Source organism: Thalassophryne amazonica, chromosome 22 (assembly GCF_902500255.1).
Source record: "Thalassophryne amazonica chromosome 22, fThaAma1.1, whole genome shotgun sequence".
NCBI classification, from domain to species: domain Eukaryota; kingdom Metazoa; phylum Chordata; class Actinopteri; order Batrachoidiformes; family Batrachoididae; genus Thalassophryne; species Thalassophryne amazonica.
In genome coordinates, this window is record NC_047124.1 from 22,967,194 (window position 1) to 23,025,014 (window position 57,821).

The 57,821-nt window shown below is 41.1% G+C and overlaps 4 protein-coding genes and 1 long non-coding RNA gene across 7 annotated transcripts; 2 read left to right on the forward strand and 3 right to left on the reverse strand.

Moving 5' to 3' along the window:
• Positions 1 to 9,955: 9,955 nt before the first annotated feature.
• Positions 9,956 to 12,817, reverse strand: LOC117504097. Its single transcript, XR_004558723.1, has 2 exons — positions 12,782 to 12,817; positions 9,956 to 10,147 (listed from the first exon to the last, which is right to left on the reverse strand). It is a non-coding gene; the product is annotated as an uncharacterized LOC117504097 (long non-coding RNA).
• Positions 9,956 to 13,414, reverse strand: LOC117504096 (dnaJ homolog subfamily B member 9-like). 2 transcript variants are annotated; one of them, XM_034163466.1, is made up of 3 exons: positions 13,284 to 13,414; positions 12,168 to 12,416; positions 9,956 to 10,680 (listed from the first exon to the last, which is right to left on the reverse strand). In XM_034163466.1, the coding sequence occupies exons 2-3, from the start codon at positions 12,382 to 12,384 to the stop codon at positions 10,217 to 10,219; spliced, it is 681 nt and encodes a 226-aa protein (XP_034019357.1). In that variant the 5' UTR covers positions 12,385 to 12,416; positions 13,284 to 13,414; the 3' UTR covers positions 9,956 to 10,216. The 2 variants fall into 2 exon arrangements, with proteins under 2 accessions (XP_034019357.1, XP_034019358.1); XM_034163467.1 differs by having other exon boundaries at positions 12,168 to 12,413; positions 13,284 to 13,406.
• A 233-nt stretch (positions 13,415 to 13,647) lies between these two features.
• LOC117504095 (THAP domain-containing protein 5-like) lies at positions 13,648 to 18,681 on the forward strand. Its single transcript, XM_034163465.1, has 3 exons — positions 13,648 to 13,933; positions 15,701 to 15,887; positions 18,002 to 18,681. Exons 1-3 carry the CDS (start codon positions 13,809 to 13,811, stop codon positions 18,656 to 18,658), a joined length of 969 nt encoding a protein of 322 aa, XP_034019356.1. The 5' UTR covers positions 13,648 to 13,808; the 3' UTR covers positions 18,659 to 18,681.
• Positions 18,682 to 22,279: 3,598 nt separating this feature from the next.
• Positions 22,280 to 39,159, forward strand: pnpla8 (patatin-like phospholipase domain containing 8). Of its 2 annotated transcripts, none has more exons than XM_034163339.1 (10): positions 22,280 to 22,385; positions 24,381 to 25,406; positions 26,536 to 26,685; positions 27,837 to 27,988; positions 33,452 to 33,546; positions 33,643 to 33,814; positions 33,909 to 33,966; positions 34,175 to 34,369; positions 37,814 to 38,009; positions 38,361 to 39,159. In XM_034163339.1, the coding sequence occupies exons 2-10, from the start codon at positions 24,543 to 24,545 to the stop codon at positions 38,633 to 38,635; spliced, it is 2,157 nt and encodes a 718-aa protein (XP_034019230.1). In that variant the 5' UTR covers positions 22,280 to 22,385; positions 24,381 to 24,542; the 3' UTR covers positions 38,636 to 39,159. The 2 variants fall into 2 exon arrangements, with proteins under 2 accessions (XP_034019230.1, XP_034019231.1); XM_034163340.1 differs by having other exon boundaries at positions 22,319 to 22,385; positions 24,385 to 25,406.
• akap14 (A-kinase anchoring protein 14) lies at positions 22,636 to 23,283 on the reverse strand. Its single transcript, XM_034163341.1, has one exon. It carries the CDS (start codon positions 23,207 to 23,209, stop codon positions 22,718 to 22,720), a length of 492 nt encoding a protein of 163 aa, XP_034019232.1. The 5' UTR covers positions 23,210 to 23,283; the 3' UTR covers positions 22,636 to 22,717.
• Positions 39,160 to 57,821: the final 18,662 nt, after the last annotated feature.

Below are 57,821 nucleotides of genomic sequence, written 5' to 3' on the forward strand. Positions count from 1 at the left end.
GAGGTCAGTATAAGTCAAGAACGTTGTCTAGTTTCGGTTTGTAAATGTGCTTTTGCCCACAGTCATATCAGTTCACTTCATCTTCAACCACTTATCCAGGATTGGGTCACGGAGTCAGTCTAGTCTTTCTGAGCAAATAAGTGTTGCATCTTTGAAGTGCTGTCAAAGAATTTTTGAATAATTGAAATAATTGAGTTGATGAATAATTTAAAAACTGATTTAAAATTACAGGGATAAACCAAAGGACTCATCGCTTCTGGACAATTGTATGAGTAAGGCCAGAGAAGCAAAAGAAAACTGCAGCCCAGGTACAGCACTTACAAAATGGAACTAAATCTAAAGCACTCGGAGAACCCGGTGAAGCCAAAAAAATCTAAAAATATCAGGTATGTAAAAAAAATGGGACAAGGAGTTGGGCTACCAATATATAGATCTGGGTTTGATTCCTGGTTACACTACCTGTCTGTGTCCTTGAACAAGACACTTGGACAAACCTGCACTGTCCACCGGGCTGTGAATGGGTTACTGGGTTAGCGAAGTAACTTGTGATGGACTGGCGTTCCATCCAGGGGGAGTAGATTCAAGTTATGGAACTTGAGGATACACACCAATGGCAATTCTCCTCTGGGCTTTTATAGACTACTTCTTATGTGATAACTACCTTTTTTTTTCTAGGAACTCAAATGGAGTATATAGGTAATATTACAACTTTTCTCTGATTAAATATAGAAGGTCTCATAACATAAGTCACTGAAAATGACTGTTTGATTGAACATGTATCCAACAACGAGTTTAGACAGTGCTAACAGCAACTACTCATACTTTGAACCCTTGCTTAGGCCTGCCTCCAGTAGTTTGGGAACTTTTGCAGTCTCCCAGCCAATCATCCTGCCCCAACATACTTCAACATGAAGGCAAGTTGGCGTAGACCTAAAGGGGTACCAAGGACCCATTGGCTTAATGTTGTCCAAAAGAACCTTGCCCACCACGTCCTGAAGGATGTGTAGCCTCCACATCTTCATGGCATTAGGTGTAGTAGTAGCAGTAGTAGTACATAATATAAACAAAACTAATAGTTTTATTTATAGCACTAATCAGTTACATTACAATTGAGAATTGAGTAGAGAAAATCATTGGCTCAACATTTTTAAATACTAAATGTTTGAAATGTTGTATAATCTGAAAAAAAAAATCAGATTAGAGGTATTGCTATGGCTTTGGACACTTGACTGCGGAAATGAAACTGTAGGATAAGGATGACTAAGCAGTCCTGTCTGGGTCACATGTAGCACATAATGGTGGTTTCATTTCCTATGAACAGCTTTCATCCTGATTTGTAACAAGCCCAAACTGAAATATTTTATGGGAACTCAACAATCAAAGTCTGTAGCAGTGGTGTAGATCAGTCTGATTACACTAGTGTTGGACATGAAATACTCATTGGATCTGGAACCGTGCTCCCATGAAATAACTGGGACATTTGCTCTGCAAGAGCTTTGCAGCTCAGGTGATGGCAATAGATGACATACAGTATCTCTGTATTCACTTATTAACATTAATGAAGATGGTAGAGAAGCTTGAATCTTCGACTGGACTGGGTTGCTTGACGCGAGGACGTTTCGCTTCAAATCGCAGAAGCTTCCTCAGCTAAAATTCTTGCTCTGGTGGTCTGACTTCTGTCTTGACTCTTGTAGAGAAGAATAATCAAGAAGTCACAAATGCTGGAGTTTTAAACCTAACCAGACCCCTCCTACCGAGAGGCAGACTGCTATAGGCTAGTGACTAAACAATAGCTCTAATTAGCACCTATTGTGCTCTAGTTAGCACCCTCCTAATGACAGGGCAGCTCTTCCTCCTAATGATGGGACGGACCCTCTCATGGTGGCTCCCTTGATGACTGCTGATGACGTGAATGACTCATTACCATGAACAAAAGACTGAAACTGCTTTGACCTGAGTACCCCATTGTAAACAGGGGATAAAGTGTGTCTCAGACCCCCTCCCCGGTTAAGGCTGGGTTTTAAACGTTTCACAAAGAATGCCTCCAAGACCCCTCTCTCAAACCATTTCTTCTCTCTGGCTAATATTTTAACTTCCTTGTCCTCAAATGTGTGGTTAGTGTCTTTAAGGTGGAGATGAACTGCAGACTGAGGTCCACTGGTGCCCTCTCTGCGGTGCTGGTATAGCCTTTTGTGTAAAGGTTGCTTAGGCTCACCTATGTAGTGTTCGTTACAGTTTTTCTGACATCTGATAGAATACACTACATTGCTCTGTTTGTAACTAGGGATCCTGTCCTTAGGGTGAACTCATTTCTGTCTCAAGGTGTTAACCGGTTTAAAGTAAACTGGGATTTTGTGCTGTCTGAAGATCCTCTGTAGTTTTTCCCCTACTCCTGCTAAATAAGGGAGAGACACTCCTCTTCTTCTTGTCTCCGTCTCCTGTCTATCTGGTCTCTTTGCTCTCTGGGACTTCTGCACTTTGTCCAGGGACCATTGTGGGTACCCACATACTGTGAGGGCTTTCCGGACAAGTTGTTGTTCTTTAGCCCTTCCCTCTGCAGTTGTGGGCACCTGTAGGGCTCTGTGTTGAAGCGTCCTGATCACCCCGAGCTTGTGTTCAAGGGGGTGGTTAATGAAGATGGAAAAGAAAACCCCTTGGACTACGAGAAACTACTGAGGAGGATTTCTAGAATTAGCATAAGTCATCTGACGTCAATCATAGGTGTGATTTGGCTGGAACCTTGTGCTTTGCTATTTATATAGTGGACTCGAGTGAGAGGATTTCTGGCAAGTTAATGTATCTGCACACTATGCTTCAAAGTGTGAGAGAGCAGCCACCAAAGCTCCCTGAGGTGAAGCATTAAGGTGAAGTTCTGTACATTTCAATCAGTGATTGTTTTTATTTTTAGAGGATTGTTTTTTGTGTTTTCAGTTCAGTTGTGTTGTAGTTTGATGCACCAGCGACATCCCTGTGCATACAGTCGGAGTGTACGGATGTTGTGAACCTGCCTATGTAGGTGCTGGGTGTGAAAATGACAGCTGTGTCAATGAAATGAAACTGGCACTGACATTTGCACTGCATATAAGCTAGGGTCGTAGGTGTGGTCAGTGCTACTATTTGACACATTCTAAATAAAAACTATCGATGACAACAAGAGGTACAGACTATCAAGGTGGGTGTCCCTGGTGAAGGGGCAACAACTGGCCAGATCAAGAACACCCTGCAGCAAGCAGGCATATTCATGTGAAAGTGTACAATGAAGAGAACATGCCAACAGGTTTATCACAAGATGTAAAACCATGCCAGTTACTTTGGGTTGGCATTTGCTGGCTCTTCCATAACCTTTCCACCAGTGAAGACACTAATCGAGATTACAGACATTAAATTGTCACTCATGATTGGCACTGTCAAGTATCACAAAGGCAGCACAGAGGAAGAGATGAGCATGAAATATCATCTGCGGCAGTGATTATCTCTGGTGTGTTGTTCTTCGAGTGCATTTGTCAGGAAAATAAGAACAGTGTAAAACACACAGATCTCTCTCTCTGGGTGTGTGTGTGTGTGTGTGTGTGTGTGTGTGTGTGTGTGTGTGTGTGTGTGTGTGTGTGTGTGTGTGTGTGTGTGTGTGTGTGTGTGTGTGTGTGTGTGTGTGTGTGTGTGTGTGTGTGGTCTACATGCCAAAGGCGTTTTTGTTCCGTTGGTTAGTGTGACTGAAGATGTTGTAATGGAGAACCCTTTACTAATCAGTTTGAGAGGTGGCATTTATGAGCTGAAAGAGTTTGTTTTTAATGTCACATCTTTCTGGAATTCATAATTCCAGAATGTGGGAAGACTGGAGAAGCATGCGGCCAGAATCACTGAAAAGCATGTGATTGCTATGAACATCTGTAACATATGCCATGAGATATTGAGATATGTGGACAGAACTGCCTTCGATTAATGCATACATGAAGATTTGACTCTGTTTTATTCTGTTATCCTCTCTGTCTTTCCAGTTGAAGAATAAATTGAACGTTTTGTAGGTTTATGGTTTTTAAAAAATATACTAGATTGAAAGGAACATAGCATTTTCTTCTTAAAAATCTGTGAACCTATGAAGTCGAGGAATAAATTTAATTGATTTTGTAAATACTATAGTCATCTAATTGCAGATTTGAAGGGATTTTGTACATCATAGAGTCAAACATTCATTGATTGCAGATTTGAAAAAGTATCACAGATGAAAGCCAATCATATCATGATTTCTAGAATTAAATCAGATAGTAGATTTGGAGAGTTGAAGGAAGACATTTGATCACAGTGTTGATGAAATATTATCATTTAGTATCTTAGGTTATAGAGTTGAAGATGTGTCATATCATAGACCTGCAGAAGTATTATAGATGATAAATTTCAATAAATATCATAGTGTATGGTAAGACATATCATAGATCACAGTCAAAGAAGAATCTTAGATTGTAGAGCTGAAGACCTACCTTATATAATTGAAGAAGTAATTTGACTCTACAATCTGTTATTTGTTTATGATCTATAAATCATACAGTCACACGTATTGTAGATCACAGACTCAAAGAACTACTGCCATTTCCGAGAAGTAGCTTAGATCATAAATTTGAGGAGTTGAAGAAAGAAGTATCATCAATTACAAGTATTTTACATAGCAAAGTAGAACAAGTGTCATAGATCATAGAGTTGAAGACATAGAATAGGTATTACAGTGAGAGGTTTCATAGACTTGATAGCATATTTTAGATTCCCCAGTTGTAGATTCAAAATATTGTAGACTGCCTGTTCAGAAAGGTATTGTAGATAATAGCTTTGCAAAAGACTTGGAGATTTGAAGAAGTATTATAGATTGTAGAATTGAAGAAATACTACAGAGCTTAGAGGTAAAGACGTGCTAGATTGTAGTTTCACAGGTTTTGTTAGTGATAGTGTGTCCTTAAATTGCTAGATCACAACAGGAGCACTGAAACCAGTAACTGACATGTCAGTTTCATGGAACTGCACATACAGTAAAACGCACATATAATGGATTCAGCTGGAAAAGCAAATTTTGTCCGTTATAATCGAAATCCGTTATACGTATAAAACAATCATCAACCATTTTTCTCCATGAATTGTGGGTCATTTGAGCGTCTTTTTCTGACTCATTGTAAAATTTGTCATATTTGTGGACTTTTCTGCCAAACATATTTGATCCATGATCGAAATGTACTCGGCGGGCGCACTTCAAAAACTTTTAAAATATGACGGGAGAGGAAAGAGTGAAAACGTAAAAGTGACAAATCACAGCTCTCTGCAGTCTCCAAATTAGCAGGTGCATGTCAGGCTCCAGGGAGAGTTTGCAGCCACGCAGAGGGCTGTGATCTAAAGCTGTTTGGTTTGTCACACCCAGGGATACGTATGAAACTTAACACCATATTACCGTGCCGGCAACAAGTAGTATTTTGTTAATAATCACTGGCCTTGAATTACGCCCTGCCTCATTTAGGTCCAGTATCTCAGCACAGTTTGAATAAATAAATAAATCAAAATCAAAATCAAATGGGCGAGTGTCAGTGCTGAACTTCATTTTGTACTTGTTACTGGGCATGGCCAGACTACTCTGTCTGGTACATGCGAGGTGTTTTTAATGGAAATACATTACGATGGGGCGGGACGTTTTGGCCGATGTGAGAAAAAATCTGTTACAAAATCCGTTATACACAGGGTGTTTTTTTAAATGTGGAAAACCATACAAAAGGATTGAGACTTTTACTTTTGTCCAGTGAGTGCGAATATCCATTTTATACGATGACCGTTTAGGCGAGTTTTACTGTATATGAGATGGAAGAAGTATCAGTACTTCAATACAGTGTGTGTACTTAAAACTGAGAAAGCAGAGGTACTCAACTCTGCCGTTGTGTATCTTCTTGTCCTTTATGTTCTTAAAATACAGGAATAGTTTGTACCTTCAAAAAGGAGGGGCATATAAACAGTACAGGCTGCAGGACATCATTTGACTGTAGCCATTTACTGGGGTATCGTACCATGTCATGAGGTGGAAAAAACATAGGGATAAATTTGTCTGGAACTATGGCAACATTCGTCTCCTCATCTACTTCCGAATTCAAGAACAGCATATTGTGGATGGCATGAAGTCCAATGTATTCTGTGGCTTAAAATAGTTATAGCTTCTACTCAGGACATTTGCAAATGAGTCGACACAATTTCTCTTTACTCTGCTTTGTAGTGGTTCACTGTAGCAGGTACAGTTTGTTTTTTCAGACACGTGCAACCCAGTAACAGCAGACCCTTTCCTGTTACTGTCCTGTCCTGTTTGATGAACATTTTCCTCTATTTGCACCCACCTTGTGTTTTCTTAAGAGCTAACGTAACATGTGAATTTCTCCTCTGTGAGATCAATAAAGCTTATCTTATCTTATCTTAAAGGTTTCGATTTGCACATCTGCTTCTACTTTTGGCCTTCTCTTCTTATAGAAGTGCGCTCCCTGCTGGAGTAGAGCTTGAACAACAGTTTTGTGGATGAATGTCCAGTAGCAAGTGTTGTCTTCCTTCTAAATATGTAATCTTACAAAATATCAGGATAATCCACTCAAATACACCAGCTACAGCACCGAAACATTCTCAAGACTTGGAATTGGGGTCTGCAGCATTGAGGCACTGTTGTGCTGGATCACATGCACATAAACGCTTCACATGGGCAAAATTCCATAGCTTTACATCCCCCCAGAATGCAGCCGCATTTGTGTGAGCACATTTTAGCATTATCCCCATTAAGTCGTAGAGAGACCCTGAGGCCCACCAGGCCAGTGCCTGTCCCCAAATACCCTGAGAGCAGATGAGAGTTCATGACTCCCCCTGGATTGGTTGTGTCTAACACAGGTTACTTCCCCAGCCTACACCAGTACCCATTTACACCTGGGTGGATCGGAACTATTAGTGCAGCAGCTAAGAGAATATCCATCCATCCATCCATCCATCCATCCATTTTCTTCCACTTTATCCGGAGTCGGGTCGCGGGGGCAGCAGCTCAAGTAAAGCCGCCCAGACCTCCCGATCCACACACCTCCCCCAGCTCCTCCAGTGGAACCCCAAGGCGTTCCCAAGCCAGCCGAGAGATGTAGTCCCTCCAGCATGTCCTGGGTCTTCCCCGGGGCCTCCTCCCAACGGGACGTGCCCGGAACACCTCTCCAGCGAGGCGTCCAGGGGGCATCCGGAAAAGATGCCCAAGCCACCTCAACTGACTCCTTTCGACGTGGAGGAGCAGTGGCTCAACTCCGAGCTCCTCCTGAGTGACCGAGCTCCTCACCCTATCTCTAAGGGAGCACCCAGCCACCCTGCGGAGGAAACTCATCTCGGCCGCTTGTACTCACAATCTCATTCTTTCGGTCATGAGCCAAATCTCATGACCATAGGTGAGGATCGGAACGTAGATCGATCGGTAAATCGAGAGCTTTGCCCCCCTACTCAGCTCTCTCTTCACCACGAAGAGAGAGAGAAGAGAGCTAAGAGAATATTTAGAGCAAAATCGTGCAAATGGTGATACAAGGTGTAATTCTTCAATTGACCCCTACCTGGCTACCTATTGAAAATTTAAGTGGCCAGTCGCTTTTTCAAAAGAGTAATGTCTAAGGAATATTTGTGCCAACTTTGGTGCTTGTATCACCATTTGCACGATTGTTTCAGTTATCTGCTGCACTATATGTAGATGAAGTGTTTTGTCCAAGGACATAGACAGATTGCCTGAAGTACATACCTGGACTCGAACCCTGGTCTGTATAGTGGTAGTCCAACTCTTACCCCATAGAACCACTGGAGAACAAGCAGCAGGAGCCTTGGTAGCCACCAGACCAGGCTGTTTTGAAATGACAGAAGCTTAACTGAAACTATAGTATGTTGAAAGAGAGAAGAGTTCTGATCTACTAAATTTCTCTCGCTTTCTCATGGAGCCCATTCATGATGTACGTTGCTTGACCAGCTACTTTTTCCTCACCTTCACAGCTGAATTCATACAAAATCCTTTCCACAGGATTGTGTGGAGATATAAACGTGTCTATGGAGTTTTACAACTTAAATGCTGTGAAACACATTGAAGGTAACCATTCCTCTAATTTACCATATTTTTATGCATAAACAGTTGGTCTCTCACAAATTACTCTTCAACCATCTACTAGCCACTAGGTGGCAGACACATCTATGGGATATTAGAGTGCCTTTATTAGTGAGAGTGGTGACATGAAAAAAAATGCCGGGTTGCTGTGCATTTGGATGCACAAATACTAACAGCTAAGGCTTCAAGATGTACAGATTCCCTTCAGATCCGAACATAAGAAAAATTTGGGAAAATAAAGTCAGCTTTGTGAGGTAAATTTATTGTTCAGTTCCATGTACAGTAAAACGTACCTAAACCGTCGTTGTATAAATCAGATATTCCCAGTCACCGGACAAACAAGTCCCAAAGTTTTTGTATTGTTTTCCATGTAATTAACACCGTACATAACGGATTTTTCGCTCACATCGGATAAAATGTTCCGTCCAGTCACAATGTATTTCCATTAAAAACCCCGAGCAGTCTGGACGTGCAGAGGTACAAATTAAAGTTCAGCTCTGACACTCGTCAATTTGTGGAAAGTGGGAGAAGAATCATTTGTGATTAAAAGTCCGACCGTTTAGTTTTTTCCAAAGTGTTCGATGTGCACCTGTTAAATCAAACACAAAAGGCTGTGATTTGACACTTTTCTGCTGTTAATCCTTCGTCTGCCATCATATTATGCTTCATAGCGCGCACGCTGATAAATGGATGAGAAAAGTCCGAATCACATTTCCAGTACGAAGTTGGTAAAAGAGGAAAATGTACTGCATACCTTTTATTTGTTGGTGATGACTGTAGAAAGAAAAGCTTGTTGAGGGTCAAATTAGTCCAAAATAAAGAATAATCCAGAGACGGAGAACTTGTCATTGCATGACATGGAGTTAGAGAGTAGCAGCTGCATAAATCAGGCTTTAAATTAATTAAATACATCATCATAAATTGTAAATTTGATAGCTTAACTATTTTTATATTTATTTTTATAGTATCTGTACCTGGATGTGTTGCTGTATGTGGTTAAATGATTTAATAAAATGTTGAAAAAAATTAAAGGTCCATTCAGTAGCTCAGCGCAGTTAGATCCAAAATGGCGCCATGTTCTGAGTTGACGCCACTCTCCAATGGGACATTACGCAGGGTCATTACGCAAGTCGGTTCTTGGATTGATGTGGTGTTTATCTAACTGCATTTCTGACACTTTATTTTCCCCCCACACAAAACAACCCATTTTCCCCAAGGCTCTTTTTAAAAACTTTATTCATCTTTAACATCACTCAACCAGTCAGCAATCGCGGGTACTCGCAGAATGAAATGAATACCATATGCACGAACACACACACACACACATACAAAGTGCAGACTTCACTTACATGTCTACGAATGATTGGTAACATGAACAGCGAAGGTGCTAAATATTGCACATTACGATCAGGACAGCAAACTGACCAAACCGCTTCGAAACACCCGCCACTCCCCACCATCCGCCGATAGTCTCAACATCAGCTGATGACGAAACAGTAGAGTGTACAAAAACAACCAGCCCGTGACATTCCGGCACTCCCAATCTCCTATTCTGTTTGAGTGAAGGATGCAAATCTGTAGAAAGAAACTAAAATGAGGTCAGAGTTGATAACTGAACTTGCATGTCTTGTGGATGCAAAGCAGCAAAAATCTGCCAAAGGTGTGAGTCACAAATTCTCACAGGCTTTGTAGTATGTTGAAGACAGTCAAAAAAGTCTAGTCACTGCAGAGTTAGCATCTCGATGTCTCCTTGTGTGCTTGTGAGCGTGTTGCGGAGCACGCCGAACAAACAGTACGGCCTAGATAGCTGCATGTCTGTGCAAATATACAAACGATAAGTTTTGCTTTCGGCCATACCAGAGAACATCATGCACGATGACAACAGATAAGAACAATGAGCCTGGGGAGCTAACTGAAGAAGTAGCGCCCCAATAAGTCAAAAACATTTTCCATCAACCACATCTGTGTCATTGCTGGAAGCATCTTATCGGATATTTGTTCCTACAAGAAATTGCCACAAATAACAAAAAGCTGCACAAAAAAAACATGTCACACTGTCAGGCAATACATTAGCACTCTGTTCCAAATGTTCTCCATGTCTTAGGAGCATTCGGTGAAGGTGGTGACCATGTTGCCGCGGCGTTGGGTCACTGTCCTGCAGTGCTGCTTTCTCGAGCGCTGGAATGTGTTTTCAGTCTGCGTGGTGTGAAAGGAGAACATCTTCTCCAAGTCCTCGAACGTGCTGTCAAAGAACCCGCCGCCGAAGCTCCCCTGCTGGAAGTGTCTCCTGTGCTTGTTCATGGCCTCCTGGTGCGCCTGAAAGTGGGTGTCGAAGTGTCGCTTATGGTGCGCATTGTGGTGAAAGGTGTGCTGCTGGCCGAATGGGTCGGCGTCGTTGAAGATGTCGTCAAAGTTGAAGTTGAAGGACTCAAAGTGCTGCCTGAAGTTGTAGGCGCCGTCGCTTCTGGCGTTGTTGCCACCTCTGTAGCCCTCTCCCGGTGACGGGCCGTGGCCAAACTGATCATACTCCCTCCTCCTCTTTTCATCAGACAGCGTCTCATATGCTAAGAGACAAAAATACACAATACGTGGTACTAGAGTAGAAGTCACACTTCTGTTTCTGTATGTGGAGTTCACTTTTTACCACAGCATTTTCCTGGGGGTGAGTTTAACAACAGACATGAGTAACACAGGCACACTACAGCATGTTCTGTTACTTAAGGACTCTTAAATTCCAAAATAAAGATGATGGACTTTTATTCGGTGAGTGCGAAAATCCATTTTATACAATGACCGTTTAGCCAAGTTTTACTATATATGAGATGGAAGAAGAATCAGGACTTCAACTGTATTGAAGTCCTCTTTTCTAATTAAACTGCACGTTATAATTTTAATATCTGAGCTTAAACCGTGGAAAACATTTTTATTAACTAGTAACAACATGCCTCACTCACCCTGTGATGGATAACATGCTAGATATTATATGATGCAGTTCTGACAACAGAAAATGCCACTGCTAACTACACTGCTTCCTAATCCATCATCAAAACAGCATTCTCTCACCATCCAGCAGGTGGCAGACGTTTATGGGATATTATAAAGGCAAAACAAAGTGACAATTTTGTTTGATTTGGTGCGTCGGGCTTCACTCGATTTTAAAGGGTTGGTCTGCATGATATCCCCTTTAAATTAACAAAATGACAGCTTTTGTTGAGCAGACTTTCCTGGACACATGCCAGATCTCCATAACAATCATGCTTAAGGCACTGACATGCCACTTACAAACACATCCAAGTTGTTTGGAGGAAAGCCAACACCCAGTTATCATGATCAAGGATTGTGTCATGTCAGAACAGGAAGAGGTTATATTTGTTGCATCTTACAAGGAAGAGTTCTTATCAAATAAGGAATGTGGAAGGGTGTAGAGGCAATTAAGAGGTTTAGTTCATTTGGGTGTGTGACGATATTTTGTTTATTTGTTGCCATTTTCTGTACAACCTTGACATGATGGGCTTTAAAGTAGACACTGTTTTTGGCATTTGGTTCTTCACTCACTCATCTTCAACCGCTTACTCCAGTTTAGAGTCATGGGGGGCTGGTGCCTATCCCAGCAGTCATAGGGCGTGAGGCAGGGTTCTACCCTGGACAAGATGCATCTGTCGCGTATAGACAAACAAACGCATTCACGTGAATGCCTACGAACAATTTAAAGTTTCCAATCCACCTAACCTGCATGTCTTTTGGATGTGGGAGGAAGCCGGAGCACCCGGAGGGAACCCACGCAAACAATGGGAGAACATATAAACTCCACATAGAAAGGCCACAGGTGAGAATGGATCCTGTGACCTTCTTGCTGTGAGGCAACAGTGCTAACCACAAAGCCACCATGTTTGGTACTTAAAACAAAAAAACAACAGCAACAAAAAAAGAAACTCCGCTGCCAAGGTTATGTCAGTGAAATCTCTAATTAAACTGCACGTTATCATTTCAATATCCGAGTTTAAACTGTGGAAAACATTTTTAGTAACCAGTAACAACATGTCTCACTCACCCTCTGCGATTTCTCTGAACTTTGTCTCTGCATTTGGTTCCTTGTTGCGGTCAGGATGGTACTTCAGTGCCAGTTTATGAAAGGCCTTCTTGATCTGGCGCTCTGAGGCATCTCTGGGTACCCCCAGAATTTCATAGTAGTCTCTCTTCGCCAGGATGAACTCTGAGATCAGTAAAACATGGACTGCTAGCAGTATCATTGACTGTGTTGTGGCCATTCTGCTAGATTTCGCACTTCAAACCGTTGCTGTCAAGAGATCATTGTCACAGTTCAATTATCATTTCTAAAAACCCAAGAGAACCTTAAAAACAGGTTTCCAAACTCAATATCTTGACACTTTAATTTGGTGCGTAAATGATTAGTCAGCTGCCAAAGCAACCATTTTAACAATTTAACCATTCGAGTCTTTTATCAAGACAAATGCCAAATGTCGAGTAGTACAGACATTTAAAAAAATTTGCAAACTATTTTAAATAATTGATTTAAAAACACACACTCTATGCTAAAAGCCATAAACATCTAACATACACAGAATTTTTTTTCACAGCGTTTAATTTCATATATATATATATATATATATATATATATATATATATATACACATACATACATACATACACACACACACACACATCATAAATACAACACACAAATAGAAAACAAATAACAGCTTGTGTCAGGATTTTTTAATAAATAAGGTAAAATGCATTTAAGATTATAATTATGAACGTTTTAAAATGTAAATCAATTTTGTTATAACTTTAGTGAGAGTAACGTTTTGGGGAAACTTGCATATATATATATATATATATATGTAGTGAATAATTAAGTATTTATGTAATAAGTAATAAATAATTAAATGATAAATTTTAAGTTCGTTTTCGTTTTCATACTAACAAATGATGAACGCGCATGTTATTCACTTGATACATCATTTCATGATACTCCAAAATCCTTTTGTAAAACAACACGTGAACATATAAATGTTATACACTTTAGTTAGCTCGTGCTACTAGTTGTAACAATGTCAGGCTCGTAACAATGTCATTTTTATCGACCGCTGAGACTATTCGAATACATTAATAGTTCACTGGAAAAGAAAAATAGTGCTATTACCCGAAGACGTAATGATTTAACAGCCTTTGAGTCCGTCTCCTATCAACTACTGGAGGCAAATGAAACGAAAGCTAACAGTTGTCGACGAACTGCAGTCCGGACACGAAACACCACGACTCGCAACGTGATTGGCTACTTGCGCTCCACTGGTTACGAACATCTATTTGATTGGGGGAAAATGGATCACGTGGACAAAGTCTATAGCCTGAGAAGGAGACGAGGTGCAAGATAGATACCTTTTACTGATTTCCGTTCTCGCCTTGCTGTCGTACATTCGCGTATTGTCGTGAGATTTTATCGCGCATTCCATTAATACCAACAACAGATGAATAATTTTGCTTCAGCTTGTGTTATTCTGTATAAAACAGTTGAAGAATGATTTAGGGACAGAATAGCAAAATGCTACCGCCCTTTCACTTCGCTGCGTTGCCGTATGAACGCCACCTAGCTTGACGTGATACGTCACATCCGCTGTGAGAGAGGAGCGTGTTCATTTGTGTGGAATGTGCTGAGAGTTTTCTTTTCATGTGGGCTTTTGGGGTTTTATTTTATTTTTCTGCAGGAATGCCACGGTACTGCGCTGTGAAAGTCTGCAGAAACCGCAGGGGGGCAGCGTCAAGCCATGACAACAAAAGAATTAGCTTCTATCCGTATGTGATTTTATTTGAGCTCCAAATGTTTCTCAGCTAATGGACAGTGATGTGACCAGTCAGTCAGTTTAAAGGGCTCGTGTTGTGCAAAAATATATATTTTAAAGTGCCTTTTGCAGTTAAATATGTGTACATTCTGTTTGCTGTGTGAGACACGCCCACTGAAGTGATGACATCACCACCCCTTGACAACCGCTCAGCTGGTTCTACACAAATGGTTGCTTGGGCCCGGTTTCATAATGCTGTCAAACCTTTTCGTCTACTAAGCTTACTTAGTCGACTAAGCTTAGTCGCCCAACATTATCCGTGTCATCTCCGTTTCACATCAACGGCTAAACTTGTAGATTAGCCGTCTTATGTTAGTCGACGATTTTCACGGTCATAGCAGCCTTGCGAGTGCCGTTACCAATAAACGCCTCCAATGTGCGACAGTTTTATTTATTTCCAGGTTGGTTCGTCTGCTACAAACATAGCAGAGTCCGCCGCAGCACAGGAGAAGCACTCCCGACCTTGGCGTCCGTGAACATCTCCAATGGATTATTCCGGTCTCGGAACACCCGCTCCCGCCACACGTCTTTCCTTGCTTCCTCCTCCGTCAAGCGGTGGTACATGATAGCTGCCTTTTTTGAGGTAAGACACTGAAGTTTTGTCAACTAAAATAAGATTAGCCTCCTCTGTACCAAGCTAAAAACTTTAGTGGGGTAACACGAAACTTTAACCGACTAAGTGCTTTGTGCAACGACGAACGTCAAAAGATGAGTTGAGTAAACCGGGCCTAAATTTACAAGTGACTGTGAGGAATGTTGCAAGCTAGCAAGAAAAATAAGTTAAAATTTTGTGAATTGTGCTCTGTGGGTTCTAAAGTCTGCCGCCTTACATATGTTCTTATACATGTGGATTTTCATTATTTACAACTGGCGAATTGAACCGGAACCACTCCACGTGCGCAGGGGATGATGGGACCCTGAAAGACTATAAAACCAGTGCCCTTCTAATGTGTCCTTCCAGGGAGCTTTGTGAATTGCGGTGGCTTCTGCAAGTGCTGCGGTAGTGAACTAAATTAATATTCTGTCACCAAACTGATGGTAGATACAAAAACACATATAAATAAAATAATTTAGATGGCTAATGACCTTATTTGTTTTAGACGGGGATGTAGCCTAATAGTTTGCATGTTGAACTGTGACACTGGCGATCCGGGCTAGTTTCCCGAAAGCAGCCCAATTCCCAACTGGCACTTCTAGAACTGGGTGACGTGTTGTTTCTAGCAGTGTGACCTCTGAACTGATGTGCCGGGGAGGTGCAGAGACACATGCCATGGGCCCTACCCACATTAAATATACAGACGTTTATCTTAGTCCATCACCAATGTCCACAAGGATGGAATTGATCTGCACAATTACACAAATGGCCATTTTGACAATAAGTGTAGAACCAGTTTGAATGTTGTTATGGATACGTGATGTCACACTTCAATGCTCTGACTCGCCCACTTGGTCTGATGGGGGGAGTATAGTGAGGAGCACCTCCTTTCCATTTAAGGCAATATCTACAAAAATGGATTTCTGTTTTTAAGACATGTTTGTGCTCATTTCTTAAAGTCTTTATTGAGTCTCAACTGAAACTGTCCATCCGTTGAGCCATGGATGGATGTAGACACACCCTCAAAGGATGATTTGTGTATAAAAACACTGTGTACCCCATAGAGGATGTGCCGTATCAAGGTATTTGGAAATAGCCCTTTATTTCTCTCCCTCTGCTCAAAAGCTTTCCTTTGCAAGACAAGTCCAGGCTTCAGAAATGGGTAGACAACATGAAGCGGGAGGACTGGACGCCAAGTCGACATCAGTACCTGTGCAGTGAGCATTTCACAGAGGACTGCTTTGACGTCCGTTGGGGGATTCGCTACCTGAAGACCACATCCGTCCCCACCATTTTTCCTTTCATTCAAAATGTATGTAATAGTTTTGTGATTACTTCTTGACATGCAGTACTGTGACAGACATACTAGAGCATTGTGCTTCTGCTTGCTGACATAATACAATGCAGTGACTGTATTAAAAAAAGTGGCTTTTGTGGAATTCCTCTCATGATGTCAGCTGTGAATATGAGACAGGTGAAGCAAGGAGGATTCGGATATATGATGCAGAGTCATTTAATTGTTGTTGAAGCAGAAAACAGGTGCACCTGGAGGAGACTCCAACAGCTACAGCATGCAATGTACCCCCGAGCCTTCTGACGTCCACACTCAGTGAGCCGTGTTAAGGACCTCTCCCATAATGTAAACATAATTCATAATACAAACATGGTCTTTGGCTAGTCTGAGCCATGATCAGATGTTCAGTCATGAACTCACAATGTGTTCTAGCAACAAAGACAAGCAGGTGAGGGATATGTCTGCAGACATGGGGAAACAATTTTTCACCCACAGTGGCTCCAAATAAAAGGCCACACTTGAAAAGCTGAAATTTAAGATAGCATTTGTAAGAATGTACTCAAAAGACTTGAGGGTAGATGTTTTAATGTCTTGGCCACATTACCATAAAACTATAACTGCTGATGCAACAGGGGAAAAAACTGTTAGATGTACAATTTCTCCAGTCACAGCCACTGAAGCTTGTAACCCATTCAGGTGTGTTGATAGCTTTGCCCACTAATCTCCCTGCATAATATGTCTGTCTTGAATGATGACCTGCCATAAGCTTTACATTCCTGAAGGATCAGTTTTTAACTAAATTACAAACAAGCAGGTAGTTCAATTGGCTAGAAGTTGGACTACCCTTATGTAGACCCGGGTTCAGTGATCATCTTACCTGTCTGTGTCCTTGGACAAGACATTACTTGACAAGAGATGAGTTATTTTAAGAGGAAGTCTGAAGTGGCAGAGGGTGGTGCAGGATATGTATGGGGACCATATGACAGTCGTGAAATGTGCAGTAGGAATGACCAATGCATTCAAGGTGGAGTTGGGATTGCATCAAGGATCTGCTCTGGGCCTTGTTGTTTGATGCCCAGGTTAATGGATGAGATCAGACAGGTGCCTCCATGGACTATGCAGGTGACATTGTGATCTGTGAGGAGAGTAAAGAGCAGGTTGAGTCGAGCCTGGAGTGGTGCAGGTCTGCTCTGGAGAGAAAAGGAATGAAAGTCAGCTGGAACAGGAGAGAGTAGATGTCCATGAATGAGAGGAAGCGCCGTCGTGAGGTTGAAGGAGTAAAATGGGGAAGGTACACAAATTCAAATACTTGAGATCAACTACTCAAAGTAATGCGGTGGACAGGTGATTCTTTATTAGAATCTTTATGACCAGACAAATAATGTGGTATAATTTTAAATATGATTGGAGGATTTTTAATTGTTGACTGCTTTGTTGATGTCCACCTGGCTATAGCTTCCACGCTGCAATGGTCAGCATTCATTTTTTGTGCAGACTGTTATACTGAGACTGGATTATAAGTGTTCTTTTGTCCCCTTAAATGGTACAAAGTAGGCCAGAATTGGCTTCAGGCTTATGGACTAGTAGTCATTTATGATAGAAGAGCATCTGCACGAGTAAAAGTTTACAAGATGTTAGTGACACCTGGTTTTTTGTATGGATTGGAGGCAGTAGCATTAGCAAAATGACAGGAGGTGACAGAGCTGAAAATGCTGTGATTTTCCTCTCGAGTGACAAGGATGGACAGGATGAGTCATGAACATTGGATGTTTAGACACAGAAATAGCAGTGAGAGAGTTTGGACATGTGTAGTAGGAGTCATGCAGGATGCGGGGTATATAGGGAGAAGGATGCTGAGGATGGAGGAGAAGAGGGAGGCCAAAGAGGAGGTTTATGGATGTGTTGAGGGAGGACATGCATGTGGTTGATGCGACAGAAGACAGTGCAGGGGACAGGGTGAGATGGAGGTGATTGACCAACTGTGGTGCCACCTGTGTGTCCGATGAACCCCTTCCTCCCAGAAATCTGTTCAAGGTCCTCTGAGCACTATTAAGTGACCAGAGAACAGACGTCCAGGTCACAGGAGGTGCACTGGAACCACCTCTAATTAATGATGTTCATCTTTATTTCAGGAGGGTGAGAAGAATGGGACAACCATTAAAAGGAGCCCCAAGATCACCACGGAGACATTGGACAGTGACTTTGACCCCGCTGGATGTGAGTCCCCTCCGAGTAAGAGGCCACTCATTTTGACCAGAACATGTAAGGTCCAGTCAAGCACAACAACTGACAACAAGGAGCTGACGGGTTCCACTCAGGAAGGTAAATCTGAGCCGCCATCTGTCTCAGAGTCCCATCACGCTGCTGGAGAGGTCGTTTCCATAGAGCAGTCGGCGTCAGGTGTCACAGTGCTGTGCTGCGAGTCGTTGGACATTTTCTCAGACAGCATGGCGAGGGCAGATCCGGGTTCGGCTCTTCACTTTCTCCCTGCGAAAAAAGCAGATGAAGAACATGTCGACTGCATATCGGAAGACTGGGAGTACAGTGAAGAAGAGCTCATTTCTGCTTACGAACACTCATACTGCAAACCGGACACGGACAAACAGCAGCTTTGGGGTAAGATCATGAGTTTGCACTCGAAGATCTCAGAACTGAGCCGCAGGGAGAAAAGTACTGTGGCTAAAATCCAGGCTTTGGAGACTGAGATAGCACTTCTGAAGAGGGACGGTGCCATGTTTAAAGAGAAGCAGAAAGTTTTAGAAGATTGTATGTCCTCTGTTTTGCTGTGATTTTTTTTTTTTTTATATATTTTTTAAACACATAATTTTTGCGCCTGTTGCACATTCGTCCGTGCACACCAAGATTATATTAAATGGTTTTAGCACAAACCTTGTCTTTTACTGTCCAGTACATGTGGTGCAAACTTGTCTCTGGCATAGTCTCGAAAGGAAGAGTTCCACAAGAAGCATTTCAGATTTTGTATATTGATTTTCAGTACCTTGTTGCTGTACTTTATTGTAATGTAATGCATATCCAACACTAGAAGGCACTCGGGGAGTGCATACCTCCGCCGAGGCCATATATTCCCCTCTTCCAAAATACCATCTTTCACTTGCATTTAGTATTAAGCCTTGTTTTGTAAATATATAAAATATGTGTGTGTTCATAAAATTGCATCAAGATCAATTCATGACTTCTTTTTTTTTTCTTAAAGGTCTATGTTACTATATCTCAACATTCTGGATCCAAATTGTGTTCCGGATCAACTCAAAACTGACATAAATTATTTCCTCCGACATTATTCATCTGCTCAAAAAAATGTTATTGAAGTTCATATTAGTACATATTTTTGATTAAATGTTCCTGAATGCTGAAAATTTGTGCTGGATCATGAATCCAAAATACAACCCCTGGCAAAAATTATGGAATCACCGGCCTCGGAGGATGTTCATTCAGTTGTTTAATTTTGTAGAAAAAAAGCAGATCAGACATGATACAAAACTAAAGTCATTTCAAATGGCAACTTTCTGGCTTTAAGAAACACTATAAGAAATCAAGAAAAAAAATTGTGGCAGTCAGTAACGGTTACTTTTTTAGACCAAGCAGAGGGAAAAAAAAATATGGAATCACTCAATTCTGAGGAATAAATTATGGAATCACCCTCTAAATTTTCATCCTCAAAACTAATACCTGCATCAAATCAGATCTGCTCGTTAGTCTGCATCTAAAAAGGAGTGATCACACCTTGGAGAGCTGTTGCACCAAGTGGACTGACATGAATCATGGCTCCAACACGAGAGATGTCAATTGAAACAAAGGAGAGGATTATCAAACTCTTAAAAGAGGGTAAATCATCACGCAATGTTGCAAAAGATGTTGGTTGTTCACAGTCAGCTGTGTCTAAACTCTGGACCAAATACAAACAACAATGGGAAGGTTGTTAAAGGCAAACATACTGGTAGACCAAGGAAGACATCAAAGCGTCAAGACAGAAAAAGCAGTATGTCTCAAAAATCTAAAATGCACAACAAAACAAATGAACAAATGGGAGGAAACTGGAGTCAACGTCTGTGACCGAACTGTAAGAAACGGCCTAAAGGAAATGGGATTTACATACAGAAAAGCTAAACGAAAGCCATCATTAACACCTAAACAGAAAAAAACAAGGTTACAATGGGCTAAGGAAAAGCAATCGTGGATTGTGGATGACTGGATGAAAGTCATATTCAGTGATGAATCTCGAATCTGCATTGGGCAAGGTGATGATGCTGGAACTTTTGTTTGGTGCCGTTCCAATGTGATTTATAAAGATGACTGCCTGAAGAGAACATGTAAATTTCCACAGTCATTGATGATATGGGGCTGCATGTCAGGTAAAGGCACTGGGGAGATGGCTGTCATTACATCATCAATAAATGCACAAGTTTACATTGATATTTTGGACACTTTTCTTATCCCATCAATTGAAAGGATGTTTGGGGATGATGAAATCATTTTTCAAGATGATAATGCATCTTGCCATAGAGCAAAAACTGTGAAAACATTCCTTGCAAAAAGACACATAGGGTCAATGTCATGGCCTGAAAATAGTCCAGATCTTAATCCAATTGAAAATCTTTGGTGGAAGTTGAAAAAATGGTCCATGACAAGGCTCCAACCTACAAAGCTGATCTGGCAACAGCAATCAGAGAAAGTTGGAGCCAGATTGATGAAGAGTACTGTTTGTCACTCATTAAGTCCATGCCTCAGAAACTGCAAGCTGTTATAAAAGCCAGAGGTGGTGCAACAAAATACTAGTGATGTGTTGGAGCGTTCTTTTGTTTTTCATGATTCCATAATTTTTTCCTCAGAATTGAGTGATTCCATATTTTTTTTTTCCCTCTGCTAGGTCTACAAAAAGTAACCATTACTGACTGCCACAATTTTTTTTCCCTGATTTCTTATAGTCTTTCTTAAAGCCAGAAAGTTGCCATTTGAAATGACTTTAGTTTTGTGTCATGTCTGTGATCTGCTTTTTTTCTACAAAATTAAACAACTGAATGCACATCCTCCGAGGCCGGTGATTCCATAATTTTTGCCAGGGGTTGTATGTTCCATATCAAATTCAGAATAAAACCTCTCCTTTTCTTGGATTGTCTGCTCACCAAATTTAACTGAAATTCGTTCATTACTTTTTGAGTTATCCTGCGAAAACATTATGTAACAACTGTTAGCCTGATTAATAATGCTGATTTTGTTGTTTGTTTCCAACAGTTTAAAGCAGAGAAGAAAGTTGTAAGTGATGCCCACCAAAAATATCCAAATCCCATTAGTACTTGGCTTGTGTCCCATTTTTCCAATGATTAAAAAAACTGTCAAGTGTAGCAGTTATATTGAAAAAGATGTACCCAATGAGCAATTGGAGCTTAAATTTGGTAAAAAGATTTAAAAGGTTGATCAATTATAAATATCTGTAGATTGAGTACGCAATTGTAATTCAATGTTTTTTATTCACTTTAATCCAGTGGCACTCTCCATGGTTCTGAAAAGTTGAAGTTCTGACCATTGACTCTAAAATGTAATACTGTCCATGCGTAAGAGTTTTTTTTTTTAATGTATAATCTAAATGTATGTTTAGGGGCCTTTACATTATATACATGGACACGTGACATCACATCGAAACATTCAGTGATCACCCTAAAAAGCATTTGGTGTGTTTCTTTCCCCCTGATATTTATTGTCACAGTGCCCTTGGGTAATTTTGTTTTTCATTTACGGAGGTATATCAAGAATACACAAGGCCGGAGGAATAAAATTTCATGGGGGGTGGGCTGTGGCCTGTTCTGTGAATAGGGGAAAAATTAGGAAGGAAAATGTTGCTTTTTGGTGTTGTTTTTGGTACTTCATATGTGTACGTATTTGCTACTGTGGATATCAACTGTATCCATATGTACTTATTTGTAACAAATATACAAAATCAAATTTGATTTGTGTGCTTTGCAGAATATTAAAATGCACAGTATTATGTCATTTTATCATTTAGTTGCAGACCTACACAAAATTAACCATGATTTTCATCATTGAATAATCAATTAGTTGTTAGGTCAAAAAAAGTCAGAAAACTGTTGCTGAATGTTTTCCAGAGCCTGTTTTGTCCACAGCTTAAAGATGTATTCAGTTCACTGCCAGAGAGCATTATAAAAATAGTAAAACAAACCACAAAATATTTGCATTTAAAAAAGTGAAACCTGAGAATTTGGTTATTTAAAAAAAGACTCAAAATGAGTAATCACTGCTCAAAATAGTTGTAGATTAATATCAAATTCTAACTCAGCTCTCAAAAGATTTGCTTGTAAAATACTGCCAACAAAAATAAAGGTTTTCCACAAACTTCCACCTGGTGGCAGCAATGTGTCACCAAATAGGTGAATCAAGTGCCAATTTTTTAAAAGAAGAAGAAAACCTCCTCCCCACCCTGTTTTCCTGACAAATGAACAGACTGAAAAGATTTTAGAACTATTACACACGTTTATTAAGGTAAGAAGACAGACGTTTAAGTTTGTAATATTCGTCAAGTTGACAAGCTGTAGTAACTACTGTTTTAATAGGTGTTTTGCAGGTTCGCAGCCCTTAGCTGCATCAATAAATGTTATGTTTGAGACGTTTCAAGCGCTGACACACACACACATATATATATATATATATATATATATATATATATATATATATATATATATATATATATATATATATATATATATGAAATATCGTAAGTGTTGGACATTTGGCGTTGATACAGTCATGTGGTGCTTTAAGCTAACTGGACGAGCTAGCCGTCCGTTAGCCGTTTCAAGGTTCATGAAACAGTTTCAAAGATCCGCCACTTTGTGAAGCGCTGCTTTGCTCTCAATCACGTCAGTCAGCCACTTCTCCCGGAACCTGGTCTTCCCAGCCGTGTGCCTCAACCTGTTGGACTCCACGTAGAACTGCACGTCTACGGGCGAGATTTGCGGCTCCACACTGGACACGTCCACGATGAAGTGGACGCTAGCTGTCCCACGGATCGGCCTCCGTGGGCTCGGCGTGCTCCAGCGGGATGTGTAGTGGTAGAAGGTGTGACAGCCCTCCTCGGTAGAGAACAGGTAGTCCAGACTGAAAATCCAGCACGGCTGCAGCTCCCAGGTTCGAATATAGTCCCTGATCTGCTTTGCTCCGACTTCCACCGTGAAGTCTTGTCGTGAAACCCACTTAATATTCCTCACTTTGACATCAGGAGGGTTTTTCTCCACTTTTGACGTTGTGTCATCTTCCAATGACGTTACCTCGGACTCAAGTATTTCCAAGTTTGCGCTGGGCTCCATATTAAAACTGTTGCTCGAGCTGTGTCGAGGGGTTTGTTGACGATGAAGGAACGTCACGTGATTCGGACGTTTGAAGCCCTTTCAGGCAGTTCAGGCGTGAACCTATCATAACCCACTGGAGCAAGTTTCAAGTCACACTGGACTGAAACAGGGAGGGGTGTATTTTGGCTTTGGCAAATTTGGCATATATGAGTGGATGGCTGAGGATAGATCCCTTTAAATTTAACATGAAAATTAAAAACTATAAATTTGGTCATCTTGAAAGGCATAAGAGGGCTGATGCACCAATCAGTCACAAATATTTTGCAGATCAACATATGCTTTAGATCAACCATCTAAGTTTCTTGGTTGTTGACCTGTACAAAAATAGATGTTTTCCAGACAATATTTTCTTTGATCTTTGGCCAAATTTCTCCAGTGTCTGATCACCTCTAGCTATCTGTCCAAGTAATATTCTCACCAGGTTTGAAGGAAATCAATTCAGCCATTTTTGAGTTATGTTGTGTGCAGATTTTAAAACACGCACATGCCGGTGCAGATAATACCCTGCTGTTGCTGCTTCGTGGTTGCGCAGGGTGATTAAAAGCTGGGTTAAATGTGTGAATTGGGTTGTGCCAAAACTTAACAGCACAGATCTCGTGGTACACTCAGAAAGACGTTTGAAAAGTTTCAAAACCTTTGAAGCACAAGCGTCACTCGCACAAAGGAAATTTTGTAACCGTGTGATTATCATATGTATATTAATATGAAGGCTGTCACCATCCAGCAAGTGGTTCTGTGGTAACCATGAAGAGTAGGATGTCACATACTGCCCTCTGCTGGCCCACTTGTCAGATGCACTGCAAGATTTTCAAGATTAGTATTGTTTTTGCAAACTATAGCTATTACATTATTTAATAAGTGAATTTCTTTTATTCAGTAATAATAATAATGACCCTTTATACGATCCCACAAGATAATTAAAGTTCACATCATATGGTGTGTTCTCTTCTTGTGAATACTACAGTTTTATAAAATGTCAAATATGAATTTCTCACCTGAGACACTGGAATCAGATGATGTTTGGGGTAATTATTTAACTAAACCAATCTGTTTTCACAGTAGTTGTTACCAGATTGTATAACCAGATTGTCTTTTTTTGTTGTTGTTTCCTCCTTCCCCCCTTGACCAGGAAGAACGTGCAACATGTAATTTTTCAATGTGACTTTCTGCAACATCTGCTGTTCTTGATGGGAGGATGGTGCATTACTTTTCACACTTACCAACCCTTTGTGCACTTGAATGACCTGAAGATTCTTTGCACTGCTGCTGTTCCCAGCGAGCTGGCAGACGCATGTCGCGAATCAGGACCACGCTCAGCAGCGTCACCAAGGCGGTCGGTAGCGCAGACCTCATTGCTAGGTTTTCCCGCCTTAAGCCCAGCAGTGGCCCGGTTGACTGCGCCCATGCAGAAAAGGATGCAGTAAAATTTGCAGCCTCGGAAGGTACCATGAAACCAACAGAAGAGGACTCTGTGGAGGAAGAGTCGGACGAAAAGCAGCAGAAAATGTCTGAAAAGCTACCTGGCGCCACCACGAGTTCCACAAGCTCTTCCTCGAATGTGGTGAAACAAACCATGCCACTATTTCACCAGTCAGCTCTGTCAATCAACGTGGACGAGACCTACAACAGTCTGACTCAGCACATCAACAGTTACTTTGGCACCAACGTCCAAGTGGGAAGTGGTGAAAAAAAAAATTGTGGAGAAATGGACGGCCCTGTTTCCGAGTCTGTTCTCAACCCTCGCCTTTGTAGAACAAGGGATCACATCCCGGTTTTGTCTCCAGTGGCAGATCCTAAGTGTACTACCTCGCCTCGTCCTACCGCTACAACAGAAAAGCTCAGCCCTCCTGGCGCCATGCCTTCATCAAATGCGACTGCGAAAGAAACTGCTGTTCATTCCAGCCAGGCGCCTCCCACCTCATCTAAAAAAGGCTTCACCCAGTATCTCTCCTACCCTCAGCCCAGCGTCCAGGCTTTTGTCGGCAGCTACATAGCGCCGCTGGTTCCTAAGTTCAGAGGGGATCCTAAAGGCATCCCAGTTGACAAGGTTTCGACAGCCGGTGCTGCTGTGGAAGAACCTACTGTGGAGAAAACGGAGAGCAAGGAGGAGAAGCGAGACAAGGCCAAGGAACTGCTGCAATCTCAAAGGGAGAAGGTATGATGCTCCAAGAAATGAAGTCATGTGTGAAGTGACAGCAGAAGACAAAGGAGGGAAATGCTAACACAGGTGACATGACAAAAACAAAACAAAACTGCAACATCTAAACACGGGAAAATATGTAAGATATTTTTGAAACTTTAAATTTGGCTTATGTTTTAGGTTATCACTCTTCCTTATGTGAGATACTGTCGATGAACATGAACAAAAGATGGTGCAACATGTAACGTAACGTATGTTTGTTTATTTGTTTGGGCTAGCTTTGATTTGGCCCCTTCTTTGTAAACAGATTATTACGTTAGCTAGGTTGCGTTGTTAAAGATGTGGCATGATGCCAGAGCTTTCTTTGTTGCAACCAATGCAGGATTCATTAAACATACCTTTGGCTGTGGTATTCTTGGGGGAACAACCTGCATCCATTGGATTAGGTTAGATTAGACTGAACTTTATTAATCCTTTGGGAAGCCTCCCTCAGCGATATTGAGGTTCCAGCAGCATTGGGCAGCAGCACACAGGGTAAGAAGCACACAGAGTATCAAAAGTAGAAGTAAGAAACAATTTGCAAAAAGTAAATACAAATATAAATACCAGAATTACTGGTTACAGCTGCTCCTCTCCTTCCTGTCCTCTGTCTTCCTGTTACCCCCACCCCGAGTGCTCCGACAAATACATACACTCCTTTGTCCCAGCTTGAGGGACAAAAGAGTATTTCAGCCTGTTGGTCCTGCACTTGGGGAGGAGCACTCTGTGGCTGAACTTGCTCCTCTGGTGTATTAATAACAGCATCCATTTATTGTTTATATTGATAATTGTTTATTGGTGTATTAACGATAACAAAAAGAAAATTGAATATTTAATATTTTTATTTAATAACACCCTTTCCAGATAATTTAAGGAAAAAATGGTGCTGCTTGTAATTTTGTATCATTTTTGTCATTCAGACATGAGCCATTAGTCTAACATGAAGTACTAAATAATGGTCACACATCGAAGTTTCAACATATAGTAAATCAAAGAAAACCTGTGACACAATTAATACCTTGATGATAATAATAATAATAATGAATATTTTATGATGCCTTGGTCTTGACTCCAGTTTAAAATGCAGGTTTTTTTTGTCGTGCAGATAATAGCCCGAGTGAGTGTAGACAACAGGACCAGAGCCCTGGTGAAAGGTCTGCAGCGGGTCACCGATGTTCAGCTCCTCACCAGTCGGGTGGAGGAGCTCAGCTATCATCTCCTGGAGTTCCCCGAAACACGAGGCGTGGCCGTAATGGTGAGCGCATCTGCAGCCATCTTAGAAAAAGAATGATGCTCTGAACAATATTTTTACTTGCACTGTATTTGAAAGATGTTGTAGCGTATAAAAAGCTGAAAAAGTTTTTTGTTGTTTTTGGAAAGTATAAAGGAAAAGGGACATTCAAGGTCTTATAAAACAGGTATGCACGGAACAATGTGGTAATTTAACAGTTTTTTATTTAATCATTTAGAGTACTATATATTGGAAAGTGTCACTAAAATTTACTTGAACTTAAAAGGCTGAAACTGTGTTTTATTTTTACGGACCTACTGCTCAACCAAACATCCAATTAACGATATGATTTGGAACATTCTTGAGCCCTCATATTTAATTTGGTCAAAAGAGAGAAAGTTTGGATGTTCGTGTTTCAGTTAAATACGGCTGGAATGACGCATCAAATATCATGATACTTGTATTGTGAAGCCTGTACTGAATCGTGTTTTTTTTTTTTTTTTTTTTTTTTTTTTTTTTTTTTTACTGCTGCATGGAATAAATGATCTCTTATAGAAGAATCATAAATGTTTGATTAAAATATACAAATGGTAAAGTACATCAAGATTACAATTTATACTCCACAATAATTTCTTTCTTCAATATTAAACATTCACCGCATATTAATTTTCTGCGGAATTAGTGTGAACGGCGACATAATTATGTATCGTGATATGCACTGAATCGCGATAGTCGTATCTTGGAATGAGTGTATTGTTACACCGCTACAGCTTCATTTTCTGTCCACAATTATTTGAAAATTGAAAAATCATTTATCGTGATAAATATTATATATGGAGAAGTCTGTGTACTTTAATTACACAGGACCAAAGGTTATTTTCATATGATTGGTGAATAACCTGTGATTGTCCAGCTTATTTGAACAACTAGAGCAGTGCTGTCCAATTTCAGGCTCTCAGGCCATGTTTGGGCCACCGTGGCAGTTCAGTTTCTCTGAAAACTTATAAATGACTGTAGATGAGATTATGAATGCTAATCATTTTTAACAAAATATATGTTTACTGTCACCTGAGCCACAGTGTGTCTAATGATGTGGCAGGTACATTTTCAATCGTCTTCATTAAGTGTGTGTGCGTACATTTGGTGATTGTACCAAATCTGTCTTGGATGTCTAGGAGCATGCGCTGCCTTGCCTGCTATGCTTGCGTCAGAGCCGAGACCTTCCTCTCCAGGCGGCCGTCAGAGAAGCACTCGCTCTGGTTGGCTACAACGAACCAGTCAAAGGCAGAGGCATTCGGGTCCTGGCCATAGATGGAGGGGGAACGAGGTAAAGCTGTTTCAATTGGTCCATTTTTAAGTTGAGTTGGAGGCCGTTTTTTTTTTTTGTTTTTTTTCTGCCTTTTCCATGTAGCTTGTGTGTTATAAGATCTGTGACTAAAAGTGTACTAGACAGTAATTGGATGTCTTTTTGGTCCATTATAACTTTTTTTGAGTAATTAAAGTCTACTTAACTCTGGAGGTTTGTTGGGTGTGGTCTTCCTGAAGGAAGTATCCTTCACCCTATTGTTGAAGAATAAAAGAGCCGCTTTATAAGTGGCAGAAGGATGGCGTTTGACATCCACTTCCTTGTTGATGCATTTTTCTTGAACCCATTAAAACTGACTGATTCTCAAATACCCTAAGGATCCGACTCCATGTCGCGAGAAGAGTAATGTTTATGCTGTTCAGTGCAGTCGTCGGACATCTTTAATGGCGAAACTGCACACTGTACAATCATAAGATCAGCACAGAGGGAGCGACACAGCGGGTCAGAACTCTGCAGTTTACATTTATCTAAAAGACGAGAGGCTTTTTTTGAAAAACGAAGTTCATGTCTTGTACAGAGAGGAGAGATGATTTGAGAGGGGTGTAAAAGAACCCAATCGAGTGAAAGTGGAAAAACCTACCTTCAACCAGAGGAGTGGAGAACAGCTAAGATACCATCTTTCTGCTACTTGTAACAAGTCCCTTCATTGCTACCCCATTGGTGAGGAAAGATTGGCTGACCTTGACTTCGCAGATGATGCTATGATCTCTTCAGAGTCAGTAAATACCTTGATTGTAGCATTTGAGAGGCTTTGCAAGGAATTCAGAAGATCTGGATTTGTGATGGTCTGAAAGTAAGACCAAGATTCATGCTCTCAGTGACTTCCTAGACTGTGGTGAAGGTGTTGAACTTGGAAGAGGCACTCATTTGTCTCAGCAGTGACCTTCATGCCTGTGGCTTTTGGGGTTGAGAGGTTCCTTCAATCAATCAATCAATTTTTTTTTATATAGCGCCAAATCACAAACAGTTGCCCCAAGGCACTTTATATTGTAAGGCAAGGCCATACAATAATTATGTAAACCCCAACGGTCAAAACGACCCCCTGTGAGCAAGCACTTGGCTACAGTGGGAAGGAAAAACTCCCTTTTAACAGGAAGAAACCTCCAGCAGAACCAGGCTCAGGGAGGGGCAGTCTTCTGCTGGGACTGGTTGGGGCTGAGGGAGAGAACCAGGAAAAAGACATGCTGTGGAGGGGAGCAGAGCTCGATCACCAATGATTAAATGCAGAGTGGTGCATACAGAGCAAAAAGAGAAAGAAACAGTGCATCATGGGAACCCCCCAGCAGTCTACGTCTATAGCAGCATAACTAAGGGATGGTTCAGGGTCACCTGATCCAGCCCTAACTATAAGCTTTAGCAAAAAGGAAAGTTTTAAGCCTAATCTTAAAAGTAGAGAGGGTGTCTGTCTCCCTGATCTGAATTGGGAGCTGGTTCCACAGGAGAGGAGCCTGAAAGCTGAAGGCTCTGCCTCCCATTCTACTCTTACAAACCCTAGGAACTACAAGTAAGCCTGCAGTCTGAGAGCGAAGCGCTCTATTGGGGTGATATGGTACTACGAGGTCCCTAAGATAAGATGGGACCTGATTATTCAAAACCTTATAAGTAAGAAGAAGAATTGCGTAACAATTAAAATTTAAGCAATACCGTCTAATAATACTGCCTAAGGGAAGCATGTATAAAGTGAATAAAATTGGTCCTAGCACAGAACCTTGTGGAACTCCATAATTAACTTTAGTCTGTGAAGAAGATTCCCCATTTACATGAACAAATTGTAATCTATTAGACAAATATGATTCAGACCACTGCAGCGCAGTGCCTTTAATACCTATGGCATGCTCTAATCTCTGTAATAAAATGTTATGGTCAACAGTATCAAAAGCAGCACTGAGGTCTAACAGAACAAGCACAGAGATGAGTCCACTGTCCGAGGCCATAAGAAGATCATTTGTAACCTTCACTAATGCTGTTTCTGTACTATGATGAATTCTAAAACCTGACTGAAACTCTTCAAATAGACCATTCCTCTGCAGATGATCAGTTAGCTGTTTTACAACTACCCTTTCAAGAATTTTTGAGAGAAAAGGAAGGTTGGAGATTGGCCTATAATTAGCTAAGATAGCTGGGTCAAGTGATGGCTTTTTAAGTAATGGTTTAATTACTGCCACCTTAAAAGCCTGTGGTACATAGCCAACTAACAAAGATAGATTGATCATATTTAAGATCGAAGCATTAAATAATGGTAGGGCTTCCTTGAGCAGCCTGGTAGGAATGGGGTCTAATAAACATGTTGATGGTTTGGATGAAGTAACTAATGAAAATAACTCAGACAGAGCTCTGACTCTTTGTCAGCCTGGCTACAGTGCTGAAAAGAAACCTGGGGTTGTTCTTATTTTCTTCAATTAGTGATGAGTAGAAAGATGTCCTAGCTTTACGGAGGGCTTTTTTATAGAGCAACAGACTCTTTTTCCAGGCTAAGTGAAGATCTTCTAAATTAGTGAGACGCCATTTCCTCTCCAACTTAGGGGTTATCTGCTTTAAGCTACGAGTTTGTGAGTTATACCACGGAGTCAGGCACTTCTGATTTAAAGCTCTCTTTTTTAGAGGAGCTACAGCATCCAAAGTTGTCTTCAATGAGGATGTAAAACTATTGACGAGATACTCTATCTCACTTACAGAGTTTAGGTAGCTACTCTGCACTGTGTTGGTATATGGCATTAGAGAACATAAAGAAGGAATCATATCCTTAAACCTAGTTACAGCGCTTTCTGAAAGACTTCTAGTGTAATGAAACTTATTCCCCACTGCTGGGTAGTCCATCAGAGTAAATGTAAATGTTATTAAGAAATGATCAGACAGAAGGGAGTTTTCAGGGAATACTGTTAAGTCTTCTATTTCCATACCATAAGTCAGAACAAGATCTAAGATATGATTAAAGTGGTGGGTGGACTCATTTACTTTTTGAGCAAAGCCAATAGAGTCTAATAATAGATTAAATGCAGTGTTGAGGCTGTCATTCTCAGCATCTGTGTGGATGTTAAAATCGCCCACTATAATTATCTTATCTGAGCTAAGCACTAAGTCAGACAAAAGGTCTGAAAATTCACAGAGAAACTCACAGTAACGACCAGGTGGACGATAGATAATAACAAATAAAACTGTTTTTGGGACTTCCAATTTGGATGGACAAGACTAAGAGTCAAGCTTTCAAATGAATTAAAGCTCTGTCTGGGTTTTTGATTAATTAATAAGCTGGAATGGAAGATTGCTGCTAATCCTCCGCCCCGGCCCGTGCTACGAGCATTCTGACAGTTAGTGTGACTCGGGGGTGTTGACTCATTTAAACTAACATATTCATCCTGCTGTAACCAGGTTTCTGTAAGGCAGAATAAATCAATATGTTGATCAATTATTATATCATTTACCAACAGGGACTTAGAAGAGAGAGACCTAATGTTTAATAGACCACATTTAACTGTTTTAGTCTGTGGTGCAGTTGAAGGTGCTATATTATTTTTTCTTTTTGAATTTTTATGCTTAAATAGATTTTTGCTGGTTATTGGTAGTCTGGGAGCAGGCACCATCTCTACGGGGATGGGGTAATGAGGGGATGGCAGGGGGAGAGAAGCTGCAGAGAGGTGTGTAAGACTACAACTCTGCTTCCTGGTCCCAACCCTGGATAGTCACGGTTTGGAGGATTTAAGAAAATTGGCCAGATTTCTAGAAATGAGAGCTGCTCCATCCAAAGTGGGATGGATGCCGTCTCTCCTAACAAGACCAGGTTTTCCCCAGAAGGTTTGCCAATTATCTATGAAGCCCACATCATTTTTTGGACACCACTCAGACAGCCAGCAATTCAAGGAGAACATGTGGCTAAACATGTCACTCCCGGTCTGATTGGGGAGGGGCCCAGAGAAAACTACAGAGTCCGACATTGTTTTTGCAAAGTTACACACCGATTTAATGTTAATTTTAGTGACCTCCGATTGGCGTAACCGGGTGTCATTACTGCCGACGTGAATTACAATCTTACCAAATTTACGCTTAGCCTTAGCCAGCAGTTTCAAATTTCCTTCAATGTCGCCTGCTCTGGCCCCCGGAAGACAATTGACTATGGTTGCTGGTGTCGCTAACTTCACATTTCGCAAAACAGAGTCGCCAATAACCAGAGTTTGATCCTCGGCGGGTGTGTCGTCGAGTGGGGAAAAACGGTTAGAGATGTGAACGGGTTGGCGGTGTACACGGGGCTTCTGTTTAGGACTACGCTTCCTCCTCACAGTCACCCAGTCAGCCTGCTTTCCCGGCTGCTCGGGATCTGCCAGGGGGTAACTAACGGCGGCTAAGCTACCTTGGTCCGCACCGACTACAGGGGCCTGGCTAGCTGTAGAATTTTCCACGGTGCGGAGCCGAGTCTCCAATTCGCCCAGCCTGGCCTCCAAAGCTACGAATAAGCTACACTTATTACAAGTACCGTTACTGCTAAAGGAGGCCGAGGAATAACTAAACATTTCACACCCAGAGCAGAAAAGTGCGGGAGAGACAGGAGAAGCCGCCATGCTAAATCGGCTAAGAGCTAGTAGCTGCGCTAAGCTAGCGGATTCCTAAAAACACGCAAAGTGAATAATGTGTAAATAATTTAGAGGTGATTCAGCAGAAGGAGTGCTTTAGTTAAGGCACGTAAAGATTACACTGGGAAACAAATCGTAATCTAGATAACTAGATCAATCTAACTACGCAGATTAAACAGCTAACAGATACAGAAAAACACAGCTGTGCTCCGGAACAGGAAGTGATACAATATCGCAGTGAGAGCCAACCACCAGTAGAGGATCAGAATAAATATTGCCGTTTGTTTGTTCGTTTTCCTTGGAAAATCATATGGAGTCATCAGGTCGGCAATATATTTGCAGGAGAATGAACTTCAAGTTTTTGTGGTCCTGGTGCTTCCGGTCGTATGGTTGTGAGACTTGGATGCCACCCAATCACCTGATGACTGGATCTCTTCAGAAGATCTTTTGGTACCCGTGGAATGTCTTTTTGTCAAATAATGGTTGCTTAGGGAGACTCTGATGAGGACTATCACTTGGATTTTGCTCGAACTTCAGCTATGACATTTTGGCCATGTAGAGCGTTCCTTTAGGCATGACCCAGCACATAGCTGTCTCTGTGCTGAGGATCCCATTGGCTGCAGAAGGCACTTTTGAGAGGTGACTTGACACATCCATTATGACCGAGATCAAACCCAACGATCCTCCCGAGACCAGTAGGGTCTATTGTCCCATCCCCCGGAAGAAGCCACCTGGCTAAATCTCTCAAAAGCTAGCATGTCCAAGTTCTGTAAAGTTTTTGGAAGGAGTTTTGTACCTACTTGTTACTCTAGTTGTAAAAAATGTTTTTTGTTTTTTGTTTTTTTTTGTTTGCTTGCAGAGGGATGTTGGCTCTACAGACTCTTCGTAAACTTCAGGAGCTGACTGGAAAGCCGGTCCACCAACTCTTTGACTACATCTGTGGAGTCAGCACGGGTAATGTGATCAGATCAGGGCGTGACAACACTGTAGAGAAATGAAACACCAACACCGTTGCCTGCAACCCCTCTATTTTGTTCCTCTGTGCTTTAGGTGCCATCCTGGCCTTCATGCTGGGGATCTTTCAGATCCCTTTGGAAGAGTGCGAGGAGATGTACAGGAAGCTGGGTTCGGATGTCTTCAAGCAGAACGTCATCGTTGGAACCGTGAAGATGGGCTGGAGCCACGCTTTCTATGACAGTGAAATCTGGGAAAACATCCTGAAGTATATCCTATCCTTGTCTTGCATTTATCTGCCGGTGCCTTTGATTTGTTTGTCCATGATCTTAAAGTAGTGCTAGTAATTTTGTTGTTTTTAGGGAACGGATGGGTGACGGGTTTATGATTGAGAGTTCCAGGGATCCACATTGCCCTAAAGTAAGCCGGTCACCTTTTCTGTTATAATTAATATAAAGATGACTTTACGGGTCTGTGATAGACTGGTGGCCTGTCCAGTGTGTACTCCGCCTCTCGCTGAATGACTGACTGCTGGGATAGGCTCCACCCCTTGTGACCCTTAACTGGAATAAACAGGTTTAGAAAATGAATGGATGAATGTTGTTTTCCCTTTTTCTCTGGCCACCAGGTGTCAGCAGTGAGCACGATTGTGAACAGGGGTTTGCCTCTCAAGGCCCATGTATTCCGGAACTACACCTTCACACCAGGAGTGAGATCTCACTACCTCGGTGACTGCAAACACAAAATGTGGCAAGCTATCAGAGCCTCGTCTGCTGCCCCGGGCTACTTCCAGGAGTTTGTTTTGGGCAAAGACCTGCACCAGGTATTTATTACATGGAGCCGGCAGAATGAGGGGATATCTAAAAAAAAAACCCCACACATATACAAATTTAATTAATGCTTTTAAAAAGTGGAAATGACTTGTTTTAGAATAGGTCAAAATAATAATTAAACCACAAGGTGGAAAAAAGTATTATTAAAATTCTTAGAAGGGAAAGGAAATAATTGCAGTAAGTATATTTACAGTAGAGTGGCAGCAATAAAAGGTATAGATTCCCTTCAGTATTTAAATCATTGAACCTTCAAGGCGGTCTCATGTTTGCCATGGACCTCTTGTCCAGAGTATCCCGGAGAATGTCACAAAATGTCAAACTCAGACTGAGGTACAGAGACAAAGATATGGCCCCCGTTTCTGCTCGCCAACATCAAAGCCTCGCGACACCGCCTGCTTTTGTGGAGAGAAATGAAAAAAGCTCCTGATTTGTCACGAAAGAGAATATCTGACCCGGCGGCACTGCATGTGGGAAGAACTCCCGCACGGTGTCAATGTCTGCAGCTGCTGTCAAAACAAACAAGAATTTCACTTAAAAAATCAGAACAGCTGTACAACGTTGACCTGAATATTAAGACTAAATATTACGTGACATGACTGCCCACTCACTAATTCATATTTGAGATATTAATTGCAGTGTTGTGATGAATACTTAATAAGATGATTGACGGGGCTTATATTCATTTGCACAGCGTTATGATCAAATGACATTTTGGTCAGGGACATACTGTATTTACTCTATTAAACACCCCAGGTGCATGCAATTTTGCATGCATGCATGGGGCACACCATACGGCTTTATGGTACATACGGACATGTGTATTGCATGCAAGAGAAGCAGCACAGACTCGAAACGAATGTTTCCTGCTTGTAGTAGCTGCTACACATTTTACTTAAAGTGGCTCCGTGCAAACGTTGCTACTCGGCAGCGTTCAAGCTTAAAGTCGTGAAAGAAGCGGAAGAGAAGGGGAAGCACCATGCTGCTTGGATTTTCCTACTTGATAGGAAACGCATCTGGGAGTGGTGTAGGAACAAGGATAAGCTTGCAACCCTGGCCAAAACAGCTGCCTAGTGGGACGTGAAAAGTGCGTTATCAGGACATTGAAGAGGAGCTGCTAAAATAGTTCCAGGAAAGGAGAACTGCAGTTCTCTGCGCGACAGGGAAGAGTCTGAAGTACGAGACACTGCGGCTGCATAAGCAACATGGAAACCAAAACTTCAGATCCTCGAATGGCTGGTGTTTGAAGTTTTTGGAACACCATCACATACCAAGCCTACGATGCACTTGTGTTGCTCTACATGAAAGAACTGAGGGATAACAATGTGGACTTCTGCAGAGGAGGACTATGACAGTCCTGGACACTAGCCACAAATTGTGAATTTCATCGATCGCTTATGTTTTGTGGTGGCAATGAAGTAGGACTATTCCATTTTCTTTTATCTATTCTCTCAGGAATTCACAATTTTGCTACATGCAGTGTGCTGAAAAAGCCAGGGGGCATGGTGTTTAATAGGGTGGGAGCCTTTAACGGAGTAAATACGGTACAGAATGCACTACATAATAAAATGGTCACTGGAGAGGAACTTGCATGAATAAAAATCAAAATATTAACATTATTGTTATCGACTGACTATAAATGGTCAAAAAAAAAAAAAAAAGAAGTAGCTATGATGTAGAATTTCTTCAATTTGCTGTTTTGTGACATTTGATTAGTAGGCCAGATAACTTTAGCTGGTCTTTGTGGGCGGCCCTTCTGATTCAGGCCTTAGCTTCATTTCGATAACCTACTTTGGTAAAATTAAATTTGTCCCTGATGACAAGCATGTCTCTGCCCTGCCATCTCGTACTGTAACTCACGAGTCCTCCTACAGTGTTTGTCATTAGCACATACGGATTTCTAGCCTCACTGTGCGTATTGCCAAACTTAAATCCTGATTTTTGTTTTATATCGAGTTTTAGGGTTTTTTTGTGTGAGAAGGTTTTTCCAGGAACAAATTAATTAAAACAGCCAAGATCACGTTTTCCTAGTTTCGGAAAGTGCTAGTTAGGTGTAGTGGTTCAGGTTCTCTTAGTGAGAGAACAAACAAAGCTTATTGGGAATCCAAACCCTAATTGCAGTCTTGAGCTAAAAATGTCTCTTTATCGCCATTGATTATGAGCTTGTTTAGCTTTTTCCCCCATCATCTAGACAGTAGCTGATGGCCTTCACTGTAAATAAGACTTGAGAATTTTTGTCTTGTCATTCGTTAGCATCGTGGGAGCTGTAGGATTGGCGTCTGTTGGTCTTGTTCATGTGACTCGTCCCAGATGCAATTCTGGGATGTTTGGATAAACAAGTATCGCATTGACCGTGGGGATCCATGGGCTGTAGATTGGGTCAAAGTAAGTCCATTCGGCTGCTCTCTTGTTTTGCGCTCAGAGTCGCCACAACAAATCTGAGGTGGGTAGTGTTTATAAAATAGGTAGCTGACATATTTCAAGGGGCTCTGTAGTTTAGCACCTCACGTCTTTTTCACCTCTACCTTCAAAATGACCTTGATTTGGAACATTAAGAATGTAAGTGGTATCATACTGTGATTTCTCCGGATACGCAAGTCATCTGCTGGCCAAAGGACAGGGGAAGGTCTGTGGCTTCTGACCCACTGGAACACAGAATGTTTTCAAAATGGCAGCCATTTTGGACTTGTGTTTCTTTCCATTCACATTAGCAGGGAGGGCATTCCCCACCCCCACCCCCCTGGCCTGCTTTTTGTTTGTTTTTGTGTTTCTTCAATTAAAATATATAATAAATACATGTACTTTAGTGTGCAATTTAAAAATAAATAAATAAAATTCATATGACAGACAGTCAGTTGTTTGCTCGATAAGACTAATTTTCATTGAGCTCTAAATGTTGTCTACTGAATGACACAAGAATCAAATGCATTTTTAGTAAATAAAAAGTTAGTAACATTACAGTAAATGTGGTCCAGTCATTTATAATTTATATATTGACATTTGGCATGTCAAACTGGTTTCTATTTTTTTTTTTTTTTGCAAACAGCTACAGTTATTCGTCATTTGACATATTTACAGATGGACCTCTTGAAGACCTGTGACTCAATTTTCATAAAACTGTCTGAAAATGTGTCTGCAACAGCAACTATTACATTCTGTCCATGAGACAGGAATTACTTCAAAGAATTAATATTGTGTGATGGGACATTTAAAAAAAATGAATAAATTAATTCTGAATGGTCTTCACTAGAACTGTTGACAAAATTTTATTGTACCCACATTAATGGTAAATGTCCACCAGGTGGAGATGGTGCTCCATTTCAAGAACCTTGAGTACAGGCTGCTGTGGGACATGATGATGACCAACCTGTTGCTTATAGTAGTAGAAGATGTTATGTCCTCTTACTTCAGAATGGCTCCCCTTCTGTCTCCTCTAGGATGGAGGTCTCCTCATAAACAACCCCACAGCTTTGGCCATCCACGAGTGCAAGTGTCTGTGGCCAAGCACGCCACTGCAGTGTGTCTTGTCTCTGGGCACCGGGCGGTACGAGACCGGGGGTAAGAACGTGGCCACCTACACGAGCCTCAAGACCAAAATCACCAACGTCATCAGCAGTGCCACAGACACAGAGGGTAAGGCCACGCCCACGCGCTGTGTGCTTTCCACATCCCACACATTTATTTATTAAACAGAAATGTGAGCTGCTGCAACTCTGGTTTAGCCTCGTCCCCTGTGAACAACTTATGCCTCAGGTATATCGGGTGTGAAAGCTTAGTGGATTCGAGGAATTCTGTGGATTTCATCATTGGGGGCACTGTTAGTGTTGTACTCTGTAATCGTGATTGACATTTTGGTCAGGCACATACCGTATTTACTCTGTTAAACACCCCTGGTGCATTTTTAATATGCCTGTAATATGCGAATAATTTGTGTGGCATATGTGTGAGACTTCCAGCTCAACAGTTGACGTCTCTTCATTTCAGAGGTCCACGCAATGCTCGATGCTCTCCTGCCCCCCGACACCTACTTCCGTTTCAACCCCTACATTAGCGAAGACGTCCCGTTGAATGAGAACCGCATCGAGAAGTTGAACTTCCTCAAGTCCGAGGGTGAACGCTACCTGGAGCGCAACGAGGCCAAACTGAAGAAGGCAGCTAGCGTGCTTGGCCAAGAGAAGAGCACCGTCCAGAGACTGGCCGAGTGGGTGAAACTCAAGGCCTACACGTATGAGGGCTTCCCCTTCTTGTCCAAGCTGTAGTTCCTACCAAGGCAACGTGGCGACCAAGAGTGAGTCTTGGAGGTACGAAGTTCTGCTGAGTAAAAGTCAGAAAACTGAGAAATAAAGTGATGATCGAACTCTCTACTCTTTGAACACACTTAAGGGAGTATGTTTCTAATCACGGGAGCATCCTTGTAAAAATCAGCACGTTTGGACACCATTCCTAAATTAATTTACTTGAATGATTGCAGATAGGAATGACGTTTACACAACTGTATGAATTTTATACTTGATAAAATGTTAGCTTAATTTAGCCTTAATGCACAAGGACTAATGTGCTGCTGTCTCACGTCATGAATAATTGATGCTAATCTGATGACTGCAGTTATATTGCACATAAATAAGATTGATATTCAGTTTTAGTCTCATGATATTCAGTAATGGGAATACATTAAGTTATATAATGAGAACTTTATTGCTTGTAAGGAAGCACGAACTTGTCCATATGCACCGTGTAAAATTTTTTATCTCACCTAACATGATGAAACATAAGATTAATTATTGTTTGACTGCTTAACATGGAAATGTAAATACACATAGATGGAGCAACACTGAAATCTTTTCTGAGACTGTGAAAAATACTTATGCTCGTAAAATACTCATGGAAATGTGCCTTGTAAAATGTAATGATTGAATGAATAGTTACAGTCTTGAGTGGGCTCTTAACACAATAACTCAAAAATATTAAATGTTAGAATCTTGTAACTTGCCATGTTAAAAGAACATATTGTGTTGCCAGTATGAGCTGACAGCTCTTGGTGAAATTCAGTTGTACCTGCATTAATGGTAAATGTCTACCAGATGGCGATATTGCTCTATTTCACTACTCTTGGGACACAATGACCATCAAACTGTTGCTTATATTAGTAAGCTACTGTTGTTTTTTCCAGTTTACCCTTATTATAATCTCTATTAATTTCGTAAATTACAAGATGATGGCATTTGAACTCATTCATTCACTCAGTGGATTTCAGGGGGTTCTGCTGAGGTTTTTCCAAAGACTACGGGTGAAGAAGACCACTACTGCTTGTTCCATTGAGCATCACCCATAATTCATTTCAGTGTCCAGCTATTGCTGTTGTACAGTTTATGAAGATTTTTCACATTGTGAGAATAACAACCTGAACTGCCATATTTTTTTTTGTTTGTTTGTTTGTTTTTGATTGATGGAATCTCGGCAGAAGAAAAATATTACTGAAAAATAAAAACTGACTTTCAGCAGCTTGCATTAGTTGGTTCTCCCCTGATGTTTGATGCCTCTTGTTTTTGTTCTCCCGCTTTTACTGAAGTGAGTTGGTTCGGGATGGATGGAGGCTACACATTATTTCAGCAACTTAACATTCACCAATCACACGTTTAAGAAATTAGAGAGTTGTCACAAAGACCAAAGCAACCTCCTCCACCTTTGATCTGCTAAAAAAAATCCAATCAGCCACAAGGAGGCGCACCTTGAAGACTTTGCAATAACAAAGTCAAGTGATGTTTCAGTCCCAGTCACAAATGGTCGACTTGATTAAACTTACAAATTTATGGACTGCTTATTTTCACCTCTTTTGTTTGTTTACTTATGGTTGACACCAACCCAACAAGTTGGCAGTGTGCCCCACCCCCACTCACAAAAACACAAACAAACAAACCCAAGCCAAATTCATTGTTCAGTAATAAAAACAATATATGTCCATCTTTCCTCCCGGGGACGAAAAGCTGGATTGGATTGTCTGGTTTTATGTTGTTCCCTAGCAACCGTTATAGTTCCCTGCTCATTTATAATGCCCTCAATGTATGCGCGCCCACGTTTGCCTAAAATTATCCCTGATCTGGCAGAAATGAATTACGCAACCAGCCTTTTGTTTTGCCGTTATTTTTTTTTTGCTGTGATTGTGATGCAAAAACAAAACAAAAAAACAGAGATTAACAGTTTGTTCCGCAACTGTTTCATACAATCTCTGAAGTCAACGTTCTGTTGTGGTTTGAGACAGATTATAATATTTTAAAGCAACTCTTTCATTTAGTTTTGACACTGAATCATTTTCACTGTACTAGAGGTGAGAATTGTACTGTTTCAAAAAGAAGAAGAAAGGGCTTCTCGGAACCTTTTCAGTGCAGAACAGATTTCTAAAGAAATTGCTTTGCACGGTTTGGAAATGGCAAATTGTCTTCTAAAGCAGTGGGTTCATTTTAGTGTTTTTGAGCCTTTTGAAATGATGGAAAGGGTGTGTGTTCTTTCCAAGCACTTGTGTGGTTTAATGGGTGAATTGTTTTTAAAATGTTTTTCACTTAGTGTTTCATGTTTTTGCAACTGATTTATTTTCTGAAGCAATTGATTCATGTAATGTTTTAAGATTTTCACATCAAGCGGGCCCTAATCTTCATGCTTGTGGGGCTGCTGGTTTGAGACCCATCATTTTGAACAGTGTTCATCCTGGAATTTGAATGAAAAAAAGCTGAAGAGTGTGGATTTCCACAAATCTCTGCCATTCAGTCAGTGAACAAATGCAAAACAAACCAACAGCTCTGACTGTCAAAATAATACACGCACACATGTTTTAATCTCATGCCCGTTTTAGGGCAAATGTGTTCCTTCAGTAAAGCTGCTTTTTGGGTCCCAGCCTTCCCTCAGGACTTGTCAGAATTACTGGGATCAGCAGCAAATTCTGCAGCTGTGAATCCACATGGCCTTTGGCCTGGGTGAGTGTTGCTACATGCACAGTGTTTTTCACACTTCAACATGCCTGCAGGGCATCCCATGGCATTAAAAGACCAGTTTGCTGTGTTTATTTATCTTTTTAAAGGTAAAGGTGAAAATATATTACTTCTCAGGTTGTTTTTTCACACTTTGTGCAGTGGGTGCTGTTATTTAAGTTGGTTTAAATGTGCATCACCATCAAGACTGACAAAGTGAAGGAAAAGACAGAGGTCCCACTCTGGTATGATCCATCCTCTGATTTGTCCAAACAAACCTGGCCACAAAGGTGATGATTTGTGTGGTTTTATATCTTGTTCAATTACTTATGGCCCCTCAAAACAGGCACTATGTATACAAATGTAAATAATTTCTACGTGGTTAATGTGTGTTTTGTTGAACCACTTGAATTAAAGCTAAATTATTAAAAACTGTTGTACAGAGGTAAAGTTATAAAAAAAATTGTAATTGTCCAATTATTACTGTCTACTATTACTTTCCAGAGTACAAAATGTCTCTTGCACAGAAAAAAAAGCCATATACAAGTCATAAGTTGTTTTTCTGTATTGTCAGCTCTTTAATTTGGATTCTTTGGACTTTGTTGAGAGTTCTTATTGTTGCATTTATTTTGTTATTAGGGTTTATTTTATTTAGTGCTTTGATTCCTGGGAAGATACTCCGTTATAATTACACTCAACAAAAATATAAATGCAACACTTTTGGTTTTGCTCCCATTTTGTATGAGATGAACTCAAAGATCTAAAACTTTTTCCACATACACAATATCACCATTTCTCTCAAATATTGTTCACAAACCAGTCTAAATCTGTGATAGTGAGCACTTCTCCTTTGCTGAGATAATCCATCCCACCTCACAGGTGTGCCATATCAAGATGCTGATTAGACACCATGATTAGTGCACAGGTGTGCCTTAGACTGCCCACAATAAAAGGCCACTCTGAAAGGTGCAATTTTATCACACAGCACAATGCCACAGATGTCGCAAGATTTGAGGGAGCGTGCAATTGGCATGCTGACAGCAGGAATGTCAACCAGAGCTGTTGCTTGTGTATTGAATGTTCATTTCTCTACCATAAGCCGTCTCCAAAGGCGTTTCAGAGAATTTGGCAGTACATCCAACTAGCCTCACAACCGCAGACCACGTGTAACCACACCAGCCCAGGACCTCCACATCCAGCATGTTCACCTCCAAGATCGTCTGAGACCAGCCACTCGGACAGCTGCTGAAACAATCGGTTTGCATAACCAAAGAATTTCTGCACAAACTGTCAGAAACCTTCTCAGGGAAGCTCATCTGCATGCTCGTCGTCCTCATTGGGGTCTCGACCTGACTCCAGTTTGTCGTCGCAACCGACTTGAGTGGGCAAATGCTCACATTCACTGGCGTTTGGCACGTTGGAGAGGTGTTCTCTTCACGGATGAATCCTGGTTCACACTGTTCAGGGCAGATGGCAGACAGCGTGTGTGGCGTCGTGTGGGTGAGTGGTTTTCTGATGTCAATGTTGTGGATCGAGTGGCCCATGGTGGCGGTGGGGTTATGGTATGGGCAGGCGTCTGTTATGGACGAAGAACACAGGTGCATTTTACTGATGGCATTTTGAATGCACAGAGATACCATGATGAGATACTGAGGCCCATTGTTGTGCCATACATCCAAGAACATCACCTCATGTTGCAGCAGGATAATGCACGGCCCCATGTTGCAAGGATCTGTACACAATTCTTGGAAGCTGAAAATGTCCCAGTTCTTGCATGGCCGGCATACTCACCGGACATGTCACCCATTGAGCATGTTTGGGATGCTCTGGACCGGCGTATACGACAGCGTGTACCAGTTCCTGCCAATATCCAGCAACTTCGCACAGCCATTGAAGAGGAGTGGACCAACATTCCACAGGCCACAATTGACAACCTGATCAACTCTATGCGAAGGAGATGTGTTGCACTGCATGAGGCAAATGGTGGTCACACCAGATACTGACTGGTATCCCCCCCAATAAAACAAAACTGCACCTTTCAGAGTGGCCTTTTATTGTGGGCAGTCTAAGGCACACCTGTGCACTAATCATGGTGTCTAATCAGCATCTTGGTATGGCACACCTGTGAGGTGGGATGGATTATCTCAGCAAAGGAGAAGTGCTCACTATCACAGATTTAGACTGGTTTGTGAACAATATTTGAGGGAAATGGTGATATTGTGTATGTGGAAAAAGTTTTAGTTCTTTGAGTTCATCTCATACAAAATAGGAGCAAAACCAAAAGTGTTGCGTTTATATTTTTGTTGAGTGTATTATCAACAACAAATGTGTAAGTTTTCGGTACATAAGTCACACTGGAGTATAAGTCTCAGGAACTCCCAAACTAGTTAAAAAAAATACTGCGGCTTTTACTCTGGAAAAATACGTTTTTTCTTCATCTGCAATTAATTGTTAAGCAATTACTGGCTGCTACAAGTTGCCAAAGCTTACTTGACCGTACCAATAGATGGTCATTGTTGAAAATTAGTTATTGCTGTATTGTTCTAAATATAAAAAGGAGAGTGCATATATATATATATATATATATATATATATATATATATATATATATATATATATATATATATATATATATATGACCTCGAAAGGCTGACCTGCAATACCCCAGTTGGTCACCAGGGGGCTGTTTCCTCTACACTGAAAATCACTACTTTAAGATCTTTACCCAATTTCAACTAATGTATTTATAACAGGCTTGTGTTACATAGCTCAGCCCACTCTCTTAAAAAAAAAAAAAATTAGTACAAGCAGTAATAAATAGAATAACATTTTTTAACAGTAAAATAATTTTTATTTTCGACATAATTTAGCATTTCTGTGTGTCGTTTTTAGCGTAAATTAACGTAAAGGCGTTGCAGTGGCAGGCTTCGGCCGCTGAGTGGTGCGTGTGTCGCACAGACGACCTTTGGAGCCGAGTGGAGGCTCGGGGTGGGTGTGTGTGTGTGTGTGTGTGTGTGTGCGCCGCCGCTGCAGAGGGACGCGCACGGTCCCTCTAACACACCATCATTTTCTTCACCTTCCACAGTCTCCCTGAGAGTAAAGGACAGCGGTGAGTGGTCGGTTTCTCCTCATAATGTCGTTTATTTGTGTTCCGTCGTTGTGTCCTCGCCGTTGCTGTGGTGATAATAATGGTGCAGTCGCTACGTGCCGGTGATGGTGCGTTCAAGTACACAGGTGCAAATGTTGCAATATGGAGGCGTCTGACGCCAATTGTCGCGTTTTTTTTGTTGTTTTTTTAAATATTTTTTTTCTCTATGCTGAGCAGCATTGTCGCGTGCGCGCTCACTGATCTTTCTTTGTTGAGGATAAAAAGCATCAAAGTAACCGGAGTGAATTTGAAATGTGTTCATTTGCTGCTGCTGTTGAATGAATGAATTGCTGCAGGATTATTGTTTGTGCTGCTGCCGGCTGCAGTCAGGCCTCGTCTGCCACCGATCACCTGGATCCAGCTCTCCTCCGAAGTGTCTACATGAACATATTACATTATTTACAGCCGGGTCCATAAGTATTTGGACATGCACGATTCCACCTAATTGTGTCTGTGCATCACCACAATGAAGCAAGATGTGCTTCATAGTCTGGGCTTTCGGCTTTAATAATGGGCTAATTAAAATATCACACTCACCATTTAGAAATGACAGGGTTTTTTTTAAACACAGTTTCATCCCTTTTACAGCATTTTTAAGAGAGAGAAGTCAGGGGACGCTATTCAAATCAGTTATGAAGAAACACTCTGACTTAATTGGAGTAAGCTTAGAAAATAGATAAATGGATGGACAAGCTGCTCCAGTGAGGGAAGCCACAAAAGTGGCGGCTTAATGGTGGAGCAGAACAAAGATGGATTTCCATGCAAAAAAAAAAAAAAAATGGAGCAAATCCAAGTTTGAGCCTTCAGTATGCTTCCCAGCAAACTATAGCTGTATCCTCTCACCTGTCCTGATGGCTTCCCTCACCTGTCCCGTGCTTGCACGATTACTGTTTATGAGAACTGGCTACTCCAGACAGATATATCAAATGGTACTATAGTGTTTGTATTTCTTAATGGGTGAGGTAAATGAAGTCCAGGACACATTCAGTGACTTATGTTTTTGCCGCTGTTTGTTTGTTTGTTTGTGAACAGCCCAGAGCCCACAATTTTTCATATCATTATGAAATTATATGAAATCCTTATCCTTTAACACTGAACAAATTTTCAAAAATTTATAACTGTCAAAAAAGATAATTTCTTTAATATTTGAGAGCATTATGTAGGATGGTATCCTTTAACAATTGGCAAAGTTTGATCTGGATTTGATCCAGATTACAGATTTTGTTGTCATTTAAATTTAACACTGAAAACCCCATTTAATTGATATTTTATGCTATATCTTAATCAAACATGTTCCAATCACTCTCAGATTTGAAAGTGAGGTGCAGACTGGCACTCACTATGGCCTGACAGTTTGATCCAAATCTGAGCCGGATTGTGGATTTTGTGGACATTTGAATTTAATATTGAAAGCCCATTTGGTGAACATTTTACATTATATCTCAATCAAAAGTGCCTCAATCGCTCTCATTTGTGACAGTGAGCATTGAGAAGCCCTTTTGATCTATATTTTGTATTTTAGTTTATGAAAAGCCACTTCTAACAGGACTTTGACCTTGAAACTTTTTTACCGAGGTAAAAAGTTTGTGGAAGGTAGCATTGAAAGTCGCTAAGTTGCTAACTGAAAAGCTGACTGTGATAACGCTAAACAGATAAACCGCTAAAACATTTAGCTGATGTTACAGCTAGCCTTATAGAAATTTAGCTTTTTAGCTTAAAAAAGGACCTAAACTGCTGAAATATTAGTATGATGCAGCATAAACATGGAGGTTCTTGAAACGTTTAAGCTTGCTAAGATTAGAAGATGATCAAGATGTACATAGTCAAATTAACAAATTAAATGTAAAAGTAGTTTTCATTTACAGGACAGAAAGTATTAAGCAAATAAGAAATATTGGATAAAAGCACACGTAAAATAGTTTTAATAATTTAATTCATGCATTTATTCTTGTTTGAGGAGGCGTCTATTGCCTTTGTGCGATGTGTCAATTTCACTTATTGTATTTATGAAAAACGTCACACAGGAGCAAAGATCTATGATTTTACAGATGTTTATGTCCATTAAACTTGATTTAAGAAAAGTTTGTTGACTTAAAGTTAGCAGAACTAAACTTATTGCAAGTTAGCGGCCACACCCTTCAACATAGAGAAAAGCTTTCGATAACTTTTGATTGGTATCATCTCTGGATGCTGTAAAAGAAATTTGAAGTGCATTGGCCAAAATCCCTAGGAGGAGTTCGTTCAAATACAACATGTGGAAATCATGGCAAAATGACAAGAAAATTCAAAATGGCCGACTTCCTGTTTGGAGTAGAGTCATGGTGCAAGAGACTTTTTTGTACGTCTATGCAAGTCACACGTGTACCAATTTTCATCTCCCTACTCCAAAAAAACCTCTATGGGGAGGGGGTTTTGAAAGTTTCAAGGGGGCGCTATTGAGGCATTTTGCCCTGCCCATGGGCGACGCCCCTATGAATTGTAAGAGGTTGTCGTGCTCGACCTGTGTATCAATTTTCATGATGATGTGACAAAATTAAAGCCATCAAAAGGAAGAACGTAATTTCATGGCGAATGGGCAATATTCGGCACGCCGCCACACGGATGCCGTTACGCGTAACTTCACGGCGATCATCGCCTACGTTCACCAAGTTGATCTGCATGTTTTAGAAGCGGAAGGAAGTTGATGGGGTTAAATATGTGACTTCAGTACCTGTTTAAGTATAATGTTCATATGGCGAAGGGTCAAAATGGCGGCACCATAGCGGCCACACCCTTCGACATACAGAAAAGCTTTCGATAACATTTGGTCAGTATCGTCTCTGGGTGATCTGGAAGAAATTTGAAGTGCATTGGACAAAATCCCTAGGAGGAGTTCGTTCAAATACAACAATCAATCAATCAATCAATTTTATTTATATAGCGCCAAATCACAACAAACAGTTGCCCCAAGGCGCTTTATATTGTAAGGCAAGGCCATACAATAATTACGTAAAAAGCCCAACGGTCAAAACGACCCCCTGTCAGCAAGCACTTGGCGACAGTGGGAAGGAAAACTCCCTTTTAACAGGAAGAAACCTCCAGCAGAACCAGGCTCAGGGAGGGGCAGTCTTCTGCTGGGACTGGTTGGGGCTGAGGGAGAGAACCAGGAAAAAGACATGCTGTGGAGGGGAGCAGAGATCAATCACTAATGATTAAATGCAGAGTGGTGCATACAGAGCAAAAAGAGAAAGAAACACTCAGTGCATCATGGGAACCCCCTAGCTGTCTAAGTCTATAGCAGCATAACTAAGGGATGGTTCAGGGTCACCTGATCCAGCCCTAACTATAAGCTTTAGCAAAAAGGAAAGTTTTAAGCCTAATCTTAAAAGTAGAGAGGGTGTCTATCTCCCTGATCTGAATTGGGAGCTGGTTCCACAGGAGAGGAGCCTGAAAGCTGAAGACTCTGCCTCCCATTCTACTCTTACAAACCCTAGGAACTACAAGTAAGCCTGCAGTCTGAGAGCGAAGCGCTCTATTGGGGTGATATGGTACTATGAGGTCCCTAAGATAAGATGGGACCTGATTATTCAAAACCTTATAAGTAAGAAGAAGAATTTTAAATTCTATTCTAGAATTAACAGGAAGCCAATGAAGAGAGGCCAATATGGGTGAGATATGCTCTCTCCTTCTAGTCCCTGTTAGCACTCTAGTTGCAGCATTTTGAATTAACTGAAGGCTTTTCAGGGAACTTTTAGGACAACCTGATAATAATGAATTACAATAGTCCAGCCTAGAGGAAATAAATGCATGAATTAGTTTTTCAGCATCACTCTGAGACAAGACCTTTCTAATTTTAGAGATATTGCGTAAATGCAAAAAAGCAGTCCTACATATTTGTTTAATATGCGCATTGAATGACATATCCTGATCAAAAATGACTCCAAGATTTCTCACAGTATTACTAGAGGTCAGGGTAATGCCATCCAGAGTAAGGATCTGGTTAGACACCATGTTTCTAAGATTTGTGGGGCCAAGTACAATAACTTCAGTTTTATCTGAGTTTAAAAGCAGGAAATTAGAGGTCATCCATGTCTTTATGTCTGTAAGACAATCCTGCAGTTTAGCTAATTGGTGTGTGTCCTCTGGCTTCATGGATAGATAAAGCTGGGTATCATCTGCATAACAATGAAAATTTAAGCAATGCCGTCTAATAATACTGCCTAAGGGAAGCATGTATAAAGTGAATAAAATTGGTCCTAGCACAGAACCTTGTGGAACTCCATAATTAACCTTAGTCTGTGAAGAAGATTCCCCATTTACATGTACAAATTGTAATCTATTAGATAAATATGATTCAAACCACCGCAGCGCAGTGCCTTTAATACCTATGGCATGCTCTAATCTCTGTAATAAAATTTTATGGTCAACAGTATCAAAAGCAGCACTGAGGTCTAACAGAACAAGCACAGAGATGAGTCCACTGTCCGAGGCCATAAGAAGATCATTTGTAACCTTCACTAATGCTGTTTCTGTACTATGATGAATTCTAAAACCTGACTGAAACTCTTCAAATAGACCATTCCTCTGCAGATGATCAGTTAGCTGTTTTACAACTACCCTTTCAAGAATTTTTGAGAGAAAAGGAAGGTTGGAGATTGGCCTATAATTAGCTAAGATAGCTGGGTCAAGTGATGGCTTTTTAAGTAATGGTTTAATCTTTTATCTAGGTAACTAGATCAATCTAACTGCGCAGATTAAACAGCTAACAGATACAGGAAGTGATACAATACCGCAGTGAGAGCCAACCACCAGTAGAGGCCTGGTGTGGATATCACGCCAAAATGAGAAGAAAATTCAAAATGGCCGACTTCCTGTTTGGAGTAGACCCATGGTGCAAGAGACTTTTTTGTACGTCTATGCAAGGCACACGTGTACCAATTTTCATCTCCCTACTCCAAAAAAACCCCTATGGGGAGGGGGTTTTGAAAGTTTCAAGGGGGCGCTATTGAGGCATTTTGCCCCGCCCATGGGCGACGCCCCTATGAATTATAAGAGGTTGTCGTCCTCGACCTGTGTATCAATTTTCATGATGTGCCAAAATTAAAGCCGTCAAAAGGAAGAACGTAATTTCATGGCGAATGGGCAATATTCGGTACGCCGCCACACGGACACCGTTACTCGTAACTTCACGGCGTTTATCGCCTATGTTCACCAATTTGTTCTGCATGTTTTAAAAGTGGAATGAAGTTGATTGGGTTAAGTATGTGACATCAGGACCTCTTAAAGTAAAAATAGGACATTTCCCGCCACCACCGGGGGGCGCTATGGCGCAGGTGGGAACTTAAGATATGTAGACGTTCAGGGCGGAGCCCTCATCATGTCCAGCAAGTTTGAAGGCTCTACGATGAAGTATGTGGGCGTGACAGCCGTTCGAAGTGAAATGGCGTGCTCCGAAAAGCTCGCCAAAGTTTGACGACCCCTAGCAGCCACGCCTTTTGACTTAATTAGAATCTTTTGATAAATTTTGATCTCCATTGTGTTGTGATGATTTTGACCAAATTTGAAGTCGATCGGATGAAATCCCTAGGACGGGTTCGTTCAAATGTAAGTAGTGAAAATGGCAAAAATTTGCTCAAATTCGAAACTTAAAATCAAAATGGCCGACTTCCTGTCGATATTTCACCATGACAGTAAGAGACTTTTTCGTGCGTCCTGGCATGGTAAATATGTGTACCGAATTTCGTGAGGCTACGACGAAAAAAGCCCAATGCGGAGGGGTTTTTGAAAATTTCTAGGGGGCGCTATTTCGCGATTTTTCTGTGACCATGTGCGAGGCCCCCAAAATATCGAATTTCGGATCCGGCCGGACGACTTTGGAAAGTTTGGTGAGTTTTTGAGCATGGGAAGAGGCCGAAATTTTGTTTTCAAAAGTGATAATAATAATAATAATAATAATAATTAATAATAATAATAATAAACAGCGCAATTACAATAGGGTCCTCGTAGGACATTGCCTACTCGGGCCCTAATAATAATAAACAGCGCAATTACAATAGGGTCCTCGTAGGACGTTGCCTACTCGGGCCCTAATTAGAAAGGCTTTCTGTCCAGTTATTAAAAAATAATCAGTTTTTGCAAGAATTTACTATCTGAGATAGATTATTGGGTCTCCACTTGCACTGTGGAGGCGATTGCATCCCCCTGAGCCATCCTAAGGTTTGACTTCATCGTGTCGGTGCTGAGCCGCTTGATCTATATTGAGCTGTCCCTCATGACGGACATATGCCATCATACTGCTCCGGCGCTCTCATTCATCAACGGTCCATTAGACACTGCTGTCAGGTGATGGAGTTTATGGTCGCTTTCGGTGCATTCTCAATCTGCTCGCTGTCTCCTAAAGTGATGACAAAGTAGATACAGAATATTTGGATGAAATATATCTGCTTTGAATTAATTTAACACAAAAGGCATTTGCAGATTTTGTCTTTTTGTAAAATTTTAGTTCAGCTGGTTATTTTGCTGCAGATAGTTGCCACATATACAGTCCTGTTACAGTCACCTTGGCAACACCAGTGTTTAATTTGTGAGGGGGCATAATGTTACGTTATGCCGGCAACATCTGCGGTGAAAGAGTTTCGATGAATCCTGCTTTGGCACAAAGCTGAGTGAAAGCAACACAGCTACATTTCTCCTCAAACTAGCATGATGCTAATAAAAAACAAACAAACAAAAAGCACAAGCCACGGTTTGGGCTGGGTGATTAATCAAATTTAAATTTTCATTAAGGTTTTGGCATGCACCCGTTTCAAAAATGACGCAGTGTGTGATAAATCCCACTGGCAACCTAGTATGCATGTGCTAGGCTGGCACGCGGGTGCTAGCTACTGTGAAGCTAGCCGTATTTGTTCTTTGTGACTATTTTATTACAAATATCCAAGATAATATGTTTTGCTGTGCAGTTATCTAAGAAGTTGGATCTCTAGTATTTTTGTGTCATTTTAATTTGTATGTTAGTAACACAAATTAGCAGGTGGTGATAGCTTGGTAATGTGCCACTGCTACGTTTACTGAAGCAATATGCCGGTCATACCTTTTATGAAAACATTTCTCGGGCCACAAATATGTTAATTTTATTATTAACATATTTTTTCATTATTTAAAAAAAATACAATGTATAGTAAATCCAAGTGGCAACCTAGTGTGTATGTGTTAGGCTAGCACATGGCTGGTAGCTGCTGTGGACCTAACCATGTTTGTTCTTTGTGACTGATGGTGCCACTGCCGTGACTACTGAGGCAATATGCCGGTCATCGTTTTTATGAAAATATGCTAATGCTAATGGCTAAATCTGCTAGTCACCGAAATGAGTCTGGTCTGCTTTAAATTTCTTCCTGTACTTGAAAAACTGTCATTGTCAATGTTCTGCTTCTTTATGTGGTAAGGTTTAAATGTTGCTTGCTTTGGGATGACGTTACAATTTGATACTATATAAATACATTGAATTGTGTGTATGTTGGCATGATATTGTCATAAATACTAATCTGATTTTGATCAAACTTGGCAAGTATGTTGGGCATACGGATGTCTAGCCTCAAGCCAGTATAAAGGAAAATGTCTTATTTTATGAAAATTAGTTTGGCTATTTTATTGTTGGCAAAATCAGCTGTTTAAAAGCCGTAAACCTTTCCTCTTCATTACGCCTGATACTTTGTGCTAGTTTTTCCAGTGAGTGAGCAAAGCCTAGGCTATGCTATTTTAACATTCATGAAAGATTGACAGTAAAGCCTGTTTTCAATTAGTCATTTTTCGGCTGATTAAAATATAATCTAACTCATAAAATTATGCAAAGCTGTTATTATGATTATTATTATTATTATCAAATGCTTTGTTCTCTGTATTATTCTGTTGGGAAGATGCACATGCACTGCATGTGAATGGTTTGGATTCACAATTAAATTTAATGTCATGCACCGCTGCTGGGCACTTATCCAAAAGAACACAGTTCCAGCTTATTTGTAGACTTTGTTAAAATTGCTCCCTACGTGCACCAGCGTTTAAGTATCCAGGTGCGTAAAAGTCATAATCAAAACTACATGGGATTTTGCCTAAGCGTGGATTTATAAAATCCTCTGAGACCAGAGGAACGCAATTAGCATCATCTGTGTCTTTTGGGTTAATATCATTGGCACCCTGCACCGTTCATGGTGAGTTGTGGGTGGGAAGGGGTAGAAATTCCCCCATTGCCACTCTGCTGCACCCCACAGCTGGGAATGTTTTTGGGTGGCTGATTTCATCAAGGGACACAATAAATTGAAATGGCTGGTGAAAATGTATGAATTGAAATATGGTGCGTAGCTGGAGGTAGGACTTTGAGAGAATGGAAGAGTTGCAAAAACATTCCCCCGTTTTCTTTTCAGATAATCCAGATCTCTGACAGTGCAGTTTACTTTTGTTCCGAGTTGGCGATAAAGAAAAATAACATTGTTGAAAATGGGGTTTAACCTTGTTTTTGTCAGTGTGGGTTTATTAGAAACCATTTCACAGGCTGCACTGCCCCCTAGTGTTTATTGTGTGCTACCTTGTTGCTTGCTGCCTGATGTTAATGGCGCCTTGTTTGGGAAGAAGGTTAAATATCTGCCCATAAGTACAGTGCTTACTTATAAAAAAAATGGATATATGTGCAAAATGTACTGTGATTGCTGGAAATCAGCCTGCAAGTAGGTGGAAGAACTTTATTTTGATGAAGTTTGTAGCAACCAATCAGCCGGAAGCCAGAAGATCAAGCTGTCGTCTTTTCTGTTTCTTCACTGTAACACTATCACAAGATCAAGAAAAGGCTTACTGACCTTGAATTCATGGTTGAGACACTGATCTTCACACAAACAATTTGATACTCTGGTTGCCGCAGTTGCGATGCTGAGTGATGAATCTGAGTATCTAGGTTTGCAATTGTTCCGGATCAAGACTAAGAGCCAGACTTTCAGTGACTTCCTGGATTTGGTTATCAGAATTATGGAATTAGAGAAATTATCTCACTAGTGACATTCATGTCTCTGGGTCCCCTCCTTGGACACCTTGGAAGAACTTATGGAGTTGTGAAGTCCCTGAAGAGAGGTGTTTGGCGATGCCAGTACCTTTGCAGGATCAGGAAAGTCATTCATCTTGCTGCATGGTTGTGACACTTGGGGCGAAAACTAGGGACCTAAGGGGACAACTGTATGTCTTTGTACCACGGCTCTTCAAAGGATCCTTGGATACCACTGGAATGACTGTGTCAAACCCACACTTGTTTAGGGAGACTCAGAGGAACATCATTTGCATTGTGAGGCAACATCAACTATGGCATTTTGGCCATGTGGCACGTTTCTCTGGGCATTAACTTCCACATGTTCCTTAATGTAGAGGAGACCTGTGGCCGGAAAGGGCCAAGGGGACGCTCATGTTACACCTGACTATGGTAGATAGATGGCTGCTCTTGAGAGATGGGGATGGACTGGACAAGATGGTTCCATAGTGTGGTGGATGTAGCTACATGTGGCTCCAACACATGCTTCCAGTCCTGACTTGACCTGACTTTGAGCAAGATACTGTATGTGATTTTTTTTTTTTTTTGTCCTTTGTAACCTTTGACAGAAAAGTCTTGCTTTTGCCATCACTTGCACTCCTATATTCCAGTCTTCCACAAGAAACCCTGCCACTGTAAAATTTCGGGACTGTTCAGCTTTGGGAGAAGTATGCACTCGACAGAATGCCTTGGGCTAGTTAATCTTGTTGTATAAGGCACAAAGAACTCAAACGTAAACTGCTTCTTGCCACTAGTGAACAGACAAAAACGTCACTACAGAGCTAAACGTGCACATTACCACACAAAAGGGAAATAAACTTTTTAAAATGGCTACATTATAGTTTGCCTGACCTTAGCCTTGCTGTTCTCCTGTGTTGCAGTTCCAGCTCTCCCATAAATTGCAAACACGTTAATTGCCAAGTAGTATGAAGGAAATTCCCTCTCTTTATCTTTCACTTTGAGAGCATGATTTATTAATTTTGCCCATTCACTAAGATGGGTTCTCTGGTTTATTCGTATTTTAGCAGGTTAAATCACAAACTATTAAACAGACAAACAAAAAAACTTGGCAAATAGGTCAAGCATGACAAAGATACCAAAGACATATATCGGGGTGGATTCATCACAACGGATCGGTCCAGCACCACTTTGGCAAACCATTTGGTAGAAAATGGTTTGGATGTTACCTGAATATTACAAGTTTGCTTTAGTGGCAAAAGATTCTCAGAGCAACAAGTCTTTTGTAGGCACAGAGGCTGATTGATCCGGATTCTCATTGGCCTGATTTCTCACTGTGTTGACAGCATTATGATGTCTATATCATTGCACATTATCCCATCGGTGATGATTGTGATACTGGTCACACACCTTATTAGAAATTAGGCCACACCTAATTTCTTGACTGCTTGAGACTTACTTGATGACCCTGCTGCATTTATCAGAATGGGCTTGATGTTTGCATCACAACTTCTTTTAGGTTACTTATTAACCTGATGTTTCAGGGCAATCATGGTGTCTTTCCAGCCCTCCATGTCATCTTGTTAAGGGTGGGAGGGAGTCACTTCAGTCCTGGAAGCTACTTTTCTCACTGGTCTTTGGTGCCACCTACTGTTGTGGATGGATATGTTATGTAAAGGTTTTGACCTGGAATATAAGACAGTCCCCATTGTGTTCAGATGTATTTCCAAGGAAAAAGAAGTGAACGAACATCTTGCCATAAACTGTGAAATTGACCCCTAGTCTCTGTACGAATGCTATGCCTTGTACGTGCCCAGTGATGAATTTTTTTTCACATCATTAAAAGGTAGAAGTCTTTATAAAGATTTTATAGCAATCGGGAGATTTGCTATCATACATTGCTCACATGTATTTCATTTTTAAACTGGTGTGTTGGAGAAACATAAAGTATATTTAAATCCCAGTGGTGGAAGATTAACTCATTGTACAGTAGACTTAAAAATAATAAACCCTCCCCAAACCGCCAACATCTTTGTCACAGCTCTGAAATGATTAGTGAGGATTTAGGTCAAAGAAACAATTATAGTGGTTCATATCACAGCAGACATCCAGTAGCATATACCGCTTTGGAAAGCTGTATATCATCACTGTATAAGGGAGGATTGTCTTATTTTCTTGAGGATTCCTCTTTTTTTAACCTTGCGGCTCCCACGGAGAGATTAAATTGATGGTATATTTACCTTCGGGGCTTTCACACCTGCTTGGCAGCTGTATGTTTCCTTGGCCTGAAGGAGAAAGTGTTTTTGCAGCGCTCTGAGACAGCTCAGCGCCCACACGAGAGTGGCAGATCTTTATAGTTAGAACAGTGCCTTCTTAAACCCGAGGATGGATTTACAGTAGCTCTGAAGTAGCTAAATCAGGATTTGTGCTTGATTCTTTAGTGTGAAATAATGACGCCAATACTGGACAACAATATGACTTTAAAGGTGTATTCCCTTTCACATTTTCACAAAGCTGACTTCATGTTAATGTCTAGTTATTATAAAGTACTTTTATTGGTGGTAATCAGACTGTATAACTCCGCACTCGAGAGGAGGAGTAACAGGAAGACAGAGGACAGGAAGGAGAGGAACAGTAGTGGCCTGTAAACCAGTAGAAAGCATATTTCTGGTATTTATACTTGTGTATTTATATTTACAAACTGTTTTTTACTGTCACGTTTGATAGTCTGTGTGCTACTATTCAATGCTGCTGGAACCTTCATTTCCCTGAGGGAGTCTTCCCAAGGGATTACTAAAGTTCTATCTAATATAATATAATGTTTTAATTTGGGAGGTTTCATGGCAAATATAGTGCGTTCAGTCCGTGAAAGCTACTTTCAGTTAAGACTGGGAACCCTGAATTTCTGATTTCCAAGTTTGAAAAATACTTCTATAGACAGGCATGCGCATAACTGGTACTCATGGTGCTTGTGCATGCTAAAAATAAATGATGCAGAAAACACAAGGGAAGCACTTCATAGGAGCAAAGTAATGACTGTTTCCCTCTGTGTGCTATCTGTTGTGCATCAATTATTTTGAGCACACATGAGCATGAGTACCAGTTATGTGCACCCCTGTCTATAGAGTCTAGACTATATGTTGAATTGACTTCTGACATTTTTCATCTTGGCTCTGGGTTTAGATGTTTTTGGGTTCATCTTTTCACTTGGAACTTAAACAGTTTAATTGGTGCAATTTTGATTTGGAATGCAAACACCGTCACGGGCTAACAAGCTACATAATCAGTTGGCTAACATGTTGTTAGAAGTGTCCGGCAGCATAAAATCTGCAAGACAGAGCCCCTCATTGGCACTCCACTTGTAATACCTCAGTGGAGAGCAGCGCCACCAAATGGAATGGGAGGTAAAAGTAAGCAATTAAGTGTATGATTAGTTGTCTTATGCCGCATTCACACCGGGCGCGACGCGAGGGACAGCAGCGACAGGTTGCTATGTAATCCCTATGGAAGGAGGCGTTGTGGCACCAAGCCACAAAACGTGACACGATGGACGCGAATGAAGTGACGTGAGTGAAGTGATTTTGAGCGATTGGCGCAGTTGTGGCGCAATATTGCGTCACATCACGTCACGTTGCCTTCCTCCCCAAGTTGAAAAATCTGAACTTTTTTGTGTTGTCACGCCGCGATGACCAATCAGGGACTGGATATGTAGTGACGTGGAGATGTCTGGAGTTTGACTGAGTTGGATGTGAACATGTCCTGTCTCTGGTAGCCAGCCTGTGAGCAGGACTTATGTCCCTTTTGTCCTTTATTTCACAATTATGACAAGAGTTTTTGGGGGAAGAGCGAGCTGCAGCCCCACAGCAGGGGCAGCGGAGAGTGTTTTATACGTGTGTGCGTGAGCGAATTGTCCGTGAAGATTATTTTATTTATTATTAACTACACAGATGTATAATAAAACAAATGATGACTGGTTCATCAACACAATTATGACAAAGAGCGAGCAGCAGCCCCGCAGCATGGGCAGCAGAGTTTTTTTTTTTTTTATTGTTTACACGTGCGCACGTGAACGGGACAGGAGGTCCTCAAACTGGGTCCTGCAGAGGCGGAAGGACTGCTGAAAGTGGTCGTCATCCAGACGCAGCTCCTGCAGCAAATAATGATACTCCCTGAATTGGGAACGTCTCGTGAGGATGTTGTGAACCCTGCTTTCCACAACAATTAAGAGCACAGCAACTCACTCTGTGTGATCAAGGTCTGGCTACCGGAATGGAACCTCCTCCTATTTGATGACGCACTGGGGTGAATTTTCACAGCGAAAGCAGAGCAACACA

What these genes read in the sequence shown, in the direction of transcription:
- LOC117504096 (XM_034163466.1), bottom strand. Translation starts at nt 12,384, where the DNA reads ATGGCCACAACACAGTCAATGATACTGCTAGCAGTCCATGTTTTACTG. An exon ending in GTTCAGAGAAATCGCAGAGG is followed by an intron (nt 10,681 to 12,167) that starts GTGAGTGAGACA and finishes TTTGTCTCTTAG; the next exon opens with CATATGAGACGCTGTCTGAT.
- LOC117504095 (XM_034163465.1), top strand. Translation starts at nt 13,809, where the DNA reads ATGTGGGCTTTTGGGGTTTTATTTTATTTTTCTGCAGGAATGCCACGG. An exon ending in AAAAGAATTAGCTTCTATCC is followed by an intron (nt 13,934 to 15,700) that starts GTATGTGATTTT and finishes TCTGCTCAAAAG; the next exon opens with CTTTCCTTTGCAAGACAAGT. An exon ending in TTTTTCCTTTCATTCAAAAT is followed by an intron (nt 15,888 to 18,001) that starts GTATGTAATAGT and finishes TCTTTATTTCAG; the next exon opens with GAGGGTGAGAAGAATGGGAC.
- akap14 (XM_034163341.1), bottom strand. Translation starts at nt 23,209, where the DNA reads ATGGAGCCCAGCGCAAACTTGGAAATACTTGAGTCCGAGGTAACGTCA.
- pnpla8 (XM_034163339.1), top strand. Translation starts at nt 24,543, where the DNA reads ATGTCGCGAATCAGGACCACGCTCAGCAGCGTCACCAAGGCGGTCGGT. An exon ending in TGCAATCTCAAAGGGAGAAG is followed by an intron (nt 25,407 to 26,535) that starts GTATGATGCTCC and finishes TTTGTCGTGCAG; the next exon opens with ATAATAGCCCGAGTGAGTGT. An exon ending in ATCTGGGAAAACATCCTGAA is followed by an intron (nt 33,815 to 33,908) that starts GTATATCCTATC and finishes TGTTGTTTTTAG; the next exon opens with GGAACGGATGGGTGACGGGT.